The sequence below is a fragment of the Thamnophis elegans genome, chromosome 13 (genome assembly GCF_009769535.1).
Source record: "Thamnophis elegans isolate rThaEle1 chromosome 13, rThaEle1.pri, whole genome shotgun sequence".
Classification (NCBI taxonomy): domain Eukaryota; kingdom Metazoa; phylum Chordata; class Lepidosauria; order Squamata; family Colubridae; genus Thamnophis; species Thamnophis elegans.
The window spans coordinates 8,890,198-8,961,077 of NC_045553.1; the positions used below are offsets into that span (position 1 = coordinate 8,890,198).

Below are 70,880 nucleotides of genomic sequence, written 5' to 3' on the forward strand. Positions count from 1 at the left end.
CCTTCCCATGCTCACAGTCGTTTTCCGAAAAGTCGGGAGAAAGCTACTTCCAACAGCAACACTTGCACATCTGGGCCAAGTCGTTCCAGCATCCCCAGAGGGAGTTTTTTGCCAGGTTCCAGAGTTCCTTCCCTCAAGATTCGCTGTCGTTCGAATCGCTCCACAAGGAGATCACCAGCGTCTTGAAACGGCCTGTCCGGCATGGAGTCCCCATGCATTACATCTGCCACAAGCATTTGCACGCCTTCTTGGAAGAGACCCAGATCTTGGCCAGTCTCCAGGATGTCATCAACCAAGCGGTCCTCAAAATCCTGGAGGCCACCATGACGGGGGGGATCCCGTTTCTTGACTTGTCGGATGACCACGAGTACCCTTCGTCCTGGGATTCGGAGGAGGAAGAAGAGTCCAGCGTCTCGGAAAGTGAAGACGAGATATCGGAAGATGGGATGTGCAAGGGGAAGAAGAAGAAAGAGCCCTTGGACGATGGGAAGCCTGCTCTCCCCAAATCCAAGCAGAAGCCTGGCACGCCGGAGGAGGCTGCTCGCAAGCCCAAGTCCGTCCCGCCTCCGCCCTCCAAAACAAAGGAAACCCCAACCAAGATGAGACACATGCCGCCTCCATTCCCGAAATCAAAGAAGAAGAACCAAGAGCCAAGCCAGGCCGAAACGGAGACAACCAAATCGGTAATTGCTGGGGAATAGGAATTAGGAATAGAAAAAGAATAGAATAGAATAGAATAGAACAGAACAGAATAGAACAGAACAAAGTAAGGAATAGAATGGAGTGGAGTGGTGGAGTAGAATAGAATAGAATGGAATGGAATGAAGTTGAATAGAATAGGAACAAAATAAGGAATGGAATGGAATAGAATAGAATAGAATGAAAAGACTAGAATAGAATAAACTAGGGTGAAGGAGAAGAATGAGGTAGAAGGAAAAAGAATAAGAAATAAGAAATGGAATGGAATGGAATAGAATAGATGATTTCATTATGTTAAAAGAAGAGAATGAATGGAAAAGATGAATAGAAATAGAAAATAGAATAGAAAATAAATAGAATAGATGATTTCGTTGGGCTAAAAGAATAGAATGAATAGAAAAGGATAGAATGAAAAGAATAGAATAGAATAGAGTGAAGGAGAAGAATGAGGTAGAAGGAAAAGGAATAAGGAATAAGAAATAGAATAGATGATTTTATTAGAATAGAATGAATAGAAAAGAAGAATAGAAATAGAAATTAGAATAGAAAATAAGAACTAGAATAGAATAGAATAGATGATTTCATTAGGGTAAAAGAATAGAATGAATAAAAAAGAAGAATAGAAATAGAAAATAAATAAAATAGATGATTTCATTAGGGTAAAAGAATAGAATGAATAGAAAAGAATAGAATGAAAAGAATAGAATAGGGTAGAATAGAATAAGGAGAATAGAATAGAATAGAATAGAATAAGGAGAAGAATGAAGTAGAAGGAAAAGGAATAAGAAATAAGAAATGGAATAGATGATTTCATTAGGGTAAAAGAATAGAATGAATAGAAAAGAAGAATAGAAATAGAAATTAGAATAGAAAATAAGAACTAGAATAGAATAGATGATTTCATTAGGGTAAAAGAATAGAATGAATAAAAAAGAAGAATAGAAATAGAAAATAAATAAAATAGATGATTTCATTAGGGTAAAAGAATAGAATGAATAGAAAAGAATAGAATGAAAAGAATAGAATAGGGTAGAATAGAATAAGGAGAATAGAATAGAATAGAATAGAATAGAATAGAATAGAATAAGGAGAAGAATGAAGTAGAAGGAAAAGGAATAAGAAATAAGAAATGGAATAGATGATTTCATTAGGGTAAAAGAATAGAATGAATAGAAAAGAAGAATAGAAATAGAAATTAGAATAGAAAATAAGAACTAGAATAGAATAGATGATTTCATTAGGGTAAAAGAATAGAATGAATAAAAAAGAATGGAATGAAAAGAATAGAATAGAGTAGGGTGAAGGAGAAGAATGAGGTAGAAGGAAAGGGAATAAGGAATAGAATAGAGCAAAGTAAAGAATAGAATGGAGTGGTGTGGAGTGGAGTGGAATAGAATAGAATAGAATAGAAGCACATTTGTGCAAGGGGGACCTTTACCTTAACTCTGGATTACATAACAAAGGGGCTGGGCTGGGCTGGGTTGGTTCAATTGGTGTCAGGCATGAAAGATCAGGTCCTCACTTGAAGGCCGAAGTGATTTTGTACTGATTTATTGCACTTTATTATACTGATTTATTTATTTTTACACTAATTCCTTGCTACTCGTGTCTGTGCACAAGAACCTTCTCAATTGCTACACTTCAACTAAGGGTCAATGGAATCCAAGAGAGGTTGGACTTCAGCTTGTTTGTGGCTTCAGAGGGATTCTGGGCTAATGCCTCTTTTATCTCCGCCTCCACTCCTGCCTTCTTTTCTCCTACAACTGGATTGGATTAGATAGCAAATGGATTGGATTAGATGGGTTGAACCAGATTGGATTAAGCATCTGTAAACATGCCCCATCTTGAATTGTCAGTGTGGGATTATAAAATATATTCTAAGGAAGGGTTTAAAAATACTACCCCAGCAGCCTTTTAATATTCTGGCATATTCTTTTAAGATTTATTCTTCTCTCTTTTTTAAAAAAAAATACAGTATTTAACTGTACATACAGTATTTAACTTTTATAGCTCTCTATTCTACATTGCCTTCCTATCGGCTTTAACATCTGTAATAGTGTTGATGAAAGAAATGTCCTTCTGGGTTCAGCTCCAAGTGGGGAAAAAGACACTGGAGACATGGAGGCTGCTTGGAAAGATGGTTGATTGGTGGACAGGACCACATGGCTTGAGCCCTGAACAGAAAAGGTGATCACATGCTTCAATGTTGGTGGAGAAGAAGAGAAGGGCTGAGGGAGGTGCTTGCTAGGCTTTTTATAACCTGTTCAGTCCCACCTCTCTGTTTCCTGTTCCTGAGTAAGAAATGTATTCTGATTGGTTGTCAGACTCCCACGGGGCCATGCAGGGGCTACTCTCTAGGCTGTGTTTTGAATCCAGATTTGGTTGAGTTCTCAGATGCCATGTGGTCAGTTGGATAAGGGGCCAATATTATCATGCCTTTACTCCCATCCCCCCTGGAGCTGCAGTGGAGAAGTCTTTATTATGTAAAATGGACTAGTTTGGCCTTCTTAATGGCCCATTAACAGTGGGGATGGGCAGGAAGCTACAGGCAACTATTCTGTCTTTTAAAACACGTTACTTTCTTTTCATATCCAGAGAAATATTCTGCCTTTTCAATATTTCCTAGGAGATTTCATTTTTCTGGGAGAGGGCTGGATGATAACTTCCCACAGTGTAATAACGGTTGCACTCCTATTTTTAACAATAATAATTTGTTCATATCACCATTGTATTTACATTATGGTCAATACTTTAAGTTTGATAGTAATTAGTAACTTTGGTTAATTTTTATTCAATGCTAGCTTAGAAAAAGCAACAAAAAAGACTTCTATATCCTGTTTTCTAGCCACTTATACATGCTATTCCATATTTTATAATAACCCAATTCTTCTCTTTCATTTACCTGCATGATCATTTTGTCCATCTCTGCACATTCGAGTATTTTTCTAATTATTGTTTCGTCTGCGGGTGTGTTGATTTGTTTCCAGTTTTATTTCAAGAGCTTCTTCTCAATCACTTCTTTTAAAACCTGGTTCTTGGTTTCTCCTACTTCTCCAGACTAGGCATGCCATCACTCCAAAAGACATCAAACGGGCGCGCCTTCAGGGTAAACCTGTCCCGAAGCAATCCATCATCGATTTCTTGATCGAAAACGCCGCCAAGCTGATTTTGTACAAGTACAATTACGAAACCCTGCTTTCTGAGAAGCTGGGTTTTATCTCCGTCCCGGTCACCAAGGTCCTTCTGGAGATCATGTTTGGCTACAAGAAAATCAAGGGCAGTGGGATACGTCTGTCTTCTCAGATTGACTGGACCAAGGTTTACGAGGAGGTCTACAAGAAGCGGCCTGCCAAGCCTAAAGTCCCCAAACAAGAGAAGAAGAAGAAAGGCGAAGAGAAGAAACAGAAGAGAGCTGGGGAGAAGAAGAAAACGGAGAAGAGCTTGCTCACAAAACCCAAAGGGAAAGTGATCCGCGTGAAGGGGGCTGGAGACCATGGCACCCAAAAAGGCTTATCGGAGCAGGAAGAGCCACAAATTTTTGAGATCGTCCCTCCACAGTTCCCATCCGATGCCGAACCGCCTTCGGGCGATGAGAATGACGGCATCCAACCCCCAAGCTCGAAGCCGGCTCCTTCCACCGCCAAGGTCTCCACCATCATGGATAGTCCTAAGAAATCGGGAATTCAGGATTTGGAGAAAACGCCTTCGGCAATGGGCACGCCAAGGCCTTCGTGGTCTGTACGGAAAAGTAACACTGCCAGTCTGTTACCCGAGGTGGATGCCAACAGCCAGGGCCCCGAAGTTCACGGGAAGAAATCTGTGTCTCAGCGGTCTAGCGTGGTTGGAGAAGGGAGCAAGACGGTGCTTCCTAAAATCTGAAACTCCGCTTCTGTCTGGTTAATAAAGGATATACGTTTGTCTACTACGGTCCTCTGAACGTCAGATCAGTGTCTTCCCCTCCACCGAATCTAACCGGTGTCTCATCCGCAAGACAACCAGCCTTTTGGGACTTTCCGATATTGAGTTGTTGTTGTTGTTGTTTTTTTAATTCATGAAATGTTGAGTTTTATTCTTCAGAATCGATCCTCTCTTCCAATCTGGTCAGAGATGTCTTGAGTTTTGCCTCCTTTTCTCTTTTTTTTAAACATTAAAAAGCCTTTATCCCACCCCCCTTGGCTTCCCATCTATCCCATCCTTTGTTTTAGCCATTTAACGAAAGCCGCCTTAGAAAGGAATATTTGAACAGGGGTAGGGAGGTGTCCTTAGTGCTCTCTGAAGTTTTCTTGGTGGCTTTTTGCAGACGTTTCGTGACCCAACTAGGTAACGTTATCAGTGCTAAACGGAGTGGGGTTTGCTCTCTTTGTCGCTGCATATAAAGAGAGAGGGTGTGCCACCTCCTAAATAGGAAAAATCAGATTCTCAGAGAAGAGAAACACAATGTGCAAAAACTCTAATTTCACCAGTCTGGTTCTCTATTCATGTATTTGGTCTGTTGTCTTCCTTCCTTCCTTCCTTCCTTCCTTCCTTCCTTCCTTCCTTCCTTCTTTCTTTCTTCTCCTCTCATTCTTATCTTTTCCCCCTTTCTTTCTCTTTCTTTCTTCTTTCTCTTTCTTTTTTTCTCCCCTCTTCTTTTTTCCCTTCTTTCTTCTTTTTCTTTTTTCCTCTTTACCCCTTTTCTCTTCTTTCTTTTTCTTTCTATTCCTCTTTGTTTTCCCCCTTTCTTTTTTCTCTTTCCTTTCTTATTATTTCTTTTTTCTCTCTTTTCCCCTTCTTTCTTCTTTCTCTTTCATTCTTTTTACTCCTCTCTTTTTTGTTTTTCCCCTTTCTTCTTTCTCCTTCCTTCTTTCTCTCTTCCTTCTTTCTATTTCTTTCTTTTTTTCTCCTTTTTCCCCTTTCTTTCTTTCTTCTTTCTTTTTTACTCTTTTTTGTTTTTCCCTTTTTCTTCTTTCTCTTTCTTTTTCTCTCTTTCTTCCCTTTCTCTCTTTCTTTCTCTTCTCCTTTTCCCTTCTTTCTTTTCTCTCCCTTCCTTCATTCCTTCCTTATTTTTTCTTTTTTTCACCCAGAGATTAAAGTGACATGTCAGTTGACCTAATACACCAAGACATAGCTCCGTGTTTAATCTTTCAACACCCTAAGAACGATCGTCTCCGTCACTAAACACCATAGCAGGAACACTTAATCCCCCAAAGAGGAAGCATTTTAAATAAGAGCCTTTAAAGGTCACGTGGGACGGAAGGCGGGATTCGAACCGGCGGCTTCTTCGGTGCGCAGCTACCACCTTGCGGCCCCTCCCGCTCTTTTTCTCCTCAAGCCTTCCCATCCCGGCCCCGCCCCTTTCCCGTCCGCCACGCCGCCGCAGCTGATTGGCCGCCCCGCCGCGCGCCTCGAGCCTATCAGCGTCCCAGCGTCGCGTCGCCGGGGGGCGGGCCGAAGCACGTGCTCCGTGTTGGCAGCCGCGGATTGGCTGCCGCCGAGCGCCGCTACCGGAAACGGCTGCTGAGGCGAAGTTCGAGCTGTCGCTGCTTCGCCTCCGACCAGCCGGAGGAAGCCTGGGAAGGAGCGGAGATGGGGCGACCGCGCGGCGGCGCTTCTTCTTCGGCCCGGCCCGGCCCATTTCCTCCGTTGCCGCCGCTGCTGCTGCTGCTGCTGCCGCTGCTGTTGCTGGCTTGCCGGCCGGGCCGGGCGAAGGAGGCCGAGGCGGGCGCTGTCACTTGCGGCTCGGTGCTGAAGCTGCTCAACACGCGGCACAACGTGCGGCTGCACTCGCACGAGGTCAAATACGGATCCGGTGAGGAGAAGCGGAGGCTACGAACTCCCAGGATCCCCAGCCTGGGGGTGGTGGTGGATTGGTTTGATGGTGTCTTGCAGTCAGATAGGCAGCTCCTGAATGCGGAAGCTTTATCATGAGAGCCTAAGTCCATTGGGTGGGGGGTTAATGGGGCCTTGCATTAAGATAGGCAGTTCCTGAATGGGGAGGCTCTATTATGAAGGGGGGAGCTATTGGGAAAGAGGGGCCTAAGTGCTTTGGGGGAGGGATGGGGGGGTTAATGGGGCCTTGAATTCAGATAGGCAGCTCCTGAATCGGGATGCTCTATTATGAATGGGGGATATCAGGAAAGACAGGCCTAAGAGTTTAAATGGGGTGGAGGGGTGATGATGCCTTCTATTCAGATAGGCTACTCCTAAATGGGGAGGCTCTATCACGGAGAGGAACTACCTGGCAAGGTGGGTTTAAGCACACACACACACACACAAAGCGCCATAGGTGAAATTGCTTATACTTGCTATCTATTCAGATAGGCAGCTCCTGAATGGGGAGGCTCTGTTCTGAAGGGGGGGTGTCTATTGGGAAAGAGGGGCCTAAGTATTTAAGTGGGGTGGCGGGTGATGATGATGCCTTCTATTCAGATAGGCAGCTCCTGAATGGAGAGGTTCTATTATGAATGGGGGCTAAGGAAAGATGGGCCTAAGTCCCCTGATCTGGGGGTGGGAGGGATAGGTTGATGGTGCTTTGCATTCAGATAGGCAGTTCCTGAACGGCGAGGCTCTATCATGGATGTGGGCTACCTGCCCTAAAACCCTGGGGATAGAGATTATATTGTTTGGAACTTCAGATAGACAGCTCCTGGACTAGGAGGGTCCCTCACGGATGGTAGCTACAAGGAAAGATGGGTCTAAACCCTGCTTGGATGGGGAAGCTTTTAGCTTGTCTTTCAGATAGGCAGCTCTACTACAAATGGGTTGTACCTGCAGAGATGGGTTTAATCCAACCACTCGGCTCCGACACTATGGAACAATCTCCCCGTGGAGATTCGTACCCTCACCACCGTCCAGGCCTTCCGCACAGCCCTCAAGAACTGGCTAGCCCGTCTGGCCTGGGGATAAGTTTACTTTTGCCCCTCCCGAATGTTGAGTGAATGTTGAGTTTTACTATTTAATTTACTTTTGTGCACATTTCTTTTTGTATTGTCCTACACTCCCTTTCCTTTTTGACTGTAAGCCGCCCTGAGTCCCCTCAGGGAAAAGGGCGGCCTATAAATGTCTAATAAATACAAAAAAAAAAAAAATACACTCACCACCCCCCTCCAGGTAGGCTGGGACCCTTCCCTTAGCATCACCTCTTGGGCTTTTATCAAAGGAGGACAGTTCGTGGCTGAGTGTTACATTTAACCCGGGGGGTGTGTGTGTATAGTGTACAAAATGAGCTTTATATAGGGTTGGAGGGCATCTGCTTTGCTCTTCAACCTCTGGAAAGCTAATGAACCTCATTATTATTATGCTTATTATTGCTATATCAAGCAGCTCTATTTGTTATTGCTTCCAGTTTGCTCCTACTGGTCCCAGATAGAATTTATGGATAAAGAGGAGTGGGGAAAACAATGCCCTCTGCCTTCTGCTCATTCTGTAGCTTCCGCTTTGTAGATTGCTTCTGGCTGTTAAATTTCAACATCAATTTTTAAGGAACCGGTTCGGTCAGAACAGTTTCCATTGAATTGAGTCACCTTTTTGGAGCGATTGGTGGAATATCTAAGGGAAAGTCCCTTGTCTGTCATTCAAAGCTAGAATGGCTTCTGTATTGTTGATGTTCTACCTGTACATTTGGAGACATTGCTGAAGTTTCCCAGAGCTGCCAGTGTGCAAAGTAAACAGTAAAAACCCTGTAAAGAAAGATTTCATAGTTCACATTTGCTGTTGATGGGTCAGGAAAAAGGGAAATGACTTCAGTTGCAACGTCATTATTCTGTTTTCTGTCCATTCTTCTTGGGGACAAATAATGTCAGTGCAACAATTCACTGATGAGTGGGTCACTGTTTTGTTATTAGGTAGTGGTCAGCAGTCAGTGACTGGAGTCGAAGGGTCAGATGATGCCAACAGCTATTGGCGGATCAGGGGCAGAAGTGACGGATCCTGCCAACGAGGAATACCGGTAAAATGCGGGCAGGCAGTCCGCCTTACTCATGTCAACACAGGGAAGAATCTGCACACCCATCACTTCTCATCACCGCTCTCCAGCAACCAGGTAAAACTTGGAGTATTCCCACCTATTTCACACCCGATGTATTTCAGCTGCAAGGATACCTTTAAATCTGATTGATTCTACTGTTGAGTTGCAGTTTTAGGAAGGATGCTGCTGCTTCTCCTCCTTCTGCCATATCCGTTATCAGATGTTGCTGATCATGTTGGCAATCCTATTTTTCTCAACAGCCGTATGAAAAAGTGCTGCTGAATTTTGTCCAAACTAGTCCCTTTAGGTTTTGAAACCGTGATGTTCTTCTTCTGCCTGGACCTCATTTGCCTTCAATCTTTCCCTGGAGGATTAAATGAAGGATGCCATATTTTTCTGGGTGTCCCATCACATGTCCAAAATATTCTAACTTGGATGCTTATCTAATTGAAAGGTTCAGTTGTGCTTTTTTAATTTGTTGTCTACCATTTGACACTACATATATACAGCAGTGGCTTCCAAGCTTTTGGGCACTTGGGGCCGGTTGCATGCAGAGGTTTTTCCTCGAACCTGGGGGGCGGGGGGAGGTTGCATGCTGCCTGCATCCCACGGATGGGGCTTCCCTTGTTTGCACAACTCAGTTGTAGCATGCCATGCACTGGGGACCCCTGATGTACAGCATAACTATACAAATTTAAGAAGTCTTGCTGTGCCTAATTTTTTTTACATTTGATGAGATGGTGCCCTCGATTTTGTAAATTTTTAAAATGAATTTCTAACACGCTCGTGGCAGTTCCAATGTTAAAAATCCTTAAAGCTTGTTCGAGGTATTCTGTTTGTTTCTTACTGTGAAAAAATACATTTCCAACATGATTCGTACTCAGATATATTTTACACAAATGGCAAGATGTCTCTAAATCCATTTAAAGGACTACTTTGTAGAATAGAATAGAATGCCATTTTTTTCTACAGTAGAATTTGTGACCTTTTTCTGGTCAGGCCCACACATGCAAAGTTCAAGCTACTTTATTATATTCTGCCTATAATATAGAAATCTCCCCAGTCTGGCAACATTCTCTAAGGACCATTTAGATAAGGCTGGGGGAGGGGTCAGTCTTTTCCAACTGCTTGAGTTCTCCCTGCTGAGCACTTCCCAGCATTTTCCACTACTATTTATATTAGTAACTGCTCTGGAAATATATATATATAGAACAGGAGAATGTGTCAGTGATAACTCCCTACCTCTGTCATTAACATTCTACTTGACATTGGTGTGAGTGGTTTGTTAATAGTGTCATACAATGTGTACATTGCGGTTTAGAAACTATCAGAGTGATTCATAGCTATTTGTAACTGGTATAACAATCTGATTATTTCTACTAGCAGGTTAAACTTACTGAAACTGCTACAGGGATGAGGGAAAGTACATTATCTAAGGCAACATATATTTTTTTTGCTCCCAGTTTCTGTTTGTTTTTGTAGACATTCGCTGAAAACCTTTGATGCCTTAAAAAGGGATAAAGTTGCTCTAGAAAATATTGACTTAAGTCATCGTGCACTAAAGCAGGGCAAGTGTATGTACTCATGATTTAAAGCCATTTGCAGTTCATGCTTCAGCAAGTCACAGTATACATGTAATTTGAATCAGATCATTATTTCCAAGCTGATTAAAAGTCCTGGTCCCAATTTATCATTTCTTACCTGGGTTGCCATCTTTCAGTTTTACAGGCTAAACCTCAGTTCACAATAACTGTATCCGTGCTCCCGGCTAAACCAACAAAATTTAGCTCAGGGTTTCCTAACTTTAGATCTGTGGGCCTCAATTCCCAGAATTCCCCAGACATCTTGCTGGCTGGGGAATTCTGGGAGTTGAAGTCCACAGATCTTAATGCTGGCAAGATTAAGGTGATGGCCTTCTTGTCTATCCAGGATCTTAAGCCGTCAAGTGGCAGCTTTGTCTTGTCGTTTGCAGACTGTGGCTTACGGTTCAGTGTATAGTGTAAACCCAGCTTACATCACTCCACAAAGATGCATCCTCACAACCATCTTTTTCTCCCATCCTGTTTCTGCCTTTTGACAGGAAGTAAGTGCCTTTGGAGATGATGGTGAAGGAGACGACTTAGATGTGTGGATGGTTCAGTGCAGCGGAACCTTCTGGGAACGAGATGACGCAGTGCGCTTCAAGCATGTGGGAACCGATGTGTTCCTGTCAGTGACCGGGGAACAATACGGGCACCCCATCCGGGGTCAGCGGGAAGTTCACGGCATGCATTCCGCTAATCACCACAACTACTGGAAAGCCATGGAGGGCGTTTTCATCAAGCCCAACTCGGACTCCACGAAGCATGACGAACTCTGAATATGTCCTGATGAGTGTTTCCTCCCCCCGCAAATTCCCCTCCTTCCAAGCTCAGCATCTTAAAAGGGCATGGAGACACCATTGGGAGGGGAGCGTCTCGTGCTTCATTCTGAATGATCTAAACAAACCCGACTGGTTCCTCTTCCTTTTCCCTAGCCATTTCCTCTTCCTGTCTCGTTCATTTGCCCTCCCTCTCTCCTTTTTTTTTCTCCCTGAAGGAAGGAAAAGTGATTTGCTGTCTATATTCTTAATTCCGAGGTGCAATAAAACCTAACTTTTGTAATTCTTTCTCATTAAATAGTCTCGAAATATGTACCCCGTTGACAGTCATGGATGATGCATTCCTGATTGTCCGTAAAATGGTTATTAACTAAGCCAATTACTCTGCCCTTTTTGAAAAGCCCAAGGCAGGGGAAAACCAGGAGAAGATGGATAGAAAAATATATATTAAAAAATGTGAATTATTTATATCACCCCCAACTTTCTGCTGCTCTGATCCATCTGATACTTCACACAACCTTTAGTTGTATTCATTTGTTTTGTCTTAAATTTCCGTGGGAAATTGGCAACGTGCTGGTGTGTTTTTCCTGCTGATAAGAAACGGTTGCTTGAAGAAAAGGAATAAAGCTTTCCACAAAGTGCTTTAAGGAAATTCAGAACAACCCATGGAAGGACAAGTGAAATGGCTGTAAAATGTTAGAACACCAGGTTGCCACACCTTCTTTTGTGTTCCTCCATTCCATTCCGGTGTGCGTATAAAGATTCAGCCTGGTGCAGTGGGAACTAGCAATTCAAGGCTACAGTTGTTGTTGTTGTGAAGTCGTGTCCGACCCATCGCAACCCCATGGGCAATGTTCCTCCAGGCCTTCTTGTCCTCTACCATCCTCTGGAATTCATTTAAGCTCACGCCGACTGCTTCAGTGACTCCATCCAGCCACCTCCTTCTCTGCTGTCCCCTTCTTCTTTTGCCCTCCATCGTTCCCAGCATGAAGCTCTTCTCCAGAGAGTCCCTCCTTCTCATTAGGTGGTCAAAGTCTTTGAGTTTCTTCTTCAGGATCTGGCCTTCTAAAGAGCAGTCAGGGTGGATCTCCTCTAGGACTGACCGGTTGGATTGCCTTGCAGTCCAACGGACTCAATGCAGGAGTCTTCTCCAGCACCAAAGGCCTCCATTCTTTGGCGCTCAGCCTTATGGTCCAACCTTCACAGCCATCCATTGCAACTGGGAAAACCATAGCCTTGACTATGATTTGTTTTCAAACAAAAAGTTTTCAGCCTGGTGCAGTGGAAACTAGCAACTCAAAGATACAGAAAACCATTCAAAGGCACTCCCCTTGCCTTTCAGGACTTTCAAGCGAATAGCAACATACCTGTGTACTCAAAACAGTGGGAAGAAAAAACTTTTTAAAAACATTTAATTCTGGAGTCTAATTTATTTGCTCTGCAAATGGCATTTGGTTGAAAGGTTTCTCCGAACTCTAACCAATTGGTAACTTAAAAACTAAGTGCCAGAAATCTGAGCTTCACTGCCCAGCCTAGGTGTGACACTTCACGTTGTCTCGCCTGCTTTGATTGGCTGTGGTGGTGTTTTTTTTTTATTATTCTATTTGTCAGTTGACATTCTGTCATCGTTGGCATTGCTTTGAATTTTCTTTCTAAGATTCCCCCCCCCCTCTCCCTTAAGGACTTCTGTACATCTTCAAATCCGTCCTCGAATCTTCTCATGTCCCTTCCTTGTAAGGCAGGGATGGGCAGCCTGCGGCTCTGGAGCTGCATGTGGCTCTTTCATCCCTCTGCTGTGGCTCCCTGTCACCGCTCGGCTTCACAATTGATAGGGCTTTCGGTTAGGATAGGGAGATGAAAAAAGATGCTGCACTAGGAGACTCTATGGTGGGAGAACTGGACTTTGTTCGGCAGAGAAAAAAGGATGTCGCACTGGGAGGAGACTATGGTGGAGGAACCAGACTTCCAGTCGGCACAGGAAAAAGTGCTCCACACTTAGAGGAGACTCTGGTGGGGGAACCAGACTTCTAGTCGGCTCCAGAATTGAACGGGGGGCTTCCGGTTAGGACCTTTGTGGCTCTTTGAGTGTTTAAGGTTGCTGATCCCTGTTCTAAGGGGATGATGCATTTGAAGGGAGGCATAAAGTGAAAGTGCCTTAGATTATTCCCAAGTATAAATATTCACTGGCTTATGATTTCTCCTTTCTGATCATGATCCCTTGGCAGAAATTACTCCAGCAGTGAAATCACCTCTGAGGCTGTAGATGGGAGCACGCCCCACGCCTGGAGCTTTTTAATGAAAGTCACAGTGTCTTACTGGTGTCTGACTCACCAAGTTCACATATTTGTGGGGAAATTTCCCCTGGCAAACAAGTACATTTGCCAGAAAATCCTTCCAGGTTTTCTTACAAAACGCTTGGTTAATCCTTAGCATTTGTTCTCTGTGTGAATTTTGAGGGCCAAAGCGGTAGATCTCTGCTTAAAACCATTCATTTAGTGGCTGAAGTTACCACGGCACTGGAAAAGTGACAGGATTGTTTTTCACACTTAACAACCATTGCAGCAACCTTGTGGCCGTGTGATCAAAACAGTCTTTCAAAGGAATATTTATGACCACAGTCCTTATCTAGCGTGGAAAACTGCCCTGTCAATATTTTCCAAATGAGTGCTGTGCAAGGAAAGGCTGGGCACAGAGTCCCTGAGATCCACAGACAGATCTTCACACTCCTGGAACAAATGAACGAATTGTTTCCTGCAAAAGCCCCCCCCCCTTCTTTTCGGTCCTCTTTTATTCCCTATGGGAGGGGCCATTCACCTTCCACCTGTGACTTTACTCCCAAGTCGACCCTGATTTCTTAGCTGTTCTTTTTTTCTGGCAGCTCTGCGCATGCGCACACTGGGAACAGACTCCAGTTGTTCTTCTGCCCCACTGATGTCTGACTCCAAAGGCAGCTGCTAACTACTGGTGGCCCTGCCCCCCTCTCTGTCTATGATGCAGAGCCCTCGTCATAGCCTTCCCCAGCCTCCAGGACTGGCCCATGCTCCTTCCCAACCTCCTCACTGTCTGACTGCTGGCGGGCCACATCACAGTAAATCACTGAACAGCTGTGGCAAAATAGGTCGTAGAATGGGGCAAAACTCACTTAAACAGCTGCTGTGATTAGCGGTGGAAATCCTAGGCTCTACTGTAGTCTTAAGTCAAAGACTAAGTATATGTGTATGGACCTTTGGGCTGGATTATTTGGAAGAAAGCTCTGGAATTTGATGGTGCTTTTGAGAAAATGCTTGGGAATCAGCCGCAAAAAGATTCTTAACTTATTTAGACCATGCCTGGTTCGATGTTCAAATTCGTATTATGAATATGAGCCACGCGACCTAACAGTGCAGCCGAATGAATTTATTTTCATTTATTTAATAAATTGAATCCACCATCCACCTCACAGTCCAAAGTGACTCTGGGTAGCTTAACAATGGAATCAAAACACGAATGCTACTTAGAAATAGAAGAACAATTAAAATGACAACGGATTAAATCTTTTTTTAAAAACCACCAAAAACCGTCCCCAACCCCAGGCTCCAACGGAGCGGAAGTGGTGCTTTAATATACTTTAAAAAAAACAGCAACCAAAGATGAAAAACCTAGAAACCATGTATTGCTCAGCTCCTAAACCTTCCTGCTGACTGCATGACTATTAATGCAAGAATTCAACCTTTTTTCAACCCATCAGGAGAGAGGGAGGGAGGGAAGAGAGAAAAAAATCAAATCGCACAATAGGGAGGAGGAGAGGAAGTTGCAGGTGCTGGTGATCCAATGTGACTTTTTTTCAAAAGTTCACCCAGAGAGATTAACAGGCATCTGTTGAGGATGAGAAGCTGATTTTGCCTGCAGAACTGAGGCCCACAAAAGCTTTGCGGTTCCACCATTCCAGCGTCTTTGGGGCTTCCACTTCTCATTTCTGGGCTCAGGAAGACGGGGTTGGACTAGAAGACCTCCAAGGTCCCTTCCAACTCTTTTTATTCTATTCTAAATTCAATTCTATTCTAAATTCAATTCTATTCTAAATTCTATATTCTATTGTTCTATTCCTTTCCATTCTATTCTAAATTCTATTCTATTCTAATCTAAATTCTGTTCTATATTCTATTCTTATATTCTATATTCTATATTCTATTCTAAATTCTACATTTATTCTTCCATTCCATTCTAAATTATATTCTATTCTAAATTCTGAGCTATTCAAAATTCTATATTCTATTCTAAATTCTACATTCTATTCCACTCCATTCTAAATTCTATCCTATATTCTATTCTTCTATTCTATATTCTATGCTATTCTATATTCTACCATTCCATTCCATTCTAAATTCTATGCTATTCTATATTCTATTCTAAATTCTGAGCTATTCAAAATCCTATTCTATATTCTATTCTTCTATATTCTATGCTATTCTATATTCTATTCTACATTCTACCATTCCATTCTAAATTCTATGCTATTCTATATTCTAAATTCTGAGCTATTCAAAATCCTATTCTATATTCTATTCTTCTATATTCTATGCTATTCTATATTCTATTCTACATTCTACCATTCCATTCTAAATTCTATGCTATTCTATATTCTATTCTAAATTCTGAGCTATTCAAAATCCTATTCTATATTCTAAATTCTATTCTTCCATTCCATTTTATATTCTATTCTATTCTATATTCTAAATTCTGCCCTATTCCATTGTCAGAATCTTCTGGAGACCGCATCTGAGTTTGGATTCCTTTAAAGTTGCAAACCCCACCAGGAGAACTGAACATTTCTGCCTCTGGAAGACCCATCTAAAAGAGACTTAGAATAGATCCACTATAGATAGTCCTCCAATTGAGTCCAAAGGAGGAAGGGAAGGAAGGAAGGAAGAAGAGGAGGATCATAAAAGATTTGTTTATTTTAAGAATGAATACAAGGCATGAAATCTATTTAGGAAATGCTGACATGCACGGTATATGTTGTGCAAATTCGAACCAGAAAAATCCCATGTCTATACAACCGAAATAATCCCAACAGCTATAACAGGATTGACTTCTGGAAGTTCTTTAGAACCACAGAAATTAGCCGAATTCACAAAAAGATTTCTCCCCCCTCCTCTTCTTTTCCCTCGCAGCCATAGCCAGATGCCCCATCTGTTTTGCAGAAGTCACAAGCTCCAAAGATCCTAACTAAGCCCCCCCCTCCCTCCTGCTGTTTTTTATCTGGGTGCAAATATGCTAATTTAATCCTCTTAATCCATGTAGCTAATTTAAGTCTCGCTGATTTTCATGGATCTGTGCAAAGGATGACTGCATCTGGATCCAGGCTCAGCGGTGTATGTGTGTGTGTGTGTTTAATCACCCCCTCTGGATACACAGTAATCTACTTTAAAAGACATTATTACGTACACAAAGAAGAAGAAAAACAGAAATATGAACTCTGTTTTCTTTCCATTTTGCCTTTTACTCTAAAGGTGTTAAGTCGTCTTTTCTGCCTTGCGTTTTACACTCTGATGCAGCCTTGCAACTAACCAATAAAGTATCACTATTATTACACAAAGCAAAAGGAAAAGTCACAGATTTTTTTCTGTATACTTCAAATATACATTTCTTGGTTTGTTTGTTTGTTTTTAAAGTTTTTAGAACCTAAAATCCACTTTAGCAAAAATGGAACCAGATAGTAACCATAAAACACACCATTCCAACTTTGAGTATACCAATCGAAATAAGCTTAATTCCTTAATCTAAATGCACCCTGTAGCATCTCTGGTGTAGGCAGGGTCTGCTGCTTGGGTGGGGCGGGGTGGGTTGGACTAGATGGCCTACAAGGTCCCTTCCAACTCTGTTAATCTGAATCTGAATCTTTTCCAATATTTAAATTCTGCATCTCTTTGATCATACAGTCTGACTTGTTCAAACTCTGTGAGCCATACAGGACTTTGCAAATACAACCCAATTCAATTTATTTCTTTTTAAAATCCCGCCTTTATTATTTTTATAAATAAGGCAGGAAATACACACAACGCTCCTTCCTTCCCTTATCTTCTTCACAACAACAACCCTGCGAGGTGGGTTGGGCTGCAAGATGGAGAGAGGGGTCTTCATGAAGCATAGAATTTGAATCCATCTCTTCTCCCCCCCCCCCACATCTTCCAGCATGCTGACACTTAGTGCAGGGGGGGGGGGTATCTCTAAACTTGGTAACGTTTGGGGGAATTCTGGGAATTGAAGTCCACAGATCTTAAAGTTGCCCAGACTTAGTGCAACCTGAAAGAGTTTGCCAAACTACAGGAAGAACAGTCTTCTTGGGAGTCAATAGTTCAGCTCTGCAATTATTTTTGATATGTGTCAGCTGAACTCCCACTAAAGGAGTTAACCTGCGCTTAGTTCATTTTCTGCAGAGTGCAACTTGGCTGCCCGTCCTTCTGAACCCCATTTGAACCTTATTCCTTGCTTGGATCTCTGGACAAGACCTACTACTTACTCCCTGGTCGGTAAGTACCACGATCTTATTCTTCAATGTTGGTTTAACAAGTGAATTTTGTTATTATTAGGCCATTACCAGGTGGTCCTTGACGTATGGGCACAATTGGCTCCCAAATTTCTGTTCTGCTCAACAAGACAGAGTTTGCCTCATCTTACAACCTTTCTTGCCACGGTTGTTAAGTGAATCTGGCTTCCCCGTTGATTTCCTGAAGCTTTCAAGAAGAGACTGGACTGTCAGGAATGTTGTAGGGTCTCCTGCTTGGGTGTTGGGGGTTGGACTAGATGACCTACAAGGTCTCTTCAAATTCTGTTAATCTGAATCTGTATTTAGTTCCTATTTACTAATTTGCTGCTCTTCGGAGTCCATTACACAGGGAGACCATTACACAGGGAGACCAGCGAGGGAGGAGACTTTTGCAATTGGTATTCTTTCCTCGGCAATCTAATCAGTATATGTTAAGTCCAGTCTTGTAAGCTCCTATTTGATATTATTTTATCTTGGTGTGTCGGATTTCTACCTGGTAGTCCTCAATTTGCAATCAATCAATCTATGAGAATAGAAGTGGAAGGGACCTTGGAGGTCTTCTAGTCCAACCAGGGGATCCTATACCATTCCAGACTAGTAGCTGTCCAGTCTCTGGTTAAAATCCTCCTGTGATGGAGCAACCCACAACTTCTGGTGGCAAGTTGTTCCACTGATTTGATTGTTCTCACTGTCAGAAAGTTTCTCCTTATTTCCAGGTTGAATCTCTCCTTGTTCAGTTTCCACCCGTTGCTTCTTGCCCTGCCCTCAGGTGCTTTGGAGAATAGCCTGACTCCCTCTTCTTTGTGGCAGCCCCTGAGATTTAGTGACCATTCAGGGCAGTTATAACAACACGGAAATAAGTAACTCAAGGTCGTTTTCCACACTTAATAACCGTTGCAGCATCCCCATGGTCGTGTGATCGAAATTCAGACACTTGGCAAATGGATCATATTTATGACCATTCCACTGTCACACAATTGCCATTTGTGACTTCCCCAGCCAGCAAGATTAGTGAAGAACCTCAATTCACTTAACGACTGGGTGATTCACTTAACAGCCGCAGTGGTTCACTTCACCGTGGCAATATAAGGTCGTAAAATTGGGCGTGGCTCGGCCACGTAGCAATGAAAACTCCAGCCTCAATTGTGGTTGCAAGTCTTAAGACTACCTGTATTGGTGTCCTTGGTTTGATTTTGTTGTCCCCTCTGAAATTTCCCTGGGTGCCCCTATTTTCTTCTCTGGAGAAGATCTCTCCGTGGGGTTGACAGAAGGCGGGGCAGCCAGGATGGGGTGCAACTCAATTGGGCAGTGAAATGCAAGATGATTTCTCAGCATACTGTTGTTCTGACCTAGGTTTCCCCAGCAGCACGAAGCCGAGTCCTCGTCCCGATAAACCCCTTTTATTTAATTTACAGCGAATTCTTCTCCAGCAAAATCACAACCCACAGTCTTTCAAGATAATTCACAATTACCGACCTTTATCAGACTTGGAGAGTGGCCAGGCTGATATCTTTCAGATGCCACGATATTTGGGAAGAATGCGCTCCCCTTTCGCTCCTCTTTTATTTCCTCTGGGAGGGGCCATTCAACGTCCACCTGTGGCCCCTACTTCTAAAGTCGATCCTTAGCTGTTTCCTTCGTCTGGCAACTCTGCGCATGCGCACACTGGGAACAGGCTCCATCTGTTCCTCTTCCCCACTGATCTCCAACTCCGAAGGCAGCTGATAACTGTCAGATGGCCCTGGCCCCCTCTCTGCCTCCCATGCAGAGCCCTCGTCAGAGCCTTCCCCAGACTCCAGGACTGGCCCATGTTCCTCCCCAACCTCCTCACTGTCTGAATCCATTGGCCATTGGCGGGCCACAACAACTGTAGAGATTTGGTTGCTTTGCAACTAAATGATTGTGTCTAAGGACCTGCTCCTTGTTGCTAGGCAGGTGCCATCTTTGGAGTCTAAATGGAAGGAGGGCAACCCAATGGTTTGACTTCTTTAACTTCCATTATTTGTAGGAAGAGTCTTTCTTCTGGTTTTCCTTTGTTCTGGGAAAGACTGAACATTTGAGATGGTCTTGGTCAATTTCACAGGCCTGTTTGTCACTGTCTGGGCTTATGAAGGGACAGGGCAATGGCAATCACACTTAAGATTTATAAACCACTTCACAGTACACTCTAGGTGGTATACAGTTGGTTTTGCCCAACAACAATCTGGGTCCTCATTTTACCGGCCTTGGAAAGATGGAAGGCTGAGTCAACCTTGAGATAGTGAGGATCGAACTCCTGGCAGTAGGCAGTCAGCGTGAAATGTTGCATTCTAACCACTGTGCACTCTGGATGGATGGATGGATGGATGGAAGGAAGGAAGGAAGGGAGGGAGGGAGGGAGGAAGGGAGGAATAGCAAGAGCACTTAAATTTATCTACTGCTTCACAATGCTTTCCAGCCCTCTCTAAGTGGTTTACAAAGTCAGTGTATTGCCCCCAATCTGGGTCCTCATTTTACCAACCTCAGAAGGATGAAAGGCAACCTTGAGCCAGTCAGGATCGAACTGCTGGTGTGCGGGCAGAATTCACCTGCAATACTCCCTTCTAACCCCTGTGCCACCACAGCTCATGGGCACATGGATACTATCTGGCAGTTCCTTTATGAGGAAGCCGTTGTGACGTGGTTGGAAGAGGGAAGGACCTCCTTCGTCTAGCATGCTTGGTGAATAGTAACCGAGGTGGGCTTTGCATGTTTCCTTAAGAGATATCCCCAGTGTTGGGATCCTCCCAATTTAACAACTGGTTCGGTGATCGCGCGATTTGCGCAGTTTGAAGAAATTTTTACTTCTAGGTTTTTTTTCGGGGGAGAATCCGTTTCTTCTGGGATTCGAACCCTGGTATGACTCTGGAGTAGGGCTAGCTGATGAGAGCTAAACAGCTTGAAACAGATCTATACTAGCCTCCCTTTATTTCTTTTTTTAAGTAGATTTTTTTTATTATTTTTTCCCTTCTACAACACCTTACAGTCATTATATCAACATTATTATGCCACCATACCTGTACATGTATATAACATTTTGCGTCTATATTTACACACCTTTATACACAGTTCTATATATATATATTTATATATATTGTTTTTTGGCTTAATTAATTTTATTCTGGTTTTGCAGCCATTTGTACCAACTGTTCCAAATTTCTTAATATTCCGACTCTTCTTTATCTTTTAATTCCAGTGTTAATTTGTCCATCTCTGCACAATCCAAAGTTTTTTTGTATCACTAATTCGTCCGAGGGGGTATTCTTTTGTTTCCAGCATTTGGGCAAATGCTCCCTTTATTTCTTTTGTCGGTAAACATAAATTCAACACAAAAACATAGCTCGTCACGGAAACAACTGCCTACGATTGGGGCTGAAAGGCAGAAGTAATATGCTCCATCCCATAATTCGGTAGACCAGGTTGCCCTAGACTGGGGGCGGGGGGGGGGGAAGACACTTAATAAATCACTTATTTCTCTGAGCTTCTGGTACTCCCGGGCTGGATATTTTAGGGAAATCCTCAATCCTCTTAAACGGGGTACTCTCAATTACAACACTCCTCTAATCTGTCCCAAATCTTCTTTAAACTGGTTTCTGAGTCTTTTATGTTAATATTCCTGATCCACACTGGGAACAGGCTCCAGCTGTTCCTCTGCCCTCGTCTGAGCTTTCCTCAGTCAGCAGGACTGGCCCATGTTCCTCCCCAACCTCCTCACTGTCCAACTCTGCAAATTACTTGTTGATATAGGTGTGTGTGTGTGTGTTCAATGCAAACATAGGGAAGGGTGTATGTTAGTCGGGGACCACCATTTCTCTAAGTGAGGGGGGGGGCTTGCTTTTTAAGGGAAGGTGTGGTGTGAACTTTGCCCCCCGTCACTGGTCATCTTCCTTTATGCCTTAGCGGTGTGTGACATCACCCTCCCTCCACGCTTCCGAGGTTCAGCGAGTCACGTTTTCTCATCCCAACCTTCCGTTTACCCCTTTTGTCTTTCCTGAACCCCACTTCCCCAAATCTATTAGCACAGGAAACAGGAAGAGGGGCGATTCGATCTCACGGCCTTCCCAATCCCAACAATTCTTCGGCCCACAGTTTCTTTGTTTCTCCACTGCGAACAGGATGTGGCACGACATAACCGCGGTAGACTAAAGCGCGCCGACAACACCGCGGCGCTAAAACCGCGATGTCAAAAGCGTGCCCACAACAGCGCGCCGACAACAGCGCGCCCACAGAAGCGCGATTTAACTTAAGGTGAGGTTTAGGGTTAGGTTTAGGGTTAGGTTTAGGGTAGGTTTAGGGTAGGTTTAGCGTTAGGTTTAGGGTTATTTTTAGGGTTATGTTACAGCGCGCTTCTGTCGGCGCGCTGTTGTTGCGCTGTTGTCGCGCAGTTTTGACGGTGCGGTTTTGTCACCGCGCTTTAGTCACACGCGCTTTAGTCTACCGCGGTTTTGTGGTGGAACCGAACAGGAAAGAAGCGAGGGAGGGGACTAGGTTTGCAAAAGCATCACAAAAGTGAGCTCCCTCTCTCCCCCTCCTGCCTCAATTTTTCCAAATTAATTCCCAGGAGGCAACAAACCACAATCCCCAGCTTGTCGTTCTGTGCCACGGAGAGGATTGGAGGCTTTTCCAATCTGGGCAAGATCCTGGCTTATTCGTCTCCTGAAAAAGCCTCGCGAAAAGAACCCTTGTCTGATATAATTGTTTGTTTGTTTATTTTTTTATTTTTTTATTAGTTTGTCAAACATGTGCAAGATAGTGGGAAATAAATATAAATGTGGATATGAACGAAAGAAATGAGTAGGAATAAATGGGGACAGTAGCACAGGGATGGAAGGCACGCTGGTGCGCTTATGCAGACCCCCCTTTACGGACCTCGTGGGAATGGGGTGAGGTCCACGCTAGACAATTTAAGGTTGAAGCTGTGGGGGGTTTGGGGATGTAACAACGGAGTCAGGTAGAGCATTCCAGGCGTTGACCACTCTGTTGCTGAAGTCGCATTTTCTGCAATCGAGTTTGGAGCGGTTTACCTTAAGTTTGTTTGCCCGCGTATTATTGCGGTTGAAGCTGAAGTAGTCGTTGACAGATAGGATGTTGTAGCAGACAATTTTGTGTACTATGCTTAGGTCAGAGTGTAAGCAGCACAGTTTGTCCAAGCCCAAAATTTCGAGCCTGGTGTCATAAGGGATTCTGTTGTGAGCAGAAGAGTGGAGGACTCTTCTCGCGAAATACCTCTGGACCCGCTCGATCGCATTAATGTCCGATATACAGTATGGACTGTAGGAAGACGAGCTGTATTCGAGGATTGGTCTGGCAAAGGTTTTGTACGCCCTAGTTAGCAGTACAATGTTAGTGGAGAAGAAGCTTCGCAAAATTAGGTTAACAACCCTTCATGCCTTTTTGGCAAGGCTGGGAGCTCTGGGGTTTAAATCAGTATTAGTATTAGTATTTGGTTTATTTGTATGCCGCCCTTCTCCAGGGGGGACTCAGGGCGGCGAACAACTCAAAGGGGAAAGGGAACATAAACAACAATACACATAATTAAAATACACGAAAATCACACAGCCATACCAGTCGAGAGGGGAGGGGAACTCATCAACCCCAGGCCTGCCGGCACAGCCAGGTTTTGACGGCTTTCCGGAAGGCCTGGAGAGAGGTGAGGGTCCGGATCTCCGCGGGGAGTTCATTCCAAAGGGCCGGAGCTGCTACAGAGAAGGCCCTCCCCCGGGTAGTAGCCAGATGGCATTGGCTGGTGGACGGAATCCGGAGGAGGCCGACCCTGTGAGATCTGACGGGTCTTTGGGAGGTAATTGGCAGCAGGCGGTCTCTCAAGTACCCAGGTCCAATACCATGAAGGGCTTTATAAGTTACGACTAGCACTTTGAAGCATATCCGGAGACCGATCGATAGCCAGTGCAGCTCGCGGAGGATAGGTGTAACGTGGGTGTACCGAGGTGCACCCACAATCGCTCGCGCGGCTGCGTTCTGGACGAGTTGAAGTCTCCGAATACTCTTCAAAGGCTGCCCCATGTAGAGCGCATTGCAGTTGTCCAGTCTTGAGGTCACGAGGGCGTGAGTGACTGTTGCAAGTGCCTCCCGGTTCAGGTAGGGGCGCAACTGGTGCACCAGGCGAACCTGGGCAAATGTCCCCCTGGTCACAGCCGACAGATGATGTTCTAAAGTCAGCTGTGGGTCCAGGAGGACTCCCAAGTTGCGCGCCCTGTCTGAGGCGTAAATTTTCACCCCCCAGCCTGAGTGATGGAATACTGGCCAAATTCTTGGGAGGAAAACACAACAGCCACTCGGTCTTGTCTGGATTGAGTACAAGCTTGTTAACCCCCATCCAGACCCTGACAGCCTCCAGGCACTGGCACATCATGTCAACCGCCTCACTGAGTTGGCACAGGGCGGACAGATACAGCTGAGTATCATCCGCATATTGATGGTATTTGATCCTGTGCCGTCGAATGATCTCACCCAGTGGCTTCATGTAGATATTAAACAGAAGGGGGGATAGGACCGACCCCTGAGGAACCCCATATTTCAGGGGCCTAGGGGTCGACCTCTCTCCCCCAACTAACACCGACTGCGACCTGTCCGAGAGGTAGGAGGAGAACCACCGAAAAACGCCCACTCCCACCTCTCGTAACCGTCGCAGAAGAATACCATGGTCGATGGTATCGAAGGCCGCTGAGAGGTCAAGGTGCACCAGGATGGAGGAATGACCTCCATCCCTGGCTCTCCAGAGATCATCGGTCAGTGCGACCAAAGCGGTTTCCGTGCTGTAGCCAGGCCTGAATCCAGACTGAAAGGCGTCCAGATAATCGGCTTCATCCAAGGACCGTCGGAGTTGAGAGGCTACCACTTTCTCAACAACCTTCCCAATGAAGGGAAGGTTGGAGACTGGATGGTAGTTGTTCAAACTAGCTGGGTCCAATGATGGCTTCTTCAGGAGGGGTCTCACCACCGCTATCTTCAATGCCAGTGGGAAGAAGCCCTCCCGAAGAGAAGCATCCACCATTGCCTGGACCCAGCTCCACGTCACCTCCTTGCTGTTCGCGACCAGCCAGGAGGGGCACGGGTCCAGTACACACGTGGCAGCACTCACCGCTCCCATGGCCTTGTCCACTTCATCAGGATCATTGGAGATGAGTACTCCTGGGTCTTTGACAGAGTGAGGGGTCGTCTACGAGGTCATTTCTGCCTAACTTGTATTGGTTGTTCTGATTTCTATTGCCAGTGTGTAGGACAGAGCATTTAATAGTTGAGATTTGGAGTTGCCAATTGCGCGACCATTCTGGCACATAATCAAGGTCGCTTTGTAGGGCAGTAGCATTGTCGGTGGTGTTAAAACGATTTTACATTGTCAGCGAAGAGGATGCAGCTGCTTTTAATATGACCGCAGAGGTCGTTGATGCGAAGCAGACAGAGCGTGAGTCCTAAAACGCTGCCTTGTGGGAGGGACACCACTGTTAACTGGTGCTGGGTTTGATAGGGCCCTCCCTATTTGGACTATTTGTTGCGTTTGAGGGTCTCACTCTCGCAAACAACTCTGCAGAAGCGTGGGGGCCAGCGAGCCCTCACTGTTCTTGAACTTGGAGCCGTCGCGGGAAACGATGAATTTCCTCGGGAGAAATGGTGGATGCCTGGAAGTTTATGTGGGACGGGGGAAGTCAAAACAGTGTCCCACGTAATTTTTGATTTCCCCCTGTACCAGTGGTGGGTTTCAAAAATTTTTGGAACCTCTTCTGTAGGTGTGGCCTGCTTTCCGGGTCCACTGGTGGAACCTCTTCTAACTGGTTGGGTAGATTTGACGAACCGGTTCTACCGAACTGGTGCGAACTGGTAGGAACCCACCTCTGCCCTGTACTCAGATTTGAGGGAACACCAGTTCAGAGTAGGATCTTTTATACCAGCACCCCTAAGTCTAAAGAGCACTTTTTGCAACATTTGTTTTAGGTGCTAATTTGCAGTTGATGAAACGGATTACCAAATTTACTGTAAAGTTGATGAAAATAAGGACAAAAGTTGGTGCAGCAGAATGTGGTAGATGGCAAGAAAGACCATTTGACGGGGTAGGCCTAGGGGTGACATTGTAATATAATTTCAATCATATTTAATTTGCATCTTAAATCATTGCCTTCTATCCTGATTATATTTTAAATTGTATTTTATTCCATTTACATTTTAAATTGTGGTTTATTCCAGTCTCATTTGAAATTGTAGTTTTTGTCTCTGGAGCTTAGTATTTAGATATGGCTCAAGGGCTAATCAATAAAGATTGATTGATTGATTAAATTAGAAAACTAACACCAGCCACTTCACATGAAGAAAACCTATATAAAAATATGTTTTATGGGTGGCATCGTCCTCCCACGAGGTTAGCAGTGTTGGAAATGTAACTTGGCTTTAGTATCTTTGTATCCTATGTGGTGGTTATGTACAAAATCCAAGGATTTTTGGTGATCGATAAAGACATGGTTGGAAGAGATGTTAGAACAAACAGTTTAAAACCAGAACTATTCCTATGAGGAATAATAAAAGAAAAACGCAGTAAAAGCGTTCGGAGACTGCAGCTAGTCCAGAATGCAGCCGCGCAAGCGATATTAGGTGTACCGAGGCAAACCCACGTTACACCTGTCCTCCGCGAGCTGCACTGGCTACCAATTGGTCTCCAGACGCAATTCAAGGTGTTGGTTATTACCTTTAAAGCCCTACATGGCTTAGGGCCAGCATACCTGCGAGACCGCCTACTGCCACATACCTCCCAGTGGCTGGTGAGATCCCACAGATTGGGCCTCCTTCAGATGCCGTCAGCAATGTCAGCTGGCGGCTCCCCGGAGGAGAGCCTTCTCTGTGGCTGCTCCGACCCTTTGGAATGAGCTACCCCCAGAGATCTGGACCATACCCACTCTCATGGCCTTCAGGAAAGCTGTTAAAACCTGGCTGGGGCTGTTGACTTCACTCTTGAGGTCCAGCCCCGATCAGTATGAATGCATGTGTTGTGATTTTAAATATGTCTTTTTTTATTATTTCTTCCTCCTCTTTTTGTAAGCCGCCCGGAGTCCTTCGGGATTGGGCGGCCTATAAATTTTATATATATATATATATATATATATATATATATATATATATATATATATATATATATAGATAGATAGATAGATAGATAGATAGATAGATAGATAGATAGATAGATAGAAAGAAAGAAAGAAAGAAAGAAAGAAAGAAAGGAGTGACATATTTAATGCTGCATGTGATAATAACTGTGCAAAATTGGAAAAAACAGAGATTTTTTTTTATTACCAAAGAAGAGATAATAAAATTTTGATCTGTGCAGAAATCAAAAATAGAGACAGAACATTATGAAACTTGGAACAAGATGAATCAGTGGTTGGAAATGAGGAAAAAGAGTCGGAACAGAATATTTTGAGGATTGTAAAATTTGGAAATGTATGTATGTATGTATGTATATATATATGTGTGTGTGTGTGTGTGTGTGTGTATGTTTTATTTGTGCTGATAAATAATTTATTTATCAGCACAAATAAAACACAAATATAACAAAGGAAACAGTAAAAATATTGGGTTTCTGTCGTGATGGACTCTTGTGACGAGCCGATTGACAGAGAGTGGAAGCAGTTAGCTTCCTCCCATAATTGGGGCATACCAGGGGTTGTGACTTTAAATATATACATATACATATACATACATATACATACATATACATACATATACATACATATACATACATATACATACATATACATACATATACATACATATACATACATATACATACATATACATACATACATATATATATGTAGGTCTCTAGTTATTCGGGTTTTCTCCCGCGTAAAATTGGAGATGTCTTGGCGACGTTTCGACGAAGTCTCATTCATCATCTTCAGGCTCAGTGCTTCCAGGAGCAATGTGAGATCTTGGCTGTTTCTTCCTTTTAACTGCCAGTGGGGGTTATCAGTTAGCTTCCTCCCATAATTGGGGCATACCAGTGGTTGTGACACTATATGTGTGTGTGGGTGTGTGTGTGTGTGTTTTCTGAGGTTTTCGCGGGTGTTAGTATGTAGGTCTCTAGTTATTCGGGTTTTCTCCCATGTAAAATTGGAGATGTCTTGGCGAAACGTCGCCAAGACATCTCCAACTTTACGCGGGAGAAAACCCGAATAACTAGAGACATATATATATATATATGTAGGTCTCTAGTTGTTCAGGTTTTCTCCCGCGTAGAATTGGAGATGTCTTGGCGACGTTTCGACGAAGTCTCATTCGTCATCTTCAGGCTGCTTCAGGCTACTTCAGGCTTGGTGTTTCTATATATATATTTAGTGTCACAACCCCTGGTATGCCCCAATTATGGGAGGAAGCTAACTGCTTCCATTATCTGTCTATTGGCTCGTCACAAGAGCCCATCACGACAGAAACCCAATATTTTTACTGTTGCCTTTGTTACATTTGTGTTGTATTTGTGCAGATTTATTTATTTATTTATCAGCACAAATACAACATGTATGTATGTATGTATGTATGTATGTATATGGAGAAGGGACGTGGTATGTATGTGTGTGTTGCATTTGTGCTGATAAATAAATAAAGGGAGACTAGTATAGATCTATTTCAAACTATTTAGCTCTCATCAGCTAGCCATACCCTTACTGGGGGTTTGAACCTGTGCTGTATTACATATCAGGCAGTTGTGTTAGCCACTAAGCCACAGGTTCTCCTCCTTTATTTATATATATAAGATTAGTTGGTGTCCTCCAATCCAAATAAGATAGCATTGGGATGCTTCTGTTCGTTGACGAGAATGGACATGTTACTCGCAGAGTTACTAGTTTCCTGGGACTGGGGTAGTTGAGTTGGGATTTTGGGATGGTGTAGATTCACTTTCTTGTGGGTTTTTCCTTCTTCTTTTACTTCAAGGGATGCCAGTCGCGCTTCCATGGTATCAACCTGTTCGAGTAGAACGAACAATTTGTCCAATCTATAGAGTTGCATGATGGGCATAGTAGTAGAAACGCGGGTGAAGCTGATTGTAGGAACCAGGCTACGCCTTTGGTTATCCCCAAGCATTTGTGGCGAGCATCGCTGGTCGCATAGGAGCACTTCATGGTACTCTCACCCTCCTTGAATGCTTCTGTAGAGACGAAGCACACCCAGGGGCTGTATGGGTCATCAGTAGTGATCTCCTTTTTGGGCGGGGGTTTGGTGGTATGGGCGTTTGCGTGGCATTCTCGGTTTACAGAGGAGGCACTGGCGGGGTTGCTGAGGAAGTTTCTTTTCTCTTTTAATTAATTTTGTGCACTCCCCACAGCGTTTCCTGCAGGTTTGACTTTGCAGAGGTGCACTTCAGTGGTGAAATTCAATTTTTGTTTAGTACTGGTTCTGTGGGCGTGGCTTGGTGGGCGTGGCAGGGGAAGGTTGCTGCAAAATCTCCCTTCCCATCCCACTCTGGGGCCAGCCAGAAGTGGCATTTGCCGGTTCTCTGAACTACGCAAAATTTCCACTACTGGTTCTCTGAACTATTCAAAATTTATGTTACCGGTTCTTCGAACTACGCAAAATTTCCACTACTGGTTCTCTGAACTATTCAAAATTTATGTTACCGGTTCTTCGAACTACGCAACATTTCCACTACTGGTTCTCTGAACTATTCAAAATTTCTTGTTACCGGTTCTCCGAACTACGCAAAATTTCCACTACTGGTTCTCTGAACTACTCAAAATTTATGTTGCCGGTTCTTCGAACGACGCAAAATTTCTTGTTACCGGTTCTCCGAACTACGCAAAATTTCCACTACTGGTTCTTAGCTCCAGCCTTATGCCTAATAAATAAATATTATTAATAATAATAGTAATATGTAATAGTCTCTATGTATGTGTGTGTGTGTGTGCTCTCTCTCTTTTTTACTTTTCTGTCTCATTCTCTTCCAATCCCGTTTTCTCTCTCGCGCGCGTTCTTTTTCTGTCCTCCATCTCTCTTTCTTTCTGTTTCTTTTTCTCTGCCTGACTCATTCTTTCAATCCCATCTTCTCTCTGTGCCTTCTCTCTCCCTTTTTTTCTGTGTCTCTTTTTGTCTCATTCTCTTCCAATCCCAATTTTTTCTCTCCCTCTTTCTGTCTTTTCCCTCTCTCTCTTTTTTCTGTTTCATTTTCTCTGTCTCTTTTTCTCTATCACTGTCTTGTTGTCTTCCAATCCCATTTTCTCTCTCCCTCTTTCTGTCCTTTCCCTCTCTCCTGTTTTTCTCTTTCTGTCTCATTTTCTACGTCTCTCTCCTTCTCTCTGTCTCATTCTCTTCCAATCCCATTTTCTTTCTTTCTCTCTCTCTCAATCCCACTCTCTCTCTCTCTCTCCACCCCTCCCTTATATCTTACCCATTTTGCATTCTCTTTCTTCCCCCACCCACACCCTCACCCCAGGATTGCTTGCTGGAAACTCTTTGACCTCCTCCATTTATCGGTATCGCTTTACCACATGCGTCTTTTTTTTTTTTTAAAGAAAAACTGTTCTTTGAGGACTGTCAAGCCAAGCGAGGGTGATGGGGGGGGGGCGTCTGAAGCAAGGAGGGGAACAGGAGGTATTTCAAACGTGTAGGGGTGGTATTTCCCCTCCTCCCCTTGCACAACCCCCTTTCTAGAGGGAGGGAGCTGTTCAGCAATCCACCAAACTGGAAGTAATTCCTTTTTTTCTTTTTTCTTCTTCTTTCTTTTTTTACTTCTTGCCTTCGCCTCTTGTCCTTTCCTGTTTCATTCAGGCCTTGACAAATGGCTGGAGAGCAGCCTGTCCCCCCCCTCCCCCCCTCTCCTTTCAAGTCCCCTTCCTCTTGATTGACTCAAGACCTCCTGGGACGGGGAAGGGGGGGAAGGCCTGGGGTCACCACCTCCCGTTTCTTCAAAGGCCCTGCGGCTGCACGCAGCTGCCTGCCCTGGAAGGGGTTAGCAGCCAAGAGAGAGAGAGAGAGAGAAACACAAAACAGAGGGAGGGAGGCCCAACCGGCTAGCTAGCCCCTCACCCAGTTTATTCCAGTTCGTACTGACGTTGGCCAGTTCCTGGCGGGAGAATCAGCAGAGAAGGCTGATGGACAGAGGGGAGGGGTGGGCTCCACTTGGCCAACCATCACTTCCTCCTGGAGCCTTTTTTTTGGGGGGGGGTACTGGCCATATCGTGGTGACCTACAAAAGGTTGAAGCAAACTGGTGGAAGGGGCAGCCATGTTGTTTTGCTGTTATTTATTTTATTTGGGCCGCACGTTTTATTATTTTACGTGTAATTCAAGGGAGTGGATATGTTTAATGACACCCCTTCTTCCTCCTCTTCCCACCCCCTCCACAAACGTCCCGTGAGGGGGGTAGGGCTGAGAGAGGAACTGGCACAATATCCCCAGGGGATTTTCATGGCCCAAGACGGGACTAAAACTCTCCGTCTCTGGGTGATTGGCCCAAAGTCACCTAGCTGGCTTTCATCCTCAAGGCGGGACTAGAACTCCCAGTCTCCTGGTGATTGGCCCAAAGCCACCTAGGTGGCTTTCGTGCCCAAGGCAAGGCTAGAACTCCCAGTGTCCTGTTAATTGGCTCAAAGCCACCTAGCTGGCTTTCATGGCCGAAGACAGGACTAGAACTCCCAGTCTCCTGGTGATTGGCCCAAAGTCACCTAGCTGGCTTTCATCCCTAAGGCAGAACTAGAACTCACCTCTCCTGGTGATGGTCCCAAAGACACCTAGCTGGCTTTCACGGTTAAGGCAGGACTAGAACTCACCATGACTTTGCTCATCAGAAAGTCGTAAAAGGGGGTCTCGTGACCCTGGGACATCACAACCGTCATAAATATGAGTCAGTTGCCAAGGGTCTGAATTTTGATCACGTGACCCCAGGGATGTACAATGGCCGTGTGTGAAAAACGGTCCTTTCTTCAATGCTGTTGCACCTTTGAACAGTCACTAAATGAATTGTTACACGTTAACCACTACCTGCGCATCTCGAAGCCCGGAGCCACCCAGTTAGGGGAGATGGGCAGTGCTTAAATTTGATAGGCAGGCAAATCCACCAATCAAAGCCAAGGAGCAGGACTTGGCTTGCAACCCATCTGATCCATCTGTGATCCAAAGCCCCCATCCAGAGGTAAAATTCAGCAGGTTCTGGAGAACCGGTAGCGGAAATTTTGGGTAGTTCAGAGAACAGGCAAATACCACCTCTGGCTGGCCCCAGAGTGGGTGGGAATGGGGATTTTGCAGTATCCTTTCCCTGGAGTGGAAAGGGAATGGAGATTTTGCAGTATCCTTCCCCTAAAGAGGGAATGGGGATTTTGCAGTATCCTTCCCCTAGAGTGGGGAGGGAATGGGGATTTTGCAGTATCCTTCCCCTAAAGAGGGAATGGGGATTTTGCAGTATCCTTCCCCTAGAGTGGAGAGGGAATGGAGATTTTGCAGTATCCTTCCCCTAGAGTGGGGAGGGAATGGGGATTTTACAGTATCCTTCCCCTGGAGTGGGGAGGGAATGGAGATTTGCAGTGTCCTTCCCTTGGAGTGGGAAGAGAAAGGGGATTTTGCAGTATCCTTCCCCTGCCACGGCCACAGAACTGGTAGTAAAAAAAATGTTGAATTTCACCCCTGCCCCATCCTATCCCAAGGACCAGAGATCCCCAGGCAGAAGCAAATCCTCAGCTATGGTTCTGAAGTTGGAGTGAGAGTGGGTGGGGTGGTGGGACAGGAGGGAAGGCTGCCCTTCCAGGATCCCAATTAATCCGGTCTCCCCTCCCCCACCCCCTTTTTCCCTGTTGATTTGTGGAGTGGCTGATGCCCTTTCATTATTGCACTGCTAGAGGTGATGCTGGACAGGAGCGCAACAAAGAAAGAGTAGCAGACTGCCCCAAAGCATGCTTTTGGCCCTCCCAACACACACACACACACACACACACACACACACACACACTGTGCTGGCTGAGCACAGAACGGCGGGTGGTGATGAGGTAGCCTGCACAGGAGCCTTTTATATTTCTATAAAGAATTCTAGTAGTTAAAGAAAGAGGGAGGGAGGGAGGGAGGAAGAGAGGAAAAGAAAAGATGGATGGTCAGAGGAAGAATCAAGGGAAGGAGAGTTGAGAAGGAAGGAAGGAAGGAAGGAAGGAAGAAAGGAAGAAAGAAAGAAAGGAAGAAGATGGCCAGAGGAAGGATCAAGGGAAGGAGAGTTGAGAAGGAAGGAAGGAAGGAAGGAAGGAGAGAGAAGATGGATGGTAAGAGGAAGGATCAAGGGAAGGAGAGTTGAGAAGGAAGGAAGGAAGGAAGGAAGGAAGGAAGGAGAAGATGAAGGAAAGAAAGGAGACAGAGGGTAGGGAAAGAAAGAAACAAAAAGAGAAAAGAATGAAAGAAAAAGAAAGAGAAAGAAAGAAAGGTTGAAGAAAAGAAAGGGAAGGAAACAAAGGGAAGGAAGAAACAGAAGGTAGGTAAGAGAGAGAGGGGGGGGAGAGAGGGGGGGAGAGAGAGAGAGAGGAAATACCTTTTGTTAAAAAAACACCCCTTCCAAACCTTCAAATTGCATATACCTGTGAAATAAATACAAATAAATCTAATGGGGTGAAAACATTGCCTGTTGTTGCTGTTGCTTCTTTTTTTAATTAATTTGCTGAGATGCAAAAGGAGCCTCTTGCTGTAAACAAAAGGGCCCAAACAAGATGGGACAGGTCACTTTCTCAGCGTCCCTTAGATTCGGCCCTTTTCCTCAAGCCCTTCCCGTCCCACCTTCTCCATTCTCGGGATGCAGGTTTGGAGGCTGGAATTAGACATTTATTTCAGCATAAACTCTGCCTTCTTCATCTACACCGAGTGGCTCCCGACAGCCCTGAAGCCCAACGGCTAGCAACCCTCTCCGGAGCAGCACAATCAAACGTTGTCTTCTTCAAAAGTCAGAAATGAAAGGAGAACCTTAGAAAAGCTCATTTACTCCGGGTTCAGAGGGCAGCTTACTCCATTGTGCTCGGCTCTCCTCAAGCCCCACTGCTTAGCCCCACAGCCTCGCTCCAGCCCAGCCCAGTCCTTTCTTTTTCTCTTTCTTTCTTTCCCTTTTTCTTTCATTCTTTCTTTCCTTCTTTCCTGCTTTCTTTCCCTCCTTTTCTTTCTTTCCTTCCTTTCTACTTCTTTCCTGCTTTCTTTCTTTCCTTCCTTCTTTCTTTCCAGCTTTCTTTTTCCCTTCCTTCTTTCTTTCCTTCTCTTTCCTTCCTTCTCTTTCCAGCTTTCTTTTTCCCTTCTTTCTCTTTGTTTCCTTCCTTTCTCTTTCTTTCCTGCCTTCTTTCTTCTTTCCTTCTCTTTCCTTCCTTCCTTTCTTTCCTTCTTTCTTTCCTTCTCTTTCCTTCTTTCTTTCTTTCCTGCTTTCTTTTTTCCTTCTTTCTTTCCTTCCTTTCTCTTTCTTTCCTTCTCTTTTGTTCCTTTCTTTCTTTCTTTCCTGCCTTCTTTCTTCTTTCCTTCTCTTTCCTTCCTTCCTTTCCTTCCTTCTTTCTTCTTTCCCTTCTTTCTTTCTTTACCTTTCTTTCCTGCTTTCTTTTTTCCTTCTTTCTTTCCTTCCTTATTTCTTTTCTACTTTCTTTTTCCCTTCCTTATTTCTTTCCTTCCTTCCTTTCTTTCCTTCTTTCTTTCTTTCCTTTTTCTCCCTTCCTTCTCTTTCCTTCTTTTCTCTTTCTTTCCTTTTCTTTCTTTCCTTCCTTCCTTCTTTCTTCTTCTTTTTCTTTCTTTCTTTCTTTCTTTCTTTCACTTTCTCTCTCTCTTTCCCTCTCCCCCTTAGAAGCTTGTAGCTTTTCTCCTCTGCTCCCCCCCCCAATCTTCTTGGCCTCCATCACAGGGAGGGGCTTCCTCCTGCCTCCGAGAAGAGCTGGGCCAGCAGACCTCCTGAAAACCCTGGGCAGCGGCCACCCACTTGGCTCCATCCCAAAAACCCCTTCTCCCGATATAATTTACAAAGAGAGTGGAAAAGAGATTTAACACCCTCAGCTCCCATCGTCTTCCCACATGCCTTAAGAAAGAAACCAGGGAAGAGGGGGGGGGGATACTTTGTACTGAGAGGGAAGTTGGGAAAGGACATTGACTTGGGAGGGCTGGCGTGGGCAACCATGTTACTTACTTAACGACGGCAACAATGCGCTTAATGGTGGCAAGAAAAGTTGTTGTTGTTAGTTGCAAAGTTGTGTCCCACCCATTATGATCCCATGGACCACATTCCCCCAGGCCTTCCTGTCCTCTACTAGTGCGTCTAACCGCTACAAAAACAAGCTTTGGAAAACAGGCAGGTCTCTCTCTTTGTTTTGGGCTGTTCCAGAGGAGACGGGATCAAGCTATTCTCCTAAACACCTGAAGGCAGGACAGGTTGGAAACGTATCAAAGAGGGGTGCCGCCTAGAACCAAGAAGAAATTTCCCGACAGTGAGAAAAACTAATCAATTAAGCAGGCTTGCCTCCAGAAGTTTGTAGGTGCTCCATCACTGGAGGTTTTTAAGAAGAGATTGGACAGCTATTTGTCCAGAATTGTATAGGTTTCCTGCTGGAGCAAAGGGGGTTGGACTAGAAGACCTCCACGGTCCCTTCCAGTCCTGAAATTCCACGTTCTATGCCTCAGGGGAAATGAGCTTAAGCCTCTCGACTGCCTTTTTGTAATATTTATGACTCAGAAAAATAGCAAGAGAGATTTCATCCATTTTTTTGCTAGTATCTTTTCTCCCGCAAAGGAGGTTCCGTTTGGGCTCACAAGCCACATCCTGAAAGAAGGCAGACTTCCTCCTGGGATCTAGTCCTAGTGGTTGCGAGGTGGCGCAGTGGTTAGGGTGCAGTACTGCAGGCTACTTCAGCTGACTGTTATCTGCAGTTCAGCGGTTCTAATCTCACCGGCTCAAGGTTGACTCAGCCTTCCATCCTTCCGAGGTGGGTAAAATGAGGACCCAGATTGTGGGGGCGATATGCTGACTCTGTAAACCGCTTAGAGAGGGCTGAAAGCCCTATGAAGCAGTATATAAGTCTAACTGCTATTGCTATTGCTATTGTTGAGGGATCTTGGGAATTCATGCATAAGCAATTGTTTTAGTTGTTTCAAAGTGACAGGGTAAAATTTTCACCTTCTTGCTGTCCCTTTTGAAAACAACCGAGAACAAGGAAAAGCTATAGCTGATGAGAACTTGAGTCCTTGTGTGTCCAATCACACTTGGCCAATAAAGAAATTCATTCTATTCTATTCTATTGCTTTCTATCATTCTATTCTATTGCTTTCTATCATTCTATTCTATTCTATTCTGTTTTCTCTTCTCGTCTCTTCTATTCCTATTCTATTCTGTTTTATATAATTCTATTCTATTCTATTTTGTTTTCTAATCTATTCTATTCCTTAATTCCTCTATTCTATTCTATTTTTAAAATAATATTTATTAATTTCATATTAAAATATCGGACACAGTGTGACCATCCTGGCATATTCTCTGCCATTTACACTAAAATATAGAACAAATATCATATATACTCATCATATCTTACTAATATATACCTATTCTATTCTATCCACAAGGCATTTACAGAACAACAGTTATGAAAAGGCAGAAGCTTGGTTCATCTGAGGCATAGAACATAGAAGAAGAGTTTAGAAGGGACCTGGCCCAGTTCCTGCAATTGTTCTTCATATGTTTTAGCCTCCGGGCCTTTGATCATCTTAGATAGATTCAGATTAACAGAGTTGGAAGGGACCTTGTAGGTCATCTAGTCCAGCCCCCCGCCCAAGCAGGAGACCCTACTACACCATTTCTGACAGATGGCAGTCCAATCCTCTTCTTGAAAGCTTCCAGGGATGAAGCTCCCACAACCTCCAGAGGATTTGTCCTTATAAATCAATCCATCATTCCTGGGTTATGTAAACTTTATGCCATGGCTCCACCCTGTCCAGATTCCAGATGTTTTCGGGACTATGTTGTTCGCGATTCAAGTCAACAGAGAGCCAATGCGCCAATTTTCAATGCAGGCCTAGCTCGCTCACACACAAACACACACACACACACACACACACACACACACTGTGGTTTGTTTCATTTTTCAAGCCAGCTGCTCTGATTTGGAAACAAGATTTCTGGGACGCTGTGTTGTGTTGCTGCAAAACTCAGCCAACGGTGGTTTCTTCTATAAATACCAGTTAAGCCACGTACGGTGGTCTCCTTCGGGTGGCTTCCCAAAATGTTTTCAGTGGATCTGACCCTGGTGACGATCCACCTATAGAGCAACGGGCAATGGCTGGTGTGCCCGGAGAGATGGCTGGCTATAAAAATTGAATGAACGAATCGAAATAATAAACAGTCACAATAAGATCCATTTTCAGCGAAGATGGCTGAGAATTCATAATGATTTTGTGAATATAAGAACTCCCCAACTGAAAAGCAGAAAACGGGATAAAATTGTCCTCAACGTGTGTTAAAAACGAAAATCATTCCCCAATCACAAGTCAAGAATACTTGACTTCACCAGAAGGCAAGATAAGAAACAATGGATGGAAACTAGTCAAGGAGAGAAGCAACCTAGAACTAAGGAGAAATTTCCTGACAGTGAGAACAATTCACCAGTGGAACGACTTGCCTCCAGAAGTTCTGAGTGATCCAACACCGGAAGTTTTTAAGAAGATGTTGGATAACCATTTGTGGTGTAGGGTTTCCTACCTAAGCAGGGGGTTGGACTAGAAGACCTCCAAGGTCCCTTCCAGCTCTATTCTGATTGATATTGGTAATCAAGGAGAGAAGCAACTTAGAACTAGAAGACCTCCAAGGTCCCTTCCAGATCTGTTATTCTCTTTTCTTCTTCTCTTGAGGGTGGAGAGGGGGAGACTTCCCCAAAAATCAACCCCCAGAATTTGTGCCTAAGGCAGGATTAGAACCCAGTCTTCCTTGCAACTGATCCAGCCCTCTCGTCTTTCCCTACGGGTATATTTTCAACGATTAGCAAGCAAAATAGTTCAATTATCTGAATTACACATGAACTTTCTGAGCAGAGATAAAACACATTGTGAACTTTGGGACAACACCTGATCCCCAGAGATCGAAGTTAGCTAAACGGGGTAACAGAGCTCTGTAGATTTTGCTGCAGCATACCGCCCATGATCCATTTAATCCAGTTTTAAGAAATGGACCTGCAATCCTGAGGAGGTTTCTTTTTTAAGCCCTGCAGGGGTTTTAGCAAAGGCAGTTCTAAAGACATGTGGAAGAGAATGAGAATTGTCCTGTGATCTCATAAGACCCGGAATGGTGAACCTATGGCCCGTATGCCAGAGGGTGCAAGCAGAGCCCTCTCTGTGGGCACGCACCATCACCAGCTGCTCTTCTGCTTTCCAGCACAAGCATGTATGCCAGCCAGCTGGAGCGCCTGAAAACAGCCTGATAAACAGCCAAAAATGCCCCAAAACCAGGGCATTTTCTGGGTTGTTTTCAGGCCATTTGGGGTTTTTTTTTCAAGCCAAAAACAGTCCTGAAAATGGCCCCAAAACGGCCTGAAAATGGCCTGAATGCCCACAGGCCAGCTGGTCTTTGGGCTTTTGGCATTCCGGCGCACGCACTTCCATGCAAACATGTTCTGGTTTGGGCACGGTGCCGAAAAGGTTCGCCATCACTGTCATAGGCTTCCTCAACTTTGACAACTTCTAAGATGTGTGAACTTCAACTCCCATGCTGGCTGGGGAATTCTGGGGGTTGATCTCCACACATCCAGAGTTAAAACTCTGGTCCGAGGTAAACTTCCTACCATCTAATTTTTCCTTGGAAAGCAGAACCACCACGATTGATGAAGCCACATTCAACGGGGTTGGAAATATTAAAATGCATCATTTCCCACAGCTTTTCTGGTGCTTGGGAGAAACAATGGTGGGGAAGGCACCTGGCTGGGAAGTAAGAGTTCTAGTCCCACCTTAGCCATGAAAGCCAGCTGGATGACTTTGGGCCAATCACCAGGAGCTGGTGAGTTCTAGTCTCAGCTTAGCCATGAAAGCTGGTTGGGTGACTTTGGGCCAATCACCAGGAGAGGGTGAGTTCTAGTCCCACCTCAAACATGAAAGTTGGTTGGGTGACTTTGGGCCAATCACCAGGAGATGGTGAGTTCTTAGCCATGAAAGCTGGTTGGGTGACTTTGGGCCAATCACCAGGAGACGGTGAGTTCTAGTCCCACCTTAGCCATGAAAAAAGACTGGGTGACTTTGGGCCAATCACCAGGAGACGGTGAGTTCTAGTCCCACCTTAGCCATGAAAGCTGGTTGGATGACTTTGGGCCAATCACCAGGAGACGGTGAGTTCTGGTCCCACCTTAGCCATGAAAGCTGGTTGGGTGACTTTGGGCCAATCACCAGGAGATGGTGAGCTCTAGTCCCGCCTTAGAAACGAAGGCCACTTGGGTGACTTTGGGTCAGTCCCTCCTTTTCAGCCCAACCCACCTCACAGGGTTGTTGTAGGGAAAATAGGAGAAAGGAGCATTAGGTATGTTCTCCGCCTTGAGTTACTTATAAAGCAATAAAATGGGATTTTAAAAAATCTAATAAACAAGCAGAAATAAAATAAAACTGGGCCTAAAGCTGAAATATTGCAGCCCATTGAGCCCAGTTCCTGGGCCGGTTCAAAATCATCTCCCTAGGATATGAATGGGAACAGTTTTACAAACAAACATTTCCAAATATTTTCTTGCCGCAACACGCAACCCCCTCCCCCCTCAACTCAACCACCTCTAAAGATGTGTTTAGACATTCCCTTCTCTCGGCTTCAAAACAAGAAACCACATTACAGCTTTGGCCGCTGTGTGGGGCCAACTTGTGAAAAGAGGAAAGGAAGGAAGGAAGGAAGGAAGGAAGGAAGGAAGGAAGGAAGGAAAAAAGAGGAAGGAAGAAAGATCAGAAGGTAGGAAGAAAGGATGAGAGAGAGAGAGAGAAAGAAAGAAAAAGAAAGAAGGAAGGAAGATAGGAAGGAAGGAAAGAAGGAAGGATGAAAGAAAGGAAGGAAAGAAGGATGAAAGAAAGACAGACCACTTCTCGCTTCTTCGACTGGGTGCCCTTGGCCGGACTACAACCCCCATCATCCCCCACTCCCTGATGATGCCCCTCGGCCAGGCTTTTAGCAAAACTCTTTGCAATTTGAAGCACATTCCACTGATTCATTATTTTAACTGTCCGAAATTTATCCTTAGTTCTAAGCTGCTTCTCTCCTTGATTAGTTTCCACCCATTGCTTCTTGTCCTGCCCTCATGTGCTTTGGAGAATAGCTTGACCCACTCTTCTTTGTGGCAACCCCTGAGATATTGGAAGACTGCTATCCTCTCTCCCCTAGTCCTTATTTTCATTAAACTAGACATGCCCAGTTCCTGCAACTGTTCTTCATATGTTTTAGCCTCCAGTCCCCTAATCATCTTTGTTGCTCTTCTCTGCACTCTTTCTAGAGTCTCTACATCTTTTTACATCGTGGCGACCAAAACTGGATGCCATATTCCAAGTGTGGCCTTACCAAGGGATTATAAAGTGGTATTATCCCTTCACGTGATCTTGATTCTATCCCTCTGTTGATGCAGCCTAGAACTGTGTTGGCTTTTTTGGCAGCTGCTGCTGCACACGGCTGGCTCCTATTTAAATGTTTGTCCACATTTACTACTATGTAGCAAGGTACCACCTATACTGTACCTGTGCATTTGGTTTTTCTTGCCTAAATGTAGAGCCTTACGTTTTTCACCATTGAATTGCATTCTGTTTGATGGTGCCCATATTTAAATGGGGTCCGAATTATCAAATAGAGCTCCTTGAAACTATCTGTGTCCAGTTGCAATGTTAAACTCACTTACCTGGGAACTTATTTTTGCACAAGTGTGTTCCGGAGTGCGTAGTTTATTTAGCACAGAGTTCTTCGATAACAGTAGTAGATAGATAACAGGAGCATATAATGTTATAGTCTGTGTATATTGGAGATTTTGTAAGTTTTGAAGAATTCAAAAAGTTATGCAGGTAGTCTTCAACTTGCGACAGTTCATTTAATGACCACTTAAAGTTAAAGGTAAAGGTTCCCCACACACATATGTGGTAGTTGTTCCCAACTCTAGGGGGCGGTGCTCATCTCCGTTTCAAAGCCAAAGAGCCAGCGCTGTTCGAAGACGTCTCCGTGGTCATGTGGCCGGCATGACTCAACACCGAAGGCACACGGAACGCTGTTCCCTTCCCACCAAAGGTGGTTCCTATTTTTCTACTTGCATTTTTATGTGCTTTCAAACTGCTGGGTTGGTAGAAGCTGGGACAAGTCACGGGAGCTCACTCTGTTACGCGGCGCTAGGGATTCAAACTGCTGAACTTTCTGATCGACAAGCTCAGCGTCTTAGCCACTGAGCCACCGCGTCCCTACACACACACACGCACACACACACATACAAAAGCACATGTGCTCTCCTCAATTCATCTGTGTTTACATCACAGGGAAAAGCCACTGCTGGCAGAAATGATCCTTTTGCGGCTGTTTTTATCATCTATTGTTTTTTTTTTATTAATTCTTTTGAACGATAAAACAACCTCCCTTTCTTTGGATTAACACATAAAAATCAGTCTGGCATTACCAAAAAATAATAATTATGTAATAAAAACAGTTATGGCTGATAGAAGCACATATTGGAAAAAAAATGAACACAAAATGAACTGATAGGACTGTATTCAACAGCAAAAATAAGAGAGGAGACAAGATGGAATATAAGAGAAGATGGAATAGAGTAGAGTAGAAGAGAAGAGATAGAATAGAAGATGGAATATAAGAGAAGGTGGAATATAAGAGGATGGAGTAGAGGAGAGGAGAGGTGAGAAGAGAAGGAATGTAAGAGACGATGGAAGAGAGGTGAGAAGAGAAGGAATATAAGAGAAGATGGAGTAGAGAAGAAGAATAGAAGATGGAATAGTAAAGAGAAGAGATAGAATAGAAGATGGAATATAAGAGAAGATGGAATAGAGTAGAGTAGAGAAGAGATGGAATAGAAGATGGAATATAAGAGTAGAGTAGAAGAGAAGAGATAGAATAGATGGAATATAAAAGAAGATGGAATATAAGAGAAGATGGAATAGACGAAAGGTGAGAAGAGAAGGAATATAAGAGGTGGAATGTAAAAGAAGATGGAGGAGAGGAAAGGTGAGAAAAGAATATAAGAGGTGGAATGTAAGAGAAGATGGAGGAGAGGAGAGGTGAGAAGAGAAGGAATATAAGAGAAGAGGGAATAGAGTAAAGTGGAAGAGACAGAATATAAGATGGAATATAAGAGAAGATGGAATAGAGGAAAGGTGAGAAAAGAAGGAATATAAGAGGTGGAATATAAGAGAAGATGGAGGAGAGGAGAGGTGAGAAGAGAAGGAATATAAGAGAAGATGGAATAGAGTAGAGTGGAAGAGACAGAATATAAGATGGAATATAAGAGAAGATGGAATATAAGAGAAGATGGAATAGAGGAAAGGTGAGAAAAGAAGGAATATAAGAGGTGGAATATAAGAGAAGATGGAGGAAAGGAGAGGTGAGAAGGGAAGGAATATAAGAGAAGATGGAATAGAGGAGAGTGGAAGAGACAGAATATAAGATGGAATATAAGAGAAGATGGAATATAAGAGAAGATGGAATAGAGGAAAGGTGAGAAAAGAAGGAATATAAGAGGTGGAATATAAGAGAAGATGGAGGAAAGGAGAGGTGAGAAGAGAAGGAATATAAGAGAAGATGGAATAGAGTAGAGTGGAAGAGACAATATAAGATGGAATATAAGAGAAGATGGAATATAAGAGAAGATGGAATAGAGTACAGTAGAGGAGAGGACCTTGGAGGTCTTCTAGTCCAGCCCCCTGCTCAAGCAGGAGAACCTCTACCATTTCAGACAAGTGACTGCCCAGTCTCTTCTTAAAAACCTCCAGTGATAGAAGCACCCACGATTTCTGAAGGCAAGCTTAAAAAGTAAAAATAAGTAACCACTCAATTGGGTGTTTCCTCACACTCCCCCCCCCCAACCTGCCCCGCTGATACAAAACCCCATAATTGAGATGGGGGGAAACCCAGATGGGTGGGGGGGAAGAGGGGAAGGAGAAGAGGAATCAGTACTAAAAAAAAAAAGCTGTATTAAGCCAGGGACCATCTACAGAAAGTGAACTAAACCACCCACAATAGGTTTTGCAGGAAAGCTGAATAGATGTCAGCTCAAACTCCTCCTGCGCAGCGGCAATAGGTTTAACCCCCATTCAGTTGCAAATTAAAGACGGGCTGAAAAGTGTTATTTTGGCCCCAGAAACTTTTTTTTAATCTCCTCTCCCAAGACTCTGGATACAAGATTCCCAGGGCTTTTAGTAAGTCCTTATCATTAGGAAATGATTTAAGGGGACAAGGGGGGGGGGGCACCGGGATGGCTTTGCGACCCCCTTTAAAAAGTGTCTAAACACCTAAATAATAGATATATATTTTTATCAGCATTTGGGGGATCGGATCTGTCAGAAAAGGTGATACCTTTGCATTGCTTTTTTTTAAAAAGGAAGGAAAGAAAGAAAAAGAAAGAAAGAGAATGAATGAATGAAAGAAAGAAAGAAAGAAAGAAAGCTAATTGCCTATAGATTTCAAAGGCCACTGGTTCTGGGTGGAAATATATATTTCTACCCTCCCTGTATCCATTTTTTGGCTAAGTGGTGCACACATCCCAAAAGGCAAAAAATAAATAAAAACCCAACAACACCGCAACAACACCCACTGGCAAGAATTCTGTTGTCATTTCTTTCTAAACACTTTCTTTCTTTCTTCCCCCCCCCTCTTCCCTTCCTTCCTTCCACTTCCTTCTTCCCTCCCTCTTCCTTGATTCCTCTCCCTTTCTTTTCTTGCTCTTCCCTTCCGTTCTTCTCTTGCTCTGTTTCCTTTTCCCCCTCCTTTTTCTTTCCTTGGTTCCTCCTCTTTTCTTCCTTCCTTTCCTCTTCCCTCTTTCTCTTGTCTTTCTTTCTTTCTCTCTCTGTTGGGTCTTTCTTTCTCTCTCCCTCCCTCCCACCCTCCCTCTCTCTGGTCTTGCCCCCCGCTTTCTCTCTGTTGGGTCCTTCTTTCTTCTTTTTCTTTCTTTCTTTCTCTCTCCCTCCCTCTGTTGGGTCTCTCTTCTCCCTCCCTCCCACTTTCTCTGTTGGGCCTTCCTTCCTTCCTTCCTTCCTTCCTTCCTTCCTTCCTTCCTTCCTTCCTTCCTTCCTTCCTTCTTTCTTTCTTTTTTCAGCCTTGCATTCTTGACATTCCATTTCTGGCTTTTCAAGCTATCTAACAAGCTGGTACAAATCCTGCCTAAAAGTGGAAGCTTTTTTTTTTAAGACCTGCAAGAGCCAACCTGCCTGAGATGGGTTGGGGAAAGTTTCCCAAATCTCCAACCTCAGCTGCCTTCCAGAGTGGATCCCTGAGCCATCCCACCTACCTCCTTGCTCAGCAATCTCCCCCCTCTTTTCTTTTAAAAAGTAAAAAATTTCTTCCAACCCAATCAGTCAAAAAGAGGGCACACCCCCTAGCAGCCCTCCTGAGGACTAGACTCTTACCTGCAGGAAGTGCTTTGCAGCTGAGTTTACATCAAGTACTTTCCCCAAATGACCCTTTTCTGAATCACAGAGGAAGCACACAGGGTGAGTTAAACACAAACGCCCACAAATGCCCGAAAGCCTCCAGATCAAAACCTCATGATTAAACCTTCGCTCTGGCCTCACTCAGACAGCGCAGGTGTCATCGCCTCCCTTCTGTGAAGAGAGGGAGATAGGAAGGAAGGAAAAGAAGGGGAGAGATATAGAGGGAGAAAGGGAAGGAGGAAGGAAGGAAAAGAAGAGAGGGAAAGGGAGATAGGAAGGAAGGGAAGAAAAGAAAGGGAGCGATATAGAGGTAGGAAGGAAGAGAGGGAAAGGGAGATGAGAAGGAAGGGAAGAAAAGAAAGGGAGAGATACAGAGGTAGGAAGGAAGAGAGGGAAAGGGAGATAGAAAGGAAGGGAAGAAAAGAAAGGGAGCGATATAGAGGTAGGAAGGAAGAGAGGGAAAGGGAGATGAGAAGGAAGGAAGAAAAGAAAGGGAGCGATATAGAGATAGGAAGGGAAGGAGGGAGGGAAAGGAGATAGGAAGGGACGGAGGGAGGAAGAGATATAGAGGTAGAAAGGGAGGAGAGGGAAATGGGAAGGAAGGAAGGAAAAGAAAGGGAGAGATAGAGGTAGGAATGGAAAGAGAAAAATGGGAAAGAAGGAAGGAAGAGAAAGAAAGAAAAGAGATAGAAAAGGAGATAAAAGAAAGAAAAGGGAAAGAGAAAGAAGAAAAAAAGAAAGAAAACTGCTATCTGAATCAACAGAGATCAACCCCCCCCCCCCCGAACAGCTCTGTTCTATTTAAAAGCCCCCCAACTCCACCCTCCTGGCACCCCCCCCTTCCCATAGGCAGGGAAGCTTTCTTCTTCGTAATATTCTATTTCCGTTCCCCCACAATGAATCCACAAATAAATCAAAATAAAACTGAGGGAATTCCTTCTAAGAGCTTTATGCAAGGGAGAGAGAGAGAGAGGCAGATTTGTTCTTTCAACATTTGGTTCTCTGCATTCCTACAATCCCCCCTTTTCCCTCCAGCGCCCAAGTGGATGCAGAAATTGGAATGTTTCACACACACACATCTGCAATTTCCTTTGTCACACACACACACACATAGACACACACACACTGCTCCAGGAGAGGTTTCAAATCTTCCTTTTCTCTCTCAAATTCCTCCGCCATCCGGGGTCAGCCCTAAAACACCTTAGGAATGTGCAATCTGTTAGCAGGATTCAAAGACCTTCCTATGCCCCCCCCCCTTTCCCTCCCTCTGCAAAGGAGCTCCAATTCCTTCTTGGTATTTCTTTGCCCCCCCCCTCTCCCCCAAGAGGGTTTTCTCCCTCCCCCTTCTAAACTATTTAAAGTCCTTCCCCCCCTCCCTGTCCTCCACTTCCCAAATCAACAGCTTTCAGGAAAGCTATCTTCCATCAATGTTCAGGGTGGGCTAAGCTGAATTAAAGAAGGGAGGGAGAAAAGCAACCTCCGTATTCCTTACACCTTGAGGAGGCAGGAAACGGCTCTGTAACACACACACACACACACACACACACTCTCCCTGGTGCTCTCTGTGCTGGGTTGTTTCCTTGCAGACGTTTCATCACCCAGCTGGGTAACATTATCCATGTTAGAAGGGAGAGGAGGAGCAGAAAGAGGAGGACTGTGGGGTCCTTGATGCTCTCTGAGGTCAGTTGTTTGACTTGATTACCCAATTAGGTAACATCATCAGTGCTAGAAGGGAGGGGAGGAGGAGGAGGAGGAGGAGGAGGAGGAGGAGGAGGAGGAGGAGGAGGAGGAGGAGGAGGACAACAACTACTACTACTTTAGAATCCCTGGTGCTTTCTGAGCTTGGTTTTTTGCTTGGACATTTCACGACCCAACTAGGTAACATTATCAGTAGCATGCTGCTGCTGGGATGTTGGCCCACCACAAAAGATGCCCCCGCATAGCTTCGATGAAAGAAATGAAACCTACCCCGGCTACTGTCTTTTGACCATAAAGAAAAGGTTCTTTTTAGCTAAATGGGAAAGCGAAATTAGTTTGCCTTCTCAACTGTGGCCTAACAGGACTGTGTGAGGATTATGCGAGAGGGATGGGATTGTGTTTGTGTACAGAGGTGGGTGGAGAAGTGGGTAAGGAAAGCCCAAATGAGACCCATAAAAACATGTCTTTATGGACTCTTCTAAGAGTTGCGTTCCACTCCTTTTCTCTCAACTTCTCCCTTGATGGAATTGTTACTCACCCAGACCAGTTTGTCAACTCTTCAGTTTACTTTAAAGCATTTTTTCCCCTTCACTTTTTCTTTGTTCTTTTTTTTAAAATAATCCTAGAAAGGTAAACCCTTCTCAGGTATGCGGGACATGTCATATCAGCAACAGGAGTGACGTCTTTGAATAGACACGCTTCGCACTGCCTGGAAAATCCATTGTCTTCATTCCCCGCGTTTTCCCCAAAAATAAAACCCTGCCACAAAAACCGATTTGACGTACCGCGTTTTCCCCAAAAATAAGGTACCTCAAATCGTTTTTTGTGACAAGGTCTTATTTTCAGGGAAATGTGGTACGTCAAAATCATTTTTTGTGACAGGGTCTTATTTTCGGGGAAAATACAGTACATCAAATCGTTTTTTGTGACAGGGTCTTATTTTCAGGGAAATTCGGTAGGTCAAATTGTTTTTTGTGACAGGGTCTTATTTTCGGAGAAATTCGGTAGGTCAAATTGTTTTTTGTGACAGGGTCTTATTTTTGGAGAACTTTGGTAGGTCAAATTGTTTTTTGTGACAGGGCCTTATTTCTGGGAAAACACGGTATGTCAAATCGTTTTTTGTGACAGGGTCTTATTTTCGGGGAAATTCGTTAGGTCAAATCATTTTTTGTGACAGGGTCTTATTTTCGGAGAAATTCGGTAGGTCAAATCGTTTTTTGTGACAGGGTCTTATTTCTGGGAAAACACGGTACGTCAAATCGGTTTTTATGACAAGGTCTTATTTTTGGAGAAATTTGTTAGGTCAAATTGTTTTTTGTGACAGGGTCTTGCTTTTGTAACAGAGTTTTATTTTCTTTTGACACCCCCTCCCACCGAAATAAGGTGCTTGGCCTTATTTTCGGGGAGGTGTTATTATTTTTGAGGTGCTGGAGGCGGCGAGTGTGGTCACCTCATGGCTGCTGCTGTGTTGCAATATTTTAAGGGAGGGCTTATTTTTGGGGAAACAGGGTAGTACTTATGTCACATTAACCACATATAGCACTTAAAAGACAGGACACGGTGGCTCAGTGGCTAAGTCGCTGAGCTTGTCAATCAGAAAGGTCGGCGGTTAGGTGGTTCGAGTCCCTAGCGCCGCGTAACGGAGTGAGCTCCCGTGACTTGTCCCAGCTTCTGCCAACTTAGCAGTTGGAAAGCACGTAAAAATGCAAGTAGAAAAATAGGAACCACCTTTGGTAGGAAGGGAACAGCGTTCTGTGCGCCTTCGGCGTTGAGTCGTGCCAGCCACATGACCACGGAGACATCTTTGGACAGCACTGGCTCTTCGGCTTTGAAACGGGGATGAGCACCACCCCCTAGGGGCGGGAACAACTAGCACATATGTGCAAGGGGAACCTTTACCTTTTACTTTTAGCACTTAAAAGAAATCCCCAATATAAATCTAGCTGAAGCTATAAATATAAAAAATGCAAATAATTTTTCGGCGGACCACCAAAATCTTATTGCCGACCACTGGTGATCCACGGACCACCAGTTGGTGACCGCTGTTATAAACTGTCTCAGGGGTGACCCACTCAGTCCAGAAACTGAAGATGGCGGCTGGAAAGATACCATCAAAGGTTTTGCTGCTTGTAACATGCCCCACACATGCGATGCCCCAAAAGGAGGCTTGAAGGTTTGGTCACACCATTTCAGGGATTGTCTTGATGTTTTTGAGACCCCCACATGGAGACCCCCGAATAGTCCTAAAATAAATGGAAGGGACTTTGGAGGTCTAGTCAACTTCCATCTGTCAGAAATGGTGTAGGATCTCCTGCTTGGGAAGGGGGTTGGACTAGATGACCTTTGAGGTCCCTTCCAACTATGTTAATCTGAATCTGTCTAAATTTACTCCTGCTCAGGCAGGAAACCCTATACAGTTTCAGACAAATGGCTATCCAACATCTTCTTAAAGACTTCCAGTGTTGGAGCATTCACAACTTCTGGAGGCCAGTTGTTCCATTGATTAATTGTTCTCACTGTCAGGAAATTCCTCCTTAGTTCTAAGTTGCTTCTCTCCTTTGATTAGTTTCCACCCATTGTTTCTTGTCTTGCCCTCAGGTGCTTTGGAGAATAGGTTGAACCCCCCCCTCCCCTCGTCTTTGTGGCAGCACCTCAAATATCGGGATCCTTGGCGTTCTTCTTTGAGCTTGGTTCTTTTCATGACCCAACTATGTAACATCATCATTGCTAATAGCTAATAGCGCTGATGATGCTACCTAGATGGGCGATGAAACATCCTCAGCAAAACAACCAAGCTCAGAGAGCGTCAAAGATCCCACAGTCCTGTCTCTTCCACTCTGCAAACTCCAACTCCTTGTAGCACTGATGGTGTTACTTAGTTGGGTCATGAAAGGCCTTCAAGAAAACGCCTTCATCTTTCTCCTCCTTCTCTTCCCACTCCCCCCCCTCCTCCTCCTCCTTCTTCCTCCTCCTCCTCCTCTTCTTAACAAACCCCACTCCCTTGTAGATTTGGGTAATGAAATGCCTGCAAGAAAACAACTAAGCTCAGAGAGCACTTAGGACCCCATAGTCCTCCTCCTCCTTCATGTTCTTCTTCTCCTCCTCCTCCTCGCAAACCCCACTCCCTTCTGGCACTGATGATGTTACCTAGCAGGGTAATGAAATGTCTGCAAGAAAACGACCAAGCTCAGAGAGCACCAAGGACCCCATGGTCCTCTTCTTCGTCCTCCCCACTCCCTTGTAGAATTGATGATGTTACCTAGTTGGCTCATGAAACGCCTGCAAGAAAACAAGCAGCCCTGAGCTACCAATATTTTCCCCTTATCAAATTAGAATCATCTTCTTCTTCTTCCTCCTCCTCCTCCTCCTCCTCTCAACAAACCCCACTCCCTTCTAGAATTGATGATGTTACTTAGCTGGATTACAAAAAGCCTGCAAGAAAACCACCAAACTCAGAAAGCACCAAGAACCCCACAGTCCTCCTCCTCCTCCTCCCTGCAAACCCCACTCCCTTCTAGCACTGATGATGTAACCTAGTTGGGTCATGAAATGCCTGCAAGAAAACCACCAAGCTCAGAGAGCACCAAGCATCCCTCATGTCAACCGAGCTACCAATATTCTCCTGTATCAAATTAGAATCTGTTTAGAAGTCAACCCATTGGATGGAAAACTGGGGAGTCTTAAGGTTGAGCTGCTTTGATGCCCCTTCAGGGTGCGCAGAAACCACGTTCCCCAACTCAGGCAGTCAACAAACACCCCCAAACCAACTTCACTTCATTTATAAAACTGATTTAAGGAGTCTGAAATAACTTTTGATTTGGGACTCTAAGTGAGAAGAGCTCAGCTCTTCCGAGGACCCAAAAACATTCAATCTCAGAGACCACCAAAGACCCTACACTTTGAGCTACAAATGCAAGTGCAGTCCTCCACTTACGACAGTTCACTTAGCGACCGCTCCAAGTTACAACGGCACTGGGGGAAAAAGTGAGTTAGGACCACTTTTCACACTTAACAACCGTGGGAGAATCCCAGATGCTTGGCAAGGGGTTCCTATTTATGACAGAGGCCCCATTTTGCGACCTCTTATCACAAGCAAAGTCGACGGGGAAGTCCAGATCCACTTAACAATCACGTTACTAGTTTGAGAAATGCAAACGATTCACTTGACAATGGTGGCAAGGAAAGAAGGTCGTAAAATGAGGCAAGCTCGCTTTGTTAAGTGTCGAGTTATGACACCCCAACAGAGCCCAACATTTAGGTTGCTAAGTGAGGCGTTTGTTAATGTCTCGCTTATCAAACTAAAATTCAGGTTCCGTTGCGGTTGTAACTCGAGGATTACCTGTATTCTCTGCTATTGAACTGTAAGGTTCCCCTCGCACATAGTTGTTCCCGACTCTAGGGGGTGGTGCTCATCTTCATTTCAAAGCCGAAGAGCCAGCGCTGTCCAAAGACATCTCCGTGGTCATGTGGCCGGCATGACTCAACGCCAAAGACGCACGGAACGCTGTTATCTTCCCACCAAAGGTGGTCCCTATTTTTCTACTTGCTTTTTTTACGTGCTTTTGAACAGCTGGGTTGGCAGAAGCTGGGACAAGTCACAGGAGCTCCCTCCGTTACGCGGCGCTAGGGATTCGAACTGCCGAATTGCCAACCTTTGACAATTGACAAGCTCAGCATCTTAGCCACTGAGCTACCAAGTCCCTATTGAATTGTAGAGAGACTAGAAAATATGCTTCCCAATGGTGGTGGCAATTTTTGTTCTGAGCAAAAGGCGGCCGTTACAGTTGTGAAATGGGAAAAGCAATGCACCAATGAAAACATCTGAAGAGATCCAACGTGGCCAAATCTAGATTTAGATATAGTCAAACTCTCACCAAAGATGGGAAGAGGGGAGAAAAACAATTCTTTTGCCCCAAGCAATATTTCCCCCAACTATTACCAAGCCCAATTCTATCTTGTGGATTGGTTGAAAAGACCGATTGGTTAGAAAGTATGCAAAGACTTTTTTTAAAAAGACTTTTTTATTGGACCTTAATTATCAAGCCCAAATCATAACCAAGCGGTAAACCACAGCTGTTTTGGGAAGGAAGAAATGAGAACTGAATTTGCCTCCCCCCCACTCTCTGTATTTGCACAACACGCTTAATTCAGAATAAACTCAGCAAGCAGCCTGGATTTTGCCTACACAAAACAACCCCCACTCTTAACCAAGATTAATTTAAACCAGCATGTTGTGTGGATACAACTATACGACGAACTAGATCCGATAAGCAAATTGGGAGAATCCAACTTAGTTCTAAGGTAGCTCTTGCAACAGGGCATTTGGGGATGGTTCAAACTTACATCGGCACTGAAAAAAGAGACTTATGACCGGTTTTTCACACTTACAACCATTGCAGCCTCCCACATGGGGAACCATTCAGATGCTCGGCAACTGGTTCATATTTACGATGGTTGCAACATCCCGGGATCCCCTTTTGACAAGCAAACTCAATGGGGAAGCCAGATCCACTTAACGGCCGTGTTCCTAACTTATCAACTGCGGAGATTCACAGCAATGGTTGCAAGTAATGTCGGGGCAAAACTCACTTCACAAATGTCTCACTTCAACGACAGAAACGTCATCCATTGTGTGGCTCCGTTGTGGAACAGAGCTACCTGTACAAAAAAATCTATAATAAAACGCACTGTATGCCATGCCTTCTATCCAGGGTTACACAAGCATTATCCCCCAGCCACAGCTGAATTCACACTGATGTATGATCGTAAACTACGGCTTGCAGAATGATAGTTTGTGCAACAGCCCCACCCCACCCCCTTAGCCAGCTTTTCCTAGGTTAAAAAAAAATCTTAACAAACCACAACGTGATGGTTTCGCAAACCAAGATGACACATCGCGTTTTCCAACCTGCCTCCAGGGGAAATGGGGAGATGTTGGCTTAGGCATTTTATTGAAAACTAGCTGATAACTCAGCCTTGCCCCGGTATTTATTTATACTAAACCTGTATTAGACAGGAAAAGGAATGAACTATATCTATAGTGTCAAAGTAATGCTGGAACACCCCATCACACACACATGAACTGAAATCCAGAATGCACACTATCACTGTCAAAAGTATTGTGATTTGACACTATAGATATAATTCAACCCTTTTCATTTCAGCAGCCCAGGCATTCCAGAGTTATGCTGGAACACACACACACAGAGACACACACACCAAGGGGTGTTAAGAGGCATCTTACACCCACAGTATTTGTTTCCCGAGAGTAAGTCATCTGTGTATCAAGTTTGATTGAAATTGCTCAACCCGTTCCAGAGTTATGCATCTATAGATAAGAGAGATGAGGAAGGCGCTCACCTTCACACATGCAAACACACACGGACACACAAAAACGAATGCAAAACAAGATGTTGGGAGGGGTAAGAGAGAAAGATCCTCTCCATTTATTATAAAACATGTATACAGGTAGTCCTCAACTTATAACCATTCATTTAGTGGCCAAAGTTACAACAGCAGCACGATAAAAGTGACTTGCGGCCATTTTTCAAACTTATGACTGTCTCAGCATCCCTGCGCTCCCAACTTCAGACACTTGGCAAACCGAATGTTTACAAGCAAAGTCAAACGGGGGAGGTGGATTCGCTTAACGACCGTGTCTCTAATGTAACCGCTGGAGCTGATTTCCTTAACAACTGTGGCGTGGAAGGACGTTAAAAAAAATGGGGCTTAAAACTCGCTTAACAACCCAGCAGCAGAAATGTTGGGCTCAGCCGTGGCCGTTAAGTCGAGGACTACCTATAAAACACCCTCCAGCGACACAAAGAGAAGCAGGCAGCCGTGATACCTGCGAGGACGACTCAGAACTGGGACCAAATGCTTTGACAATATTATTGCACTGCTAAATTTGAGATAAACAGTAGTGCAATATTGTCAGAGCCGGCGGTCCCAGCAGTGGCCTGTATACAGAATAACAGAGCTGGAAGGGACCTTGTAGGTCATCTAGTCCAACCCCACCTCCCTGCCCAAGCAGGAGACTCTACTACAACTTTTCTGACTGATGTCATTTCAGTCTCTTCTTGAAAGCCTCCAGGGATGAAGCTCCCACAACTTCCGAAGGCAACTTCTATTCCATGAGTTGATTGCTCTCACTGTTAGGAAATTCCTCCTTATTTCCAGGTTGAATCTCTCCTTGGTCAGTTTCCATCCATTATTCCTTCTCTGGCCTTCGGGTGCTTTGGAAAATAGCTTGACCCCCCTCCTCTCTGGGGCAGCCCCTCAAATATTGGAAGACTGCTATCCTGTCTCCCCTGGTCCTTCTCTTCCCTAGACTAGCAACCGTTCTTCTTATATTTCAGTCTCCAGATCTTTGACCATCTTAGATAGATTCAGATTTTCGAAGGGACCTTGTAGGTCATCTAGTCCAACCCCCTGCCCAAGCAGGAGACTCTACATCATTTCTGACAGAGGGCAGTCCAGTCCCTTCTTGAAAGCCTCCAGGGATGAAGCTCCCACAACCTCTGAAGGCAACTTCTGTTCCATTCAGTTGATTGTTCTCACTCGTTTCTCAATGGAAGGAGTTAAAGTGGGAGAGAGTTACTAAGTCATCATGTCTAGACCTGGCAATCTCCCCCCACCCACCCCACAACTGGGGCAGGGGGACTGGCAGGATTGGGGGAGAGGAATGCCTGCGTGAGCCAAATAAATATAAAATTTTCTCATTTCCTTAAAAGCGAGGTTACTTCAAGGGCACCCAGGCAGGTTAGATTAATTCCTTTCCCATTCGGCCAGTCATTATTACAACATACATGTAGTCCTGGCCATACTGACACTCATTTAGCAACCTGGCCATACAGTCACTCATTTAGTGACTGTTCAAAGTTACAACGGCACTGAAAAAATGACCATTTTTTCCATAGTTGCAACATTTGCAGACCTCCCATCCAAATTCAGCTGCTTGGCAACTGGTTCATATTTAGGGAGCCTTGCTGGTCATGTGATCAATTCCCTTTTAATCAATAGGGAAGCCAGATTCACTTAACCCTCACTTATCAACGGAAGGGATTCACTTAATAACAGTGGCAAGAAAGATCGTAAAATGGGGCAAAACTCACCTTAACAACTGTCTCACTTAGCAAAATAAATTTTGGTCTCAGTTGTGCTTGTAACTGGTTTAAAATAAGGGCGTTATACAAATCTCGTTGGCCCCGTGGATGTGAAAATAGGTGTGTGTGTGTGTGATATATTCACTCCTAGGGGTGAGAAGGGATTTTTTTTAATATAATCTCTCCCCTCCCCATAAAAACCAAAATTTGGACGTGAACTTAACATAGCAAGTGGTGAAAAACAGCTGCCTGCTGAATTTGTAAACCATGCCTATAAATCAACATCCAAAAATCTGTATCAAAGATTCCTAGTATAACTTTTTTCCTCTTATCTAATTTTCTACCCTTATCCTTCTCTCTCTCTCACTCTCTCTCTCTCTCCCTCCGTCCCTCCACATCTGCCATTAAATGTAATATGAATTCAGCTGGTGTTCATTCGGAGGAAGCATTTCACATCGCAAACTGTAAAAACCCTATCGCACATCCTTCCCAAGCGTGCACCATGCAGGCTTAATTTAAACTTTGGACAGAAGAAGTCAAACAAGACTACGGACAATTACGATTTTTTTTAATCACTGTTTTTCTGCAAAGGTTTTCTTTGAATTGCTCTTTTTCTCCAAAAGTTTTCTTTAAGGGGGTCTGAAGTTTTCTTTCTCCTTGCCAACTCAGCCCCACCCCCCACCCCTCCGAGGTATTTTAAACATCTTTGGAAGGTCCCCGTGCATTACTAAAAATCATGATCATCACCATCCAAGCTTTGTTGCTTGAGCAATCTGCACTACACATTCAGAACTGGGAAGAGGAGATGCACACTACCACAATTGGCTGGTGTGTGGCTGGGAAGAATGTGTCACCCTCTCAAAACAGAAAGCAGCAGCATTTGTGACACTGTGAGGCAGAACGACGCAGCCTGGTGTGCGTCCTTTTTAAAAGCAAACCATCACAAATCTCCCCTGAGATTCCAGACCGAAGAGCAAGGCGGATCAAACAAAATGCACACCAGCCAATGTGAAATCCAGTCCCCTCTCTCTCTGGACTTCACCAAAAAGCACCAGGAAATCTTTCTTGCTTTTTTTTTTTTAATGTAAGAAGCACGGTGTGGAGGGGCTCACGTGGCCCCCAGAAAAGCTTCCAAGGCAAATCCCCAGTCTGTAAAAAAAAGTCTCTTAATTGCAGCCACCAACGTCGCCCGTTGGAAGAAGTTGCAACCGAGTTCGGTTGGTCATTTTGCAGATGGATAACCTCTGCCAGCCAATGCCCTTTTAATATTGCACTGCTAATGACAGCTCCCAGTAGTACAACAGAAAAAGGGCACAGGCCGGTAAGGAGAAGACGCCCAAGGTTTCCAGCAATTTTTCTCAGTGGGACGTTTTAAAAAAGAAAGAAAGAAAATTCTGGGTGGGCTTTCCCCCCCCCTCCTGAAAACATATTGAAGAAAGCAATCCAACTGAGGTCTCGTTCACCACTCTACCATCACGTGGAGGGAGGAAAGAAGGCAGGGAGGAAGAGTTGCAGAGGAAGGAAGAAAAAAGAGAGGAAGGACAGAGGAGAGATATAGAGGAAGGAAAGAAAAGAAGTGGAGGGAAGGAGGAGAGTTACAGAGGAAGGGAGGAAAAGAGGGAGGATGAGTTGCAGTGGAAGGAAAAGAAAGAGAGGGAGGAAGGAAGGAAAAGAGATGGAGGGAGGAAAGTTAGGAGTAACAGAGGAAAGAAGGAAAAGAAAGGGAGGAAGGAAGGAAAAGAGAGGGAGGAAGGAAAGTTAGGAGTTACAGAGGTAGGGAGGGAGGAAAATGAAGGAAGAAAGGAAAGAAAGAAGGAAGGAGAAGAAAGGGAGGGAGGGAGGGAGGAAGGAAGGAAAAGAAAGGGAGGGAGGGGGAAAGAAGGAAGAAAAAAGAAGGAAAGAAGGAAGGAAGGAAAAGAGAGGGAGGAAGGAAAGAAAGAAAGAAGAAAAAGAAAGGGAGGTAGGAAAGAAAGAAGGAAAAAGGGAGGAAGGAGGAAAGAAGGAAAAAGGAGGGAGGAAGGAGAGATGCAGAAGGAAAAGGGAGGGATGGGGAAAGGAGAAAAAGAGAAGAAAGAATCAGATTTTTATAAATGTTAAGAATGTACCATCATAATCAAATTTAAACACACATATGCACAAATAAATTTGAAAAACTCTGCTAGCGTATTCTAGGAAAAAAAAACATTAGCAATCCTAATAGGAGAATCAATACTTTTTAAAATGTTCAGAACATACAATCCTAATCAGATTTAAACACGCTGCTCCCCCTTTCTCTCTCACTCACATAGACAGACACAAATAAATGTCCTAAACTCTATTAGCATCCTAGGAAGGAAACATTAGTTGTCCAGAGTCCATCTTTTGCAAATGTTTACGAACATGCCGTCATCATCAAATTTAAAATCCCACCCAAACATAAACAAACTTTCCAAAAATCTACAAGCATACCCCGAGAAGGAAACCATCCCAATCCTGACATTCATGGCGTGTTTTAATCCCTCAATAAAATCCACCCAAGTGAAAGAAAGTGGCACAGCAGAATTGGTAAGGAAAAATGGGAAATGGCAAAACTCACTGCTATTGAAACTTACTTGTTTTTTTTTACATCCATCTTTTAAAGTGGGGGGGGGGGGCGCAGCAGGAAAGACCCACCTCTGAAACTGCAGCATGGGGGGGGGACTTTTGGTAGACTTCAAATGATTTAGGTGACACCCCACCACCACCACCAATCTAAGAAGTGGGAAGGCCAAACAATAGACCTCTTTTTAAACCCCATTCAGTTTTGGCAGGAAATTTCCAATCAAGTCACAATCTTTGCAAAAGAAAAGGGGGGGTTTCAAATTCCCCCTGTAAAAGAGGGAGGCTTGGGAGGAGAGGGAAGGAAAAAGGCCAATATTTAACCTCAACTTTCCAAAAAATGGCCTCCTCCGTGTTTAAAAATTCGCCACCCCCCAAAAAAAAACCCTACCCACCCACCCCGCCACAATTTTAACCAGAGGTCAAACAGAGAGAACAAGCCGCCTGCCTAAATTCCATGTTGTCTTTAAGCAAACTTTTTTAAAAAATAATTTTGTTGGTGCAGAACTTGGATATTTAAAGCAAATTGAGAAAATCAGGGAGACCTCAAAGAAGTGAACAAAACAAGAAATAAGGGTCCATCGAAGAGAAATGATAGATAGATAGATAGATAGATAGATAGATAGATAGATAGATAGATAGATAGATATAATTATTAGATAGATAGATAGATATAATTATTAGATAGATAGTTGATAGATAGATAGATAGATAGATAGATAGATAGATAGATAGATAGATAGATAGATAGATAGATAGATAGAAGAAAAGAAAGGGAGGGGGGGAGAAGAAGGAAGGAAGGAAGGAAGGAAGGAAGGAAGGAAGGAAGGAAGGAAGGAAGGAAGGGGGGGAAACAGCCACAAAGAAAGGTTTAAGCTGGAGGACATAGGGAAATTTTTTTCTTGCGTAACTTCCGAAGACCACACACACCAGATGATGATAACTCCGCAGAATTGGGACAAAGTGCAAAACTAGGAGACAGGAAAACCTCAGCTCTGTTGCACGTGCAACCCCAGACAGGGCACACACACACACACACACACACACACTTTTTTTTTTCATGCACACACCACTCGGATTCTCAAGCCTTCTTATTTTAAGGAGAAACACATCCTGGAATCTACCGGATTGTTCCAGAGGAAATTCCTCTAGTCTTCTCCCTCGGTTTTATATGCGTTGTTGTTGTTTTTTTTGGAGGCTGGAGAAAAGGTTCCACATCTGGATTGGAAAAGGGAGAGGATAAACTTTCCCAGCGACCTTCCCCTCTCCGAAAACTCTTCGTTTTAACCCCTTCACCCTATTTTCCAACAAAAAAAAACAACCCGCAATTCCGCGCTGTGTTTTTTTTTTTTAATTTTATTTTATGGAGAGAAACGCAAACAGAGACACCAACCCAAAACCTTTCCAAAAATAAATAAATGCCAATCTTTTTCCGCCCTTCGCCAAAGGAACAGACTCTCTGTTATGTTTTTTTTAAAAAAGGATCTTCTGTGCGGGGAAATGGAACAAGATCCCGGATCGCAGGGAATCTTGTCGGGTTTAAAAGGTTGGATTCGAGGCGAGACGGCCTTTTCTAAAACTAAACCTCCTGCCCTCTCCACTCCACTCCACCCGTGTAAAACTCGAAGCATATATACGCCGGGTTGGGAAGCAAGGTTGCTAGATAGTTTTAATGAAAAAAAACCAACAATGTAGCCACGGGGCGTTGATTCGAGCGGGATTAAGCGGCCCGACCGTCCCAAACCTTCTCGCCAAAGTTTGGGGGAATTTCGGAGCGGCCTCTCGGTCGCAAAATGGAGCTTTGGGAAGGGTTTTTTTTTTTTAATGAGGGGTGCGGGCTCCCCAGATTTCCTCCCCCCCCCCTGCTCTGTCTCTCCCTTTTTTCTTTATTTAAAGCCAAAATCTCCGAGTTTATTTATTGATTGAATTTATATCGCCGCCTATTCGCCCATGGGCGACTCAAGGCGGCTTATAGAATCGAAGTTTATAAAGTTTAGTTCGACTTCGGCGTCCCTTTCCGCTCCGCGCTGTTTTCAAAGAATCGCCCGGGTCCCCGAAAGATTGAAAAAGGAAAAGAGAAAAAAAGAAGGAAGAAAAAGAGGGAGAAATAGAAAGACAAAGCGAGAGAGAGAGAGAGAGAGAGAGAGAGAGAGAGAGAAAGAAATAGAAAGATAAAAAGAGAGAGAGAAATAGAAAGATATATATAGAGAGAGAGATAGGGAGAAAGAAATAGAGAGAGAGAGAGAGAAATAAAGAAATAGGAGAGAAAGAAAGAAAGAAATAGAAAGAGAGGGGGGAGGGAGAGGGAAAGAGAGAGAGAGAGAAGTTTTGCGTCTCTTATAGGATTATATGAAGGGCGGAGAGAGAGAAAAATTACCCAAAGCGAAATTCCTTCTCGAGCGACCAAATCAGTCCCGCGTTCAAGCTATTAAACCTTTTTGCAAGGCGAAACGGAGAGGGAAAAGTGCAAATCCGGGAGAAAAGGCCGTCCTGAACCGGCCCAATTCGGATCAAAGGACGCCCCCTGCCCCCCTTTACCCCTCGACATTCCAATCCGAACCAGAGACCTCGCCTCCCCCCCCCCACCACTTTCCCCAGAGTGAGAATTCAGAGCTGGAAAAGAGAGACGCACAGAGAAGGGGGGAAAAAAGACTCCGAAATTTCTCCGAAACGGGCTAGAGGCCGGGCACATGGGCAGGACTTTTCTGCGCTCTCTCCGGATTTAATTCCACCCTTTCCAAGTTTTTTTTTTTTTTAAAGCTGGAATTTATTTTTTTTCCCCTTCCCTCCCCCACCCCCCAAAAATAAAAATAAAAAAGCCCGCCTTTCGCTCACCCTTTGCAGGAACAAGAAGGAGAAAAAGGAAAGGCACAGAAGCGCTGGTGCCAACCTCCCGCGTGTTTTCTCAGCTTTTTTCCCCTCCCCGGATAAATTTCAAACAATTAAAATTAAATTAAAAAGTCCGGAGTTGAAGGCCTGCCTTACAAGGGAGCTGGGAGGGGGGTCCTTCCCCTTCTCCCTCCCCCCTTCCACGCTCCCGCCCCAGCGCGCAGAAGACCCTCCCTCCCTCCCTCCCTCCCTCTCTCTCTCTCCCAGCCGCCCCCCATCTTCGCCTCTTCCACGCGCCTCCCGGCCCACCGAGAGGGGGGGGAGCTCGCACGGAAGCCGCCCACCTCCCCTCCCGCGCGTGGGGAGGGGGGGAGTCTGGCTCCTCCACGGCCACGATCTCCCCCCCTTTTTTTCCCCCTTTCTCCTCTCTCCCGCCACCCACCCACGAAAAAAAAAAACCCACCCACCTGGTTGAGATCTCACGTTGGCAATGCTACCCCCTCCTCTGGATTTCTCTCTCTACACCCCCCTCCCCAGTTTTAGCCTTGAGCTCCCGCCATTTCCGCCCAGTCACCCGGATGCTACTCACAAAACCACCCTATAGAAAGCGAGAGATTCACACACACACGCGTCTACACACGGGGGTGAGGGGGAGAGCCCTGCACGCCTCGCCTCTGGCTTTCCCCATTCCAGCCCCCAACCCGCTTTTCCTTGCCTTGCCCTTTTTTTTTTCTCAATGAAGGCTCCCACCCACCCCTTCCTCTCTTCTTCTCCCCCCCACCCGCCCAAGGGGGACGGCAAAGCCAAGCTGAGAAGCGGGGGCGGGGTATTGGGTGGGTGAGTGGGGAGGGGAGGGGAGGGAGGGCAGCGCTGGAAAAGTTGGCCAAAGAAGCGCCCGAGCGCTGCTCCGACTTTGGCAAGCGCGGCTCAGATCCGGCTTTGAACGACCAGCGCTCGACCCGCGGGGAGCGGTCCGTGCGAGGGTCGGGCGCTGCTCGAAGCCCCGCGGAGGGAAGCAGCAGAGCAAGCGCCGCGCCTCTCGCCTTGCTTTGAGAGAGGCAACCTGGCTGCAGAAGCAGAAAGAGAGAGAGAGTGAGAGAGAGAGAGAGAGAGAGAGAGAAAGGGGAAGGGGAAAAAAGAAGAGGAAAGGGAGAAAGAAAAAGAGAGGGGGGGAGAAAAGAGGGGAAACCCCCTCCAGAACAAACCTCACGCCTCCTCCGCTCCAGCCTCCATCTTTGACTAGTTGACATTCACCTCCTGCCTGACCAAATTTCGCCATTAGCATACTTCCCTCGCCATTGGCCCTGCCTTGCGCTAGTCTGGAGCGCCGGAGATGCCATTGGCTGGCCGGGGGGATATTTAAAAATCTCCCTCCCGCTCGGATTGGCTGCTGGCGGGCGCCGCGTCAGAGGCCCCCTCTCTTTTATTTTAACAATGAATGTAACAAACACATTCTTCCATTCACAAATTTTCCCCCCTCCCCCGCAGCTCTCTCTCTCTCCCTCTCTCTCTTCCTAGAGAACTTTTCCCTTCTTTCCCCCCCCTTTCCTTTTTCCCCGCCTTTCCTTCCTTCCCCCCCTCAGTCTTTACATACATACACACACACACACATATATACATACATTCATACAAACACACACGTATGTATGTATGTTTCTATAAGCGAGTCCTGATTATCTATCAAAAGCGATAAAACGCACGCGACCGAAAACTTTTATTTTCTGCGATTTTTGGAGGGACTTGACATCCCAAGTAGTTTTTCAACGGAGAGGTGCATCAGAGGGTTAAACACACGCGCACGCACACACACACACACACACCAACTTTTAAAACAAAACTTTTAGAATAAAATAACACGGACACACAATTTTGTTTTAAAAGGTTTGTTTTAAAAGTTGATTTCTCCCTCGCAACTCTTTCCAACAACAGAAGGTAACTTTCAGAGAGATTCGACGCGGTTCAGGAAGAAACGGCTAAAGTGCTACAGCCGCATTCTTGCCTTTTAATTCTGACGGGTGGGGGGGGGTTGTTTCTACGCAATTGAAACAATGGCTTTTTTCCAACTCCATTTCCACTGTCTATCCAAGTTAGGAGCCCGCGTGGCATCCCTACGTTCAGCTGATTCCCCCCCCCCCAAAAAAAAACGGGAACAAATTCGTGTTTTCCGATCCTTGGTAAACGTCCCCGCGCAAAGAGGGGGTGGGGGGAGGAAACGCAGAGCGTTGCGAAACATTCCCAGTGCGCAACATGTTTAGCCAGAGGTTGGTCAAATAAATCCAACCTTTTTTTTACGGGTTCAAAAGCCCGTATTCGCAAACACATTCACGCACGCAGACACGCACCAAACAAAACTTTCAAGAGACAGAATGACAAAACGTGGGAGAGATTCAAAGTTTAGCTGGGTTCAAAGTTATGTCCGGCGACAATTGTGAAGTTGTTGGCACGAACGAAGCCCTGTTAGCGTTTCTCTCTCTCTGTGTCTCTCTCTGTGTCTCTCTCTGTATGTGTGTGTGTCTTTCTCTCTGTGTGTCTCTGTCTGTTTGTCTCTGTCTCTCTCTCTGTGTGTGTGTCTCTTTCTCTGTGTGTCTCTATTTCTCTCTGTGTGTGTCTCTCTTTATGTGTGTGTATTTTCCTCTCTGTGTGTCTCTGTCTTTCTGTCTGTTTGTCTCTGTCTCTGTCTTTCTCTGTGTGTCCCTATTTCTCTCTCTGTGTGTGTCTGATTTTCTGTTTTTCTCTGTCTCTGTTTCTCTCTGTGTGTGTCCCTATTTCTCTGTACGTCTCTGTCTCTGTCTCTGTCTGTCTCTCTCTCTCTCCCCCTGTCTCTCCCATTTTCTTCACAAACCAGGAAAGCGCAGCGCAAATAAACAACCTGGTGAGTTTTAAGCAAACTCATCTCTAATTTGACGCGGACCGCCTCGTTGCAGAACCAACCGGATTCAGTCTAGGAAAGCGGTTTCTTTCTCACCTATTCAAGCGCCTTCGATTTCTTCCCCGAAAGAGGATTAGTTGGAACCCAGAAACAGTTTTTTTTAACTTCCGCTGTTCTCTACTAACAAAACAAGCCTCTTTCGGACCACTTTCAAGCCAGAGAGAGGGGTGGGGGGAAAGTTTGTAAACAAGGAAAGGAACGAGAGAGGGAAATTTTAATTGCAGGCCACTGGGGCCGTTTGTACATTTGAGAATGAATGTTTCCGAGGTTTTTGGTTTTTTTAAAAATTTAATGTGAAGCCAGTGGAGGAGCGGCGGATTCCTGATTCTCCCTCTCTTTCTCGGGTGAAGGGAGGTGGGAAACACGGCGAGGGCAGCGGGCTGTGAAAACCTCGCATACCTGTCCAATGGAGCCGAAATAATTGTGTTGTTCTATGGGAAACGCGTATACTCCCCCCCCCCACTCTTTGCCACCCCATTCCTGATCTGACCGACCTGATTGGGCGGTTAAAAAGTAAAAAGAGAAAAGAGAAAGAAAAGAAGAACAGAACATGAAAGTAAAGGAAAGAACAGAAAAGCAATAGCAGTAGACTTAGCAGTAGACTTATATACCGCTTCATAGGCCTTTCAGGCCTCTCTAAGCGGTTTACAGAGAGTCAGCATATTGCCCCCAACAATCTGGGTCCTCATTTTACCCACCTCGGAAGGATGGAAGGCTGAGTCAACCCTGAGCCGGTGGGATTTGAACCGCTGACCTGCTGATCTAGCAGTAGCCTGCAGTGCTGCATTTAACCACTGCGCCACCTTGGCTCTTTAAGAAAAGAAGAAAAGAATAGAACAGGAAAGGAAAGAACAGAAAAGAGAAAAGAAGAAGAGAATAGAATAGAACAGGAAAGGAAAGATCAGGAAAGAAAGAAAAGATAAGAAAAAAGAAAAGAAAGAACAGAACAGAACATGAAAGTAAAGGAAAGAACAGAAAAGAGAAAAGAAAAGAACAGAAAAGGAAAGAAAAAAGAAAAGAACAGGAAAGGAAAGGAAAGAATAGAAAAAGAAAGGAAAAGAAAGGAAAGAACAGAAAAGAGAGAAGAAAAGAACAGAACAGGAAAGAAAAGAGAAGGAAAGAACAAAAAAGGAAAGAAAAAGAAAGGAAAGAACAAAAAAGAGGAAAAGAAAAACCTTTGATCTAAAAGCAGGGGGGCATCGAAAAGGGAGGGGCAACCTGGGCGGGTGAGAGAAATTGAAAAGTGAATTTCCCTCTGGGTGTAAAACAGGAACTGAATTGAAGTTTGCCAAAATGGTAGAAGCTTGCTGAGGGGGGGGGGGGGGACCAATCTGGAGAGGTTGCCCAGGATGCAATCGGTAGATGGAAGAATTTTTGGTCTGGGGGAGGGGGCTCTGGGAAAGGAAAGGAAGCCCCCCCCCCTCGTCTTCTTTTTTTAAGAAGAGAACTTAGAACTCGGTCCTCGGAAGAGCTGAGCTCTTCTCACTTAGAGCCCCAAATCAAAAGTTATTTCAGACTCCTTGAATCAGTTTTATAAATGAAGTGAAGTTGGTTTTGGGGTGTTTGTTGACTGCCTGAGTTGGGGAATGTGGTTTCTGCGCACCCTGAAGGGGCATCAAAGCAGCTCAACCTTAAGACTCCCCAGTTTTCCATCCAATGGGTTGACTTCTAAACAGATTCTAATTTGATACAGGAGAATATTGGTAGCTCGGTTGACATGAGGGGTGCTTGGTGCTCTCTGAGCTTGGTGGTTTTCTTGCAGGCGTTTCATGACCCAACTAGGTTACATCATCAGTGCTAGAAGAGAGAGGGGTTTGCAGGGAGGAGGAGGAGGGGGGGAGGACTGTAGGGTCCTTGAAGCTTTCTGAGCATGGTTGTGGGTTTTTTTGCAGGCATTTCATGACCCAACTAGGTAACATCATCAATTCTAGAAGGGAGTGGGGTTTGCAGGGAGGAGGAGGAGGAAGAGGAGGAGGAGGAGGAAGAAGGAGGAGGAGGAGAAGGAGGACTGTAGGGTCCTTGAAGCTTTCTGAGCATGGTTGGGTTTTTTTTGCAGGCATTTCATGACCCAACTAGGTAACAACATCAATTCTAGAAGGGAGTGGGGTTTGCAGGGAGGAGGAGGATTGTGCACTGATGTTGTTACCTTGCTTGGGTCATAAAAGGTCTGCAAGAAAACAACCAAGCTCAGAGTGTACCAATCACCCCTCCGATTCTAAGCCGCATCTCTCCTTTTTTGAGTCTTCCTCCTTCTGTAGCTCCAGGAAATTTGATCAACAAATGTTTCTGGGTTTTGCATGAAGCAACCCCGGATGGCCCCATTCTCAAGTCACCCCAAAGGAAGAGAATATTCGTAGCTCAGAGTCGAAAGATGGAGAAGGGGGTCCTTGATGTGCATTTCTGAATTTGGTAGTTTATCTGTAGATGTTTCATGACCCAGCTAGGTAACTTCATCAGGGCTGGGAGGGAGCTGGTTTTGTTCTCAGTTTAAATAGAGTAGTTGATGGGATGAACCACTTGTGTATAGGAGAGAAAACCTCCCTCCCTCCTTGCACTGATGATGTTACCTAGCTGGATAAGGAAACTTTTGCAAGAAAATAAGTTAACTCAGAGAGCTTCAAGAACTCCACAGTCCTCCTCCTCCTCCTCTTCCTCCTCCTCCTCCTCTCCCCAAACCCTTAGTTTCTCTTTAGTTCTACGCTGCCTCTCTCCTTGATTAGTTTCCACCCATTGCTTCTTGTCCTGCCCTCAGGTGCCTTGGAGAATAGGTTGATCCCCTCTTCTTTGTGGCAGCCCCTGAGATATTGGAAGATTGCTATCATGTCTCCCCTGGTCCTTCTTTTCATTAAGTTCCAGCAAGTGTGCATGCAGAGGTGTCCCCACATATGTAGGTACCATTCCTCCTCCTCCTCCCAAGCCCCTCTCTTTTAACACTGATAATGTTCCCTAGTTGGGTCATGAAACATTAGCAAGAAAACAAACAAACTCAGAGTGTGCCAAGAACCTAATCCATCCTCCTCCTCCTCCTCTTTTAACACTGATGATATTACCAAGGTGGGTAATGAAACGTCTGCAAGAAAACCAAGCACCAAAGATCCCCCAGTCCTCCTCCTCCTCCTCTTCTTCCTCCCTCTTTTTAACACCCTGCCTGAGATGTTACCCTGCGGCACAGTCAATCTTAATCCACCAGTGTTGATGGGACTCTCCAAAGGACCATCATTATCATCATCATTATTATTATTATACAATTGTATCACAGCGGCCAGTTGTTTCGCCGGATTTGGCATTGGTTACTAGTCGGGCCCCACCCAGGGGCCTAGGACGTCGTAACGTATTTTCGTAATATGCATGCAGATCCAAGCAGTGCGGCTTTTTGCATTTAACTGATGGTGATTTTGTCAATTTTTAACTGTTTTAAATGTAATTCCAGTGCTTTTGGTATAGCACCCAGTGTGCCAAATACCACTGGAATTATCACTGCTGGTTTGTGCCATAGTCGTTGAATTTCGATTTTTAAGTCCTGGTATCTTGCGATTTTTTCATGTTCCTTATTATTATTTTATTTTATTTTTAGAGAGACATAGACAAACTAAACATAAAACATAAAGCCATCTTCCATTACATACAGTGTGTGGATCGGTTACAAGGTTTTTGTGCATCCTTTCCATAATCCTCGCTTACAATTTATATGAAATCACATATTATCACGTCAAATATATTGGTATACCTTGTTTTCATTGTACCACATTTATTTCACTGTCACTAGTATTCCTTCATTTTAAACGAGATATTCTAGATAGTGGATTCATTTATGTTGTAACAATTCATTACATCATCTTAAATCTACCAAGTAACAATATATCTTTATGTTGTATTCTGTGTCATTCTATTATTCTCGTATTGATAACGTTTTCTAACATCTTTCATTTCCCAAAGGACCAGTTCTGATCATTATCACTTCCAAGTGATAATTCGTTAAAGTCGTATTAATTAGATGAGGTTCATGTAATAAAAGGTTTGGAGTGGGGAAGTGGGGGGGGGGTTGAGGAAGAATCTGAAACTTTGTGAAGGAGTCATCGAAGGGCTGGTGGGCTGCAGAATTTGGGAGATCAAATCTATGCTCCCAATCTTCCATATAAGAATTCTTATCATTCATAAGAAGAATTCTTCTGGATTTCATGATGTAAACTTATCCTTTTCTTAAAACGAATTTGCTGCATTGTTTTTAAGGTGCATCATATCAGTTGTGTTTGTGGTAACTTTCTTTCTTTCTTTCTTTCTCTCTCTCTCTCTCTCTCTCTCTCTCTCTTTTCTTGATTCTTTCCCTTCCCTTTCTCCCTCTTCCTTTCTTCTAGTTCTTTCCCCTTACTTCCTCCCTCCCTTCTTCTCTCTTTTCCTTATTTCTTTCCTCCTCCTCTTTCTTTCTTCTTCCCTCCCTTCTGTTATCTCTTCTTCATTTCTTTCTTCCTCCTCTTTCTTTCTTTCTTTCTTCCTCCCTTCCTTCATCCCACCCTCTCTTCCTCTGTCCCTTCCTTCTTTTCTCTCTTCTTCATTTCTTTCTCCCTCTTCCTTTCTTCTGTTATTTCTTCCTTCCTTCCTCCCTCCTTTTCTTCCCCCTCCCTTCCTTCATTTCTTCATTTCTTCTTTTCTCTATTCTTCATTTCTTTCTTCCTCCCCTTCCTTCCTTCCTTCCTTCCTTCTTCATGGGACAGGAAAAACAGCACTTCTAAAGCTCACTTCTAAAGTTCTACTTCCAGGATGTGGACCTGGATGACGCTGCTTTTTTCTTTTTCTTTTGAAAAACCCTAGGCTGTTTCTCTTCTCTTCCCCACCACTCTGGAGAGGGGTCTTTCCATGTGATGTCATTTGGGTGGAGTTAAAATATTTGCTCTCCTCTCCAGTTCCCCTCAAAGCCTCACGCCTGCTCAAACCAGAAGAGAAAAGCATGGCCTGTTTTCCTAAGGAAATCTCTACTGGAATCACATTTTTAGCTGCGTTTTAAAACACACATACAAAAAATAATAATAACCTTTTTTTTTAAAAAAAAAGCCTTTTCACTTACAATTCTGCCTCTCGCATCTGCTCTGGATGACTTGTTCTGATAACTAACCCTTTTTCCTGGATTTTCTTTAATTAAAAAAAAAGGAAAGAGTTTGGTTCCCTGCTAAAGTTTATATATATTTATATATAGTTATATATAGTTATAGTTATATAGTTATATATTTATACTTTGCACTGTACACCAGAACAACTAGACACAGATCTAAGTATCTGGAGTTCCCCCGAATGCCATTACTCTGCTAAACAACTAATTCCCACAACACTGTCAAACTATTTACTAAGACTGCATTACTCTTCTTCTTCTCATCCTTCTAATACCTATCTCTTCTCACTTATGACTATAACTATGTTGCTTGTATCTTTACAATGCATATTGCTTTTATTTGTTTCCTAGTATAATTTGATTGCTTATTAGTAACCTATTGCTATCACTAAGTGTTGTATCTTATGATTCTTAATGAATGCATCCTGTTTTATTTTTCTTTATGTACACTGAGAGCATCTGCAACAAAGACAAATTTCTTGTGTACAATCACACTTAGCCAATAAAGAATTTTATTCTATTCTATTCTTATTCTCAACCTTTTTTTGTTCTTATTCTATTCTATTCTTATTCTTAACCTTTTCTTGTTCTTGTTCTTGTTCTTGTTCTATTCTTATTCTTAATCTTTTCTTGTTCTTATTCTATTCTATTCTTATTCTTTTCTTGTTCTTGTTCTTGTTCTATTCTTATTCTTAATTTTTTCTTGTTCTTATTCTATTCTATTCTATTCTTATTCTTAACCTCTTCTTGTTCTTGTTCTTCTATTCTATTCTGTTCTTATTCTTAATATTTTCTTATTCTAGTTCTTGTTCTTCTATTCTATTCTATTCTATTCTTATTCTTAATCTTTTCTTGTTCTTATTCTATTCTATTCTTATTCTTAACCTCTTCTTGTTCTTGTTCTTCTATTCTGTTCTGTTCTTATTCTTAATATTTTCTTATTCTAGTTCTAGTTCTTGTTCTTCTATTCTATTCCATTCTTATTCTTAATCTTTTCTTGTTCTTGTTCTTATTCTATTCTTATTCTTAATCTTTTCTTGTTCTTGTTCTATTCTATTCTTAATCTTTTATTGTTCTCTGTGTGTGTATATATAAAAATTTTATATATACCCTTGGAATGAACTGCAACATGTATTTGTCCTAGTTAAGGCTGACTGACAGTAAATGTTTAAGGGTAGAGTTTAAATTTCATAGTTAAAGGGGAGAGGGGAATCAATCTGGTTGACTTATAGGTATCAAAAAAGCAGTGAGATTTTTACCTAGAATAAAATAGAATTCCTTATTGGCCAAGTGTGGTTGGACATACAGGGCATTTGTCTTTGGTGCAGATGCTCTCAGTGTACATAAGGAGAATAAAATACATTGATCAAGAATATTTAGCGCTCTGCGCCACCTTGAAGATGCTGGATGGTTTGACATTTTAAAACTTTGGCGGATTCCTGAAAGTTTCTTCTGCTTGCAAATGCCTCTGCAGCCTTTCCTCCCTCAAGTATGAAATTTCTTCTCCAAGAAATCAAAGTTTATAATAAGGTCCTGCCGTCTGCTGCTCCCTTCCCCCACTCGCTTCCCAGACTGGGGGGGGGGAATCTGTTTGCATGTTGGAGGTTCCAACTTCAGGCTGTATTGAGGGTGGAAGGAAGGAATCCTTTGTGTGTTTGGGATCTTTTAAGATTTTGATCCCACCAGCTTTCTGGCCGAGCCGACTGGAGTTGGAGTAAAGCAATGGAGGAAATAAGCATTAAAAGCATTTAAAAACCACCTCCAGCTTCATCGCTAGCAACTGAAATCTTATCCAAGCATGTGTATTCGTATTAAATGTGTGGCTTCATGTTATCAAAATGGATCAACCTTCTCCTTGGAAATTCTATCTATCTATCTATCTATCTATCTATCTATCTATCTATCTATCTATCTATCTCTATCTATCTATCTATCTATCTATCTATCTACCTACCTACCTACCTACCTACCTACCTACCTACCTACCTACCTATAGTATCTCTCTCTCTCTCCCTACCTACCAACCTACCTACCTACCTACCTACCTACCTACCTGTAGTATCTCTCTCTCTCTCCCTACCTACCTACCTATCAACCTACCTACCTACCTACCAACCTACCTACTTAACCATCTACAGTATCTATCTATCTATCTATCTATCTATCTATCTATCTATCTATCTATCTATCTATCTATCTATCTATCTACCTACCTACCTACCTACCTACCTACCTACCTACCTACCTAACCACCTACTCTATCTATGTATATGTATCTATCTATGTATCTGTCTGTCTGTCTGTCTGTCTGTCTGTCTATCTATCTATCTATCTATCTATCGTATCTATCTATCTATAGTTATCTATCTATAGTATCTATCTATCTATATCTATCTACCTACCTACCTACAGTATCTATCTATCTATCTATCTATCTATCTATCTATCTATCTATCTATCTATCTATCTATCTTGTCTGTCTGTCTGTCTGTCTGTCTATCATCAGTTTTGAGATTTTTGGGCAAAAAAGACAGTGCCTGGAATTGCAGCCACAGTTCACTCATTCACACTTTCCCTGCCCAGTCTACCTTTTCAATGAGTCCAGGAATTTAGGGTGGGCAACAGACCAAATGAGCCACGTGCTAAAGCAATCTCTAAATTGTGTGTTTGTGTGTCTGAATGTCGTTTCTCCAAAGTATCCTTCTGTTCACAAACAAGAGCTGTGGATCATTGTCTTTGTATCTGTGGATGGGATGCGTACAGATGCATCGCAAGTTTACACAAATTTATACCGTACAGTTACCTTTTCCAAAAAAAAAAAAAAAAAAATCAAGGGATGGAAACTAAGATAGCCTGTTTGAAAGGAGTTTTGTTGTTATTATTTGTGAGGCTCTGGTTTTAAGTGTTATTTCTAAACAGCAAAAAAAACCCTTCTTTGGCACTTGTGTGTTGTTGTCATTGTGTGTTGTGGGTTGTGGTTGCTCCATTACTAGAGATAGACTTCATTTGTCTGGAGTGGTGTAGGCTGTCCTGCTTGAGCAGGGGGTTTGACTAGAAGACCTCCAAGGCCCCTTCCAACTCTGTTCTTCTGTTACTGTATAGTCTTTCCCCAAAAGTTTACTTTGGTTGACCTTCATTCCCCGCTGCTAAGCCATTCAGTTGTTTGCCTTCTGTCCATCATTACTTTTTCCTCTTTCATTCCTGATGGTGTGGTTAGTTCATATATATTATGAATTCCACACACATTTCTTTCTTTCTTTCTCTTCCTTCCTTCCCTCTTTATCTCTTTCCCTCCCTCCATCTCTTTCCCTTCTTTCCTTCTTTTCTTATCCTCCCTCCTCCCCTTTTATCCTCCCTTGTCTCTTTACTTCTTTCCCTTTGTTCTTATTTCTCCTTTTCTTCTATTTATCTCCTCCATCCTTTTCTTCCTTCTTTTCTTTCACTCTCCTTCTCCCTCTTTCCTTTCTCTTCTTTCCTCTCTTTTTCTCTGTCCTTCTTCCATACTCCCTTTCTCTTCTTTCCTTTCT

At 44.1% G+C, this 70,880-nt stretch overlaps 1 protein-coding gene and 1 long non-coding RNA gene across 3 annotated transcripts; one reads left to right on the forward strand and one right to left on the reverse strand.

The window, feature by feature from the left end:
• The first annotated feature begins 6,170 nt into the window (after positions 1–6,170).
• Positions 6,171–11,296, forward strand: SDF2L1 (stromal cell derived factor 2 like 1). The gene is made up of 3 exons (XM_032230104.1): positions 6,171–6,487; positions 8,523–8,719; positions 10,725–11,296. The coding sequence occupies exons 1-3, from the start codon at positions 6,265–6,267 to the stop codon at positions 11,001–11,003; spliced, it is 699 nt and encodes a 232-aa protein (XP_032085995.1). The 5' UTR covers positions 6,171–6,264; the 3' UTR covers positions 11,004–11,296.
• Positions 11,297–28,244: 16,948 nt separating this feature from the next.
• LOC116516872 lies at positions 28,245–60,616 on the reverse strand. 2 transcript variants are annotated; one of them, XR_004256397.1, is made up of 3 exons: positions 60,526–60,616; positions 57,616–57,709; positions 28,245–28,518 (listed from the first exon to the last, which is right to left on the reverse strand). It is a non-coding gene; the product is annotated as an uncharacterized LOC116516872 (long non-coding RNA). The 2 variants fall into 2 exon arrangements; XR_004256398.1 differs by lacking the exon at positions 60,526–60,616 and adding an exon at positions 59,327–59,546.
• Between the last annotated feature and the right edge of the window lie 10,264 nt (positions 60,617–70,880).

What these genes read in the sequence shown, in the direction of transcription:
- SDF2L1 (XM_032230104.1), top strand. Translation starts at nt 6,265, where the DNA reads ATGGGGCGACCGCGCGGCGGCGCTTCTTCTTCGGCCCGGCCCGGCCCA. An exon ending in CGAGGTCAAATACGGATCCG is followed by an intron (nt 6,488 to 8,522) that starts GTGAGGAGAAGC and finishes TTTTGTTATTAG; the next exon opens with GTAGTGGTCAGCAGTCAGTG. An exon ending in CACCGCTCTCCAGCAACCAG is followed by an intron (nt 8,720 to 10,724) that starts GTAAAACTTGGA and finishes GCCTTTTGACAG; the next exon opens with GAAGTAAGTGCCTTTGGAGA.